At 48.1% G+C, this 71,881-nt stretch overlaps 1 long non-coding RNA gene across 1 annotated transcript; it reads right to left on the bottom strand.

The window, feature by feature from the left end:
• Positions 1 to 39,204: 39,204 nt before the first annotated feature.
• On the bottom strand, positions 39,205 to 65,654 carry LOC129528104 (uncharacterized). Its single transcript, XR_008673316.2, has 4 exons — positions 62,614 to 65,654; positions 61,079 to 61,230; positions 60,319 to 60,483; positions 39,205 to 42,906 (listed from the first exon to the last, which is right to left on the bottom strand). It is a non-coding gene; the product is annotated as an uncharacterized lncRNA (long non-coding RNA).
• Positions 65,655 to 71,881: the final 6,227 nt, after the last annotated feature.

Here is a 71,881-nt window from a genome sequence, read left to right as displayed (position 1 = left end):
ACAAAAGTTGAAACAACATGGCAAATAACAGATTCAAATGGTAGACAGGTTTTGTTTATTCGTGCTGGGGTTATTACATTTAATTTTTAAGCTGTGAGGCACACAAACAAGAGGAAGAAGGATGCGCTGGCCAGAAGCGCAGGTGGCTCCAAACGAGAGAATCCCTGTCCCCTAGCACCAGCCTTCTGTCATTACCAAAATACTCCTGGCCACCCCATCCTTTTGCCACGAGCCATGCAGAGTCCTTACACACCTGTTTTGCCCCTGAAAGTGAGATAGAGACCAAAATGATTAGATTCTAAAATGACCAAGACCCACATAGCCTAGAGGACACTAGGCTGCTGGACTGAAACACGATTCTTCAGGGGTGCCGAGGTGGAGCAGGCTGTCCCCACCCACTCAGCACAGCGACAGCCGTGACCTTGAGAGGGGCTCTGGGCCCTCCATTTGGCTGCTGTGCCGCTGGGGAGGGACCCCAGGGATGCTGGCCTTGAGAGGGGCTCCGGGCCCTCCGTTTGGCTGCTGTGCTGCTGGGGAGGGACCACAGGGATGCTGGCCTTGTGGAGCGGCAGGTGTGGGCCTTGGCACCAAGGTCCCCTGGGAGCTCAGCTGCTCCTGGCAGCCCCGAGCTCAGGCCTCCACGGGGCTTTGCGTTTCTCAGCATCCACACAAGGGCCTTCTCCACGGCAAACCTGCTTTGTTTGTGGCACTTTGTTTTCGGGGGTCGGGGGTCGGGGGGTGGCTATCAGGAGCCCTCAGCAGTGCGACTTTCCTTTTCTGAAACACGTGGAACCAGAGGACTCTGTCCTCGCGGACACGCTGGCCCTCAGAGCCCCTGTTTCTCCCACCTACGTCATTTTACTTCTGGCCTCCGCTCTTGGGGTCCATTGCAGGCTGAGCAGTTTGGTTTGAGAAGGCCCCGAGGTCCTAACTTGTGGTGTCTGAGCCAGCGGGGATTGAGGAGCCTGTTTAGCCCCTGCTGGGGGATTTCTCCCACAGCAGGCCCGAGAGTGGGTGCCAGGCACTCCAGGGGTAGGGGATGCCTTGGACCAGCCTGCTCCTGCACACCTTCCCGCGGTCCCCGGGGTCTGGGTCCATGAGCTACGGCCACAGCCTCCTGTGGCCCCTGCTGTGATCCGGGCCACCCCAGCTCCCGGTAGAATAAAGGGCAGTGGCAATGCATGTCCAGTAAGGCTTGTCACAAGCTGACCTCCCTATAAACTCAGGTGACCTTCTCATGCCCACAGAGACCTCCCGGCCCTGGAAATGTCAAACTTTCACCCCATAGTCCCTGCCCCTGAGACAGCCTGCCACCACCCGCTGCTGACCCTTCCAAAGGCGTCCCTCCTCGGCAGGGTTAGGACGTGCTCCTGGGTCGTGTCAATGAAGTTCATGTCGGCCTAAAACGTGTGGCCTTCCCGTGGTGCTGCCAGCCCTGCTGGCTGGACCGGACATCTTTGAGGAGGGAGAATCAGAAACTGACCTCTGCCTGCCCAGCCGCCCCTCTGCGCCGGGCACCACTCAGCACGTGGGTGGGAGTGGATGCCGCTCCATCTTTAGGACACTTTTACTTTCTGTATATAGTCCTGCCCGTTGGGATGCAAAACAGCAGATCCAGTCCTTTTCCACAAGACAGCATTCCAGATACCAGGAAGCAGACACTCCGTCCCAGTGCTAGTCGGCTGCGTGACAGAGTGCACAGCTGGGGCCGAGAACACAGCAACGTGTCCCACACTCCCGCAGGCTGGGGACACGCAGACAAAGTGTGTCCCTGTGTCTGTGTGTATCTGTGTGTCTGTGTGTGTCCGTGTGCATGTGTCCCTGTGTCTGTATGTGTCCCTGTGTCTGTGTGCTTGTGTGTGTCCCTGTGCCTCTGTGTCCGCATGTCTGTGTGTGTCTGCATGCGTGTGTCCCTGTGTCTGTGTGTGTCCGCGTGTGTGTCCCCATGTCTGTGTGTCCCTGTGTCTGTGTGTTTCCCCGTGTCTGTGTGTCCGTGTATCTGTGTGCCCTGTGTATATGTGCATGTCCATGTTTCTATGTGTGTCTGCATGTCTGTGTGTGTCCGCGTGTGTGTGTGTCCCTGTGTCTGTGTGTGTTCTTGTGTCTGCATGTCTGAGTGTCTGGTCCCTTCCTGCACCAGAGCCCGGGTGTGTCAGGTCAACCCCAGCCCGATTCTGAGCTGTTCTGACAAACGGTCATTGTGAGTGTGGTCCTGACCTTCCCTGAGGGCCATGTGCTGTGATGTGGCCCAGTTGACCTGGGCGGGGCTGAGACCTGGAGGGGCCGCACTGAGCCAGAGCCCCCTCCGGTCTGCTGCCCCCACAGTGTGTGAGGGTGGCACGTGTCCTGCCCTCCTCACAGGCCGTGTACCCCCACGGTGAGTGTCTCCTTGCAGTTGAGGGCTGGCGCTGAGATTGAGCTTTCAGGGTTGGTGAGGACGAACCTGTGTCCCCAGGTGTGAGAGGCAGGAGCTGGGAGGTCAGGGGGTGGCTGCCTCCACCTCCAAAGTCCCTCCCAGATGGTGAGTGGATGGAGGGGTCCTCCTGGCAAGGGGCGGCGGTGAGTGGACGGAGGGGTCCTCCTGGCGAGGGGCGGTGGTGCGTGGATGGAGGGGTCCTCCTGGTGAGCAGCAGACAGCCCCCGCGGGGCTTTGGCAAAGCGGCCTGTCTTCTCTTCATGCTATTACAATGGGCTCCACTGGCTGCATCTTGTTACATTGTGTCACATCATGAGACACTAAGATCCCTTCAAATTAAGATTCTAAGATTTGATGAATTTCCTGCTGAGTTTCTTGAAACAACATTTTGTTCAGAACCACAGGACCTGTGTTTTATTTCTTCAAGGAAGGTAGACACAAAAGTAACAGCAGGAGGGAATACTTGTCTATGCAGGTTATGTCAAGTCTAGAGTTAGCTCTCTGTCACTCCGCAGACTGGACATGACAGCCACAAAGGTGTCAATATGCCCCCTGCACTATTGTTTTGATCCAAGAGCACATGGCTATTGAAAGGTTCTGTCTGTCTGAGAGAATGATTCTCATCTGCTCTTATAGTAGCCATTTCCTAAAATATTGTCATGTTATATTATGGTGTTATTTTTAATAATTTCTCAGTCCTCAATACAAATAGATATTTACTAAGCCCTTCCTGTATCAGCTCATGTAATCCCCAGTCTCAGGGAGTAAACACTGTGATTATCCCCAACTGAGGCAGGGAGACCTGAGAAACATGCCTAAGTTTGCCATGGGTGGTGGCAGAGAGGGGCTGCTGAACCTGGCAATCTGACTGCACAGGGTGCCCTAAAACTGCTCCTCCATGCTGCCTTGTCATGGCAACAGTTACCCCAAATGTCCCCTTTGGGAGTGCAAGGTCCTCAAAGCCAGGGACTTCTTTTTCTAGTTTTATGCATGCCGTACCTCCCACAGAGCTTTGCCTGGTTTCTACTGTATAGTGAGGGCTGCCAAAACATTTGGTAGTGAATGAATGAATGAAGGTGAGTTGGTTCATGGGCCCCACTGCAGGTGAGTTGCAAAAGGTGGCCTCTTGCATTCCATCTAGTCCAGCTGTGCTCCTGCTGAACTGAGTCTGTAGAGGAAGAGGCAGCTTCCAGTGAAGGGAGCTGGTTTTCTCAGTGGGTGGTGGCCCCAGTGACGCAAACGTGAGCTGCTTTGCCTTGAGACATCCTCTGGCCTTGTTGCCTGAAGATGCTCTATTCTTCTGCTGTCAGCAGAAGGAAGCATGCTGAGGCTGGTGTTTGGGAGCCCCCGGGGATGGAGGAATGCCACAGGCTCCTCTGTACACCCGCCATACCCTGTCCCGTCTGGCACTGCAGCTGTAGGGAGTGCTCACCATCATCACGGCAGCCCTCCAGGAACAGGGTGTCTGGCCTCTGTGCTGAGGGCTGGAGAGCCAAGGGAAGGGCCAGGTGAGAGTGTGGAGGTCCTGGTGAGTACGTGGAGTTCCAAGTGAGAAAGTGGAGGTCCAGGTAGAACATGCGGAGGTCCAGGTGAGGATGCAGAGGTCCAGGTGAGAACATGTGGAAGTCCGAGTGAGGATGTGGGGAGGTCCAGGCAGGATGCAGAGGTCCAGGTGAGGATGCGGAGGTCCAGGCAGGATGCAGAGGTCCAGGTGAGGATGCGGAGGTCCAGGTGAGGATGCAGAGGTCCAGGTGAGGATGCGGAGGTCCAGGTGAGGATGCAGAGGTCCAGGTGAGGATGCGGAGGTCCAGGTGAGGATGCGGAGGTCCAGGCAGGATGCAGAGGTCCAGGTGAGGATGCGGAGGTCCAGGTGAGGATGCGGAGGTCCAGGTGAGGATGCGGAGGACCAGGTGAGGATGCGGAGGACCAGGTGAGGATGCGGAGGTCCAGGTGAGGATGCAGAGGTCCAGGTGAGGATGCGGAGGTCCAGGTGAGGATGCAGAGGTCCAGGTGAGGATGCGGAGGTCCAGGTGAGGATGCGGAGGTCCAGGTGAGGATGCGGAGGTCCAGGTGAGGATGCGGAGGACCAGGTGAGGATGCGGAGGTCCAGGTGAGAACGTGGGAATCCTGTGTCAGGTGTCTCCCACAAAGCGGCTGGCCCTGGGCTGCCCCTGGAGGGTCCCTGGTCTCCTTGTGAGATGGGGGTGTCCAATCTTTTGCCTTCCCTGGGCCACACTGGAAGGAGAATTGTCTTGGGCCATCCACTCCAACATCTATTATTTTTTGATTTTTTGGATTATGGCAATTTTAGCAGGAGTGAGGAGGTATCACATTGTGGTTTTGATTTGCATTTCCCTGATCATTAGTGACGTTGAGCATTTTTCCATATGCTTGTTGGCCATGTGTATATCTTCTTTTGAAAATTGTCCATTCATGTCCTTACCCCACTTGTTGATGGAATTGTTTGTGTTTTTCTTGCTGAAAAAATCTCATAATGTTTTAAGAAAGTTTGCGAATTTGTGTTGGGCCGCATTCAGAGCCATCCTGGGCCGCATGCTGCCCCAGCGGTGGGTTGGACAATCTTGTTCTTAGGGGAACTCTTTATGGAGCAGGGGTAGGCAGGGTGGGGCAGGGGCAGAGGGTGTCCCCGTCCAGCCAGGACTGGTTGAGATAGGGGGATCCCGTGTCTCCTGCCTGCCTGTGGCACCTCCTAGAAGGCAGCACCTTCCAGCTCAACTCCAGCGGCTGCAGGGAAGGGGAGGGCGGCGGGAACTAAATGGTCCCTGGGCTCCCGGGCCTCTAAAGGGCGCTCCGCAGGCGGCAGGCGGTGGCCCCGGGGCTGCTCCGAAGGCTGCGTCTCCCGCCCTCCTCCTGCGCCCCAACCCAGGCCTGAGACAGACACTTTTCTGTCTTGCGCTCTTCCCCGACTAAGATGCCGACTCGCGGCCTCCCCGCGGCGCCGCCCTCCCCTCCCCTCCTCCCCTCCCCTCCCCGCGGCGCCGCCCTCCCCTCCTCCCCTCCTCCCCTCCCCTCCTCCCCTCCCCCCCTCCCCGCGGCACCGCCCTCCCCTCCTCCCCTCCTCCCCTCCCCTCCCCCCTCCCCTCCTCCCCTCCCCTCCCCGCGGCGCCGCCCTCCCCTCCCCTCCTCCCCTCCCCTCCCCGCGGCGCCGCCCTCCCCTCCTCCCCTCCCCTCCTCCCCTCCCCTCCTCCCCTCCTCCCCTCCCCGCGGCGCCGCCCTCCCCTCCTCCCCTCCTCCCCTCCCCAGCGGGTCTCGCCCCAGCGGTGCAGTCTCCGCGCCCGCCGAGCGGTGGCGCCGTTGCCCTGGGAACCGGGGACTGCAGCCGCGGACTTCGGGGTCTCGGCTCCGGCCCCTGCAGGACCGCGGGCGCCGCCGGGGAAGCGAGGCCTTTGGGTCTGAGGGTCCGAGCGGCTCCCGGAGGTGCGGGCGGAGATAGGAGACCACCCCCAGCCTGGGGGGCGCGCGGGACGGGGGCGCGCGGGGCGGGGGCGCGCGTTCTCCCTCCGGGCAGCCTCGTGGGCGGTAGACGCAGCCAACGCGTCCGTCAAAGCGGTTCAGGGGAGCTGGGAAAAGGCGGCGGTGACCCCGGGACGGCAGTGGGCCCGACCGAGCCTCAGTGGGGGTCCCGCGTAAACGCTGGCCTCGCCCTCCCGCCTCGCTTCTGGGCTTTTGCTCCAACTCTCAGCCGCCGTGGGGATCGCAGGGGGCGAGGGCCAAGCCAGGGATTCCGCTGTACCCCGGCCTCGGGAGAGGTGTCCCGGGAGTCTATGCCAGAATTTTCCCCTCATCCTGCGCTGGGAGAGGGGTCTCGCCCCGGATGGAACTCCGCGTTCCCACCTCCAGGTTCTCCCCTGACCTCCACTTCTGTACCCTGGACAGGCGGGTATTCTCCCCGGCCCTGGAGGCTTCTGTCCCCCAGCATTTGCGCGGCCAGGCCTGGCGCTGGGCTTCCCACCCCCAGCCCTCAAGGGCATGAGCTTGCAGAGAAATCTCTGGGTTTAGAGGCCTGAAGTCCCCCTTGGGGCCTGGGTTCCCTTTTGCCCTGTCTGCAGGGCGCTCTGCAGGTTTCTCGCGGCCGTGGGTGATCCGGGGGGCGTGGCCCAGCCTGGGGTTGTGGTGAAAATGGGCTTTTCAGTAGGGGTTGGGGCAGTGCCTGGAATAACCAGCAGTGCTCACATCTGCCTGCGGGGACCTTCTGCAGTCTTTCTGGACACCCTGGGGGCGAGAGCAGGACAGGGTTAGGTGGTCCTGGGTTTTGTGTCCTCCCCAGCTGGCCTCTGCCTACCTTGAAGGTGCAGTGAGCTCTCCTGCCTGAGAGAGAGCAGGTGTGCAGGGAGGCGTGGGGGCTGGCAGGTGTGGGGGCTGCGTGCTGCGGCTGTGTTGGGGGAGGGGGTGAGAGTGTGACTCACGGAGCCCCGCCCGCAGGAGAGGGTGGCCTTGACAGGGAAGAGAGTGTGGGGGTGTCTAGCCAGTGAAGACAGCAGAGCGGCAACAAGCTCCGAAAGCTGGAAGGTCGCTGTTGGCCTCGGGAGAGGAGGGCCAGCGCTGGGGACCGTGGGACACAGGAATCCCGCAGCGTGTTCTGCGGGTTAGAGCTGTGTGCAGAGACCCAAGCTCCCCGAGGGCAGTGAGCAGCTGTGGAGGAAATGTCGAGGCCCCCACGTCCCCACCAGTGTCCCCAGCTCCACGTTGAACCCCGCTCTGTGATGAGGTGTCTTCCTGGATGGGTGCTGTGGGCATTGTGAAAGGAAAATAAATCTGGGGTCCCCACACCACTAAGCTAAAGGTAAGAGTCAAGTTGGGAACTGCTTAGAGCAAACCTGCTTCCCTTTGTATTCAAAGTCTCCCCCTGCTCACTGAGATGAATGCAGATCTGATTGCCTCCTTTGGAGAGGCTCATCACAAGCTCAAAAGAACGCAGCCATCTGTCTCTTACCTACCTTTGACCTGGAAGCCCTTCCTCGAGTTGTCCTGCCTTTGCTTTGAATTGTCCCACCTTTCCAGACCAAACCAATGTTCATCTTACACATGCTGATTGATGTCTCATATCTCCCTAAAATATATATATAAAACCAAGCTGTGCTCTGACCACTTTGGGTACATGTCGGCAGGACCTCCTGAGGCTGTGTCACAGCTGCACACCCTCAACCTTGGCAAAATAAACTTTCTAAACTGAGACCTGTCTCAGAATTTTGGGGTTCACAGCATGCAGCCAGCAGACCTGGTGATGAAGGAGGCTAAGATCTGGCCACATGAATCTGAGGCTCATATGTATCTGAGGCATGTTGAGCCAGCGGGGTGGGGACAGGGTTTGTGCAAGAGAGCTGGGACCCTGAACTTGTGGGCTTGTGTGAGTGCCAGAGCTGGGGGCATGGTGAACCATGCATCCTGGGTATGTGGCAGTAGGGCAGTGACTTCCCTGGCCCTCTATGCCTCTGTAGCGCCTCAGCTATCTGGTAAGGGCTGTGTCTAAGACAGACCCCTGACCATGGCCCTGCCCAGCCTGTTCCGGTGGACCCTGCCAGCACCAGGATTTCTTGGCTGCCTAGTCAAGTGCCATACCTCTCGGAGGAGAGGACAAGGAGGGGCCTGGGGTCTACAGAAGGAGGCTTCAGCTAAAAAGAAGACTTGTGCCACAGAGAACGGCATGGCAAAGAGAGCCGGGGGCACCAAGCTCTGAGGACGCACATCTGCAGAAGCCTAGCAGCTGCACACCAGCTCCCTCCAGCCCTTTCCACGGCACACAGAGAGCCAGGGGGTTCCCAGGCCTGGAAACAGGACAGAGTGTGGACCCCCTTTCCTCAGGCCGGGGTTTGCCTTGTCACGTCCATTGTGTAAAGCTGAGGATAAGGGTGAAGGGTAAGGGCTGAGTCCTATGGAGGCGCTGTCCATCAGCACTCTCAGCTTTAGGAAGGTGATGAGCAGGGCCCACCCCCCATTCACCCCTAAACCCCACTTGTCTACCTTGGACCTGGACGAGCAAAGCTGGCTCAGGCACAGGACTCCCTGGGTGTTTGAAGCTTTCCACCCTCAAGCAGGGGCTGTGAGCATTGCAGGCTTGCCAAGCACAAATGTGCACTGCATGGAGTGGGAAGGAGACAGTGTATAGAAATCTTCAGCCAGATTCTGTTCATCGCAATATAAAGATGGCCTTGTGCTCAGGACACATAAGTCACAGGGAAAGTTCAAAAGCTGAGAATGTAGGTGTCTACTTTGGAATTCTATTATCTTAAGTAATATCTAAAAGCAAGACAAATGCTTACAGCAGGCTAGCAGCATGAAAGAAAAGTGAAGCTTCTTAAGGAGAGTTGGGATGATGACATACTGTGGTCAATTTTTAATGCTCTTACAAAGGAAAGGAAGCACAGACAATAAATATTGCCAAATGCAGTTAGTCACACATATGTGTGGCTCCCACATGCACATGCACTCACCCCATCAGCTGACCTGCCCACCATCCTGGGAGTCTAGTCTACAGCTGAAGGCTCATTTGCAAGAGGAAGAGGTTCTGGTGATGGTGACTCAGCTACTTACAGAAGATAAAGTCTTGATCACACATTGAGACATTCATGACACGTTTCCATATTTCCAAATCCATTGTCATCAGGTACATAATTAATTGTAACATTGCTAACTCTGGAAGAAGAAGGAGTTTCCATAATTTATTCATAAGACAAAGAAGTCACCTGTTTGAAGAGCCTTGAGATACTCCATTGAGGGGCTCTCTTTTAAACATCACTTCTCCTTCCCAGATGTTGGAGGACAAAAGAAGTTTCCTTTCCAAATCTGGAAACAGTAGAACTTAATCCTACCTGAATGTGTTCTCCCTTCCTGGGACCAGTGAAAGTACCCAGGTAGAAGCAATAAAGGTTTTCTGGGAAAAGTAGACCCCTTCTGATTCCTGATTCCTGAGAGATGGAAGGCAGGTGGGAATGTGGGTATCATGGGGTGGATAATGGGCTCTTCTGCAACCCTTTGGGACTCCTCCTTGGGCCAGGTTTGGCTCATACATCAGCCTTGTAAGGGGGCCAAGAGAGAATTGTGTTTGGTGTGCAGAGATAGAGATGAGAGTGTTTCGTCGCCACTGTTCAGTGAATTGCCCAAGCGTGGACTGCATGGTTAGGAAAGATAGAGAAGCTTTGTATTCCTCTGTGACATTGACCAGTAATGTCATAAACCTGAGCTGGAAGAGTTTTCTTGATTTCATGCTTGAGGTACCAGGCACAGCATCTGGCCGCAGCACCAGAAGCACCAGCTCCTGCCCAAACAGGCTCAAGGCCTCATAGGTTGAAGTTGGAGGGCATTTCTGTTTTCATGAGCCAGCCATATGCTGGAGAAACTTAGGGTGGCTGATGGATTTCATTCATGGCGCTTCTCTTAAAGTGATCGCTTGAAAACGGATGGTGCTGTGTCCATGGGAGGCACCCCAGGCCTCCCAAGTGCTGTTGCAGAGCAACTCCCAGAGTCTCGGGTGAGGGGCGTGGCTGCCCTGTGACCGTGGCATCAATCCCCATGTAAAAGCATTGAAAAGGACTCAGTACGTATTATCACCACTAAAAAAACTTGTCACTAAAATTTACTTTATAGTAGTTTTATTCTTACGCTTTCATTTGTGAACCGTTGTCAAATGTTGACCCTCTAGTTTTTAAATTTAATTTAATTTTATATTTCCAATGCATGAGGAAGATCACCCGGGCTCTCAACATATTTTTCCTAGTGTACTCCCGTGGCGTGATTGTAAATATTGGGAAGCTCTATGTCTGGGGAAGACAGCCCTGATCTGCAGTGTGGGCTGACTTCCGTGGTGTTAATACCCCCACCCTGGCTCATTTCAAGCTGCTGACATGACGTGTGTGAGCGAGGAGTGGAGATGAGGGGTGTGCATGGGGTCGCTCAGGAGCAGAGGGGCTGTGCCACCCCCAGCTTCGCGGGGAGAGAGCTGCTTAGACTCAGGTGACGTTCAAGCCCCGCCCATAACTGCAGGCCCCGGGGACATGTCAACTTTTCTTTTGGTTACAGGGGAGCCTTGTTTTTCCAAAAAACGACTGACCATAGGAAATCTGGCTGCATCAGCACAAGCCAACATTATCCAGGGGTTGAGGGAACAAAGTAGTCGGCCCCATGGGGGTGAGTAACAAACCATCACTGCCCTTTGCCACGCAGTGTAATTTTTATTAGCTCATTCACCATCACTGAAAAGTATTTTATTTTTTTTAAACAACATAGTAGATTGCAAAGAGTCTGGTGTTTTGGGGGTGGTCAGACGCACCAGGATTAAAATTCGGGTTCTGCCATCTAATAGCTGCTTGACCTTGAGAATATGACATGAAATGCCCAGCCCGGAATGCCTGCCTTTCCTGGTGCTGCGAAGGTCATTAATGCGAGCGCCTAGCCCGGGCCTGATGTGCATCCACACTCAGGGAGCCAGCTTGCATCTGCATCTGCCTTCTTCCCCAGGGCCTTGGACAGCTTGCAGAACTCACTCAGAGCACCTAAGAAGGATGTAAATCCCTCCCTTGCTGCCAGGTGCCTGGTGGAGGGGAGTGATAGGTATAGAGGTGGCGGGGAGAGCGCAGGGTGTGGTGCTGAGTGGTCTCTCAGTGGGCTAAGAGCTCAGGGCTGCCCGAGGTGCAGGGACCCCCAGGGCAGGAGGAGTCATAGCCGCTGTGTGTGTGATGTATGCAGTGGGTCTCGAGGCAGGGGTGGCATCCGCCAAACGGGGAGGGAGGGCTACGCTATGATGAAGAGTTCAAGGTTTATTTTTCAGATAAATGTTTGGGATTTGGGGCATATCTTATAAATGTTCACACAGAAACCAACGTGGTTCTCTTTTTTTAAACATTCAAGTATGCGAGAACAAGAAGTTTAGGTGTGAATTCCTCAAATTCTGAGCAAAACATGCTGAGATGAGGAAATGGTATTTCACTTTTCTGAGAGGTGTTTTTCATCACTCAGTCACTGTGACTTACCGTGGCTTGAGGCGAGCAGCAGGCGGCAGCCCCTGCAAACTTTAAAGGCCGGGGAGGGACACACAAGGCTGGTGAGGGACATGGAAGGCGGTGAGGAGCACGGAAGGCGGTAAGGAGCACGAAGGGCCGGGGAGGAGCACGCAGGCTGATTTGTCCTGTCTTCTGCCACTCCTCGGCCTCCCCTCCTAATCCATCTCCCCACCTGTCCTGACACTTCCGTGCCACCCTCTGGTGACATGCAGGGAATCCTGTGTGAGTTTCTTGGTCTCAAGCTCGGGTATTCCCAGCAGCTCTTCCTTTTCGCACTCTTGTTTGGCGCTCTCTCACCTTCGGGCGGCCCTCTCATGTCTCTTAGCCTGTGTCCTAAACATCGTCCAATTGTAATCAGAGCAGCTGGAGTGAGTCCAGGCCTTGCCACTGGGAGAACCGAGCAAGACGTTATCTCACCCAGACCTCAGCTTCCTCATCCGCAAAAGACAAAGTAAAGTTTCTAACATACAAGGAGTTTTGTGGACATTAAAGTTAAAAAATGAATTATGAATTTAACAGAAATATCCCCTCTTTTATGAAATACTTTTGAACTATCTAGAGAAATAAAGTCCTTTTTCAATCCCACTCTCACTATATATATATATGTTTGTTTTTGAGACAGGGACTTGTTCTGTGGCCTGGGCTGGAGTGCAGTGGTGCAGTCACAGCTCACTGCAGCCTCCGTCTCCCGGGCTCAAGCAATTCTCCTGCCTCAGCCTCCCAAGTAACTGGTACTACAGGCACATGCCACCATGCCTGACTGGTTTTTTTTTTTAATTTTTTTGTAGAGACAGGGTCTCACTAAGGCTCGTCTCGCCCAGGCTGGTCTCGAACTCCTGGGCTCAAGTGACCCTCCCATTTCAGCCTCCCAAATTCTAGGATTACAGATGTGAGCCCCTGTGCCCCTCCCTGTCTCCACTCTCTCTCTCTCTCTCTCTCTCTCTCTCTTTTTTTTTTTTTTTGAGGTGGAGTCTCCCTCTGTTGCCCAGGCTGGAGTGCAGTGGCACGATCTCAGCTCACTGCAACCTCTGCCTCCCAGGTTCAAGCGATCCTCCTGCCTCAGCACCCCCTAGTAGCTGGGATTACAGGTGTGCGCCAGCATGCTTGGCTAATTTTTGTATTTTTAGTAGAGATGGGGTTTCACCATGTTGGCCAGGCTGGTCTCGAGCTCCTGACCTCAGGTGATCCACCTGCCTTGACCTCCCAAAAGGCTGGGATTACAGGCATGAGCCACTGTGCCCAGCCACCTCCACTCTCTTTGTATTCTGAGTAACCTAGAAACACACAGCTTTGTACAACTAAGACTTCCTAAATACAGGCCCTTAAGGAATCCAGAAATTGCAAGTATTAAACATGGATTATAAAATAAAAAATTAAGAATAGTCTTAAAAATATCTGCAGGAATCAGGAAAATTTTTAAAAAATAGATAATTTGCGAAATAATTAAGTAGAATTTCCAGAAATAAAATGTTAAAAAATAGCAAAAAACCTCAATAGATGGGTTTAACAGAAAATTAACACAACAGAGAAGAGAATTGGCAAATTGTAAAATCAGCTAAAAATATTCCCCAAACAGAAATATTTTAAAAGGACACTATAGAAGAAGAGGTAACTTTCCCAGGAGGATTTAGGAAATAACAGATTTGTCTAATGAAAGAAGGGCTAAGAGAAAATGAGGCAGATAAAACATGTGAAGAAATGATGTGCGGAAATTTTTAGAGACACCAATACAGACATTTAAGAATCCCAATTATCGCAAGAAACATTTAGACAAGAGGAAATCCATCCTTAGACACATCAAAATGAAGCTTTAAAACAACAAAGTCTGAGAAAATCCTAAATAGGAATCAGCAAAAATAAAGATTAATTGTGTTCAGTTTGCTTTGAATCCTTGAACATATTCATAAGAGCTTTTTAAAAGTGCTTCCCTGCTAATTCCACCACCTTTGCTATTTCTGTTGACAAAGAAATGTTGCTAAGGTGGGACAAGGAACAACTATCAGAGGTGGCACAGGGCTGGGACAAATTCAAGTTCTGACCAGGCAGGGTAGAAATACTTTGTTGAATGCCTAGGACTTTTAGTAAAGATCCCAGAAAAGGCATACCTTAGTATCAGGTCCAAACCAGATCTAGGGTGAAGGCTAATCTATCTCCAACTCTATAAAGCCTAAATCAACCTTCAAAGAAAGCACCTGGACCACGAGGAAATTCACTTCCTTCTGGGGGAAATGTCCTCAACGTGTACTAAAGGAAGGCAGTGAGATGCAGCCACTCAGCAGCGTAATAGTCACAATGCACACCACCCAATAAAAATTATTAGGCATGCAAAAGATCAAGGAAACTTGACCCAGTCCATGGAGAAAAAGATCCAGAAATGACAAAGATGATTAAAATAGCAGATAAGCAATTGAAAATAGCAGTTAGAAATAGGTCCAAGAGGCTGGGCGCAGTGGCTCATGCCTGTAATCCCAGCACTTTGGGAGGCCGAGGTGGGCAATCACCTGAGGTTGGGAGTTCGAGACCAGCCTGACCAACATGGAGAAACCCTGTCTCTACTAAAAATACAAAATTACCCAGGCATGGTGGTGCATGCCTATAATCCCAGCTATTCAGGAGGCTGAGGCAGGAGAATCGCTTAAACCTGGGAGGCAGAGGTTGTGGTGAGCCGAGATTGTGCCATTGCACTTCAGCCTGGACAACAAGAGCGAAACTCTGTCTCAAAAATAAAATAGAAGTAGATCCAAGAACTTAAGGAAAATTGCACATAATGAACAGGAGAAAAACTATATGAAGAAATAGTATTACAGAGATGAAAAACAAAATACTATTTCTTTACAATAATATAAGTATAAATAATAATAATAATATAAATATAAAGAATATTACAGAGGTGAAAAACAAATACAGATGCCACTTCATTGTAAGTTGAAAATATTGTAAATAAAAAATGCAGTAAATACACCTAACCACCAAATATAATAGCTTAGCCTAGCCTACCTTAAATATGTTCAGAGCACTTACATTAGCCTAAAATCATCTAGCACAAAGCCTAGTTTATAATAAAGTCTTGAATATCTCATGTAATTTATTGAATACTGTACTAAAAGCCAAAAAAGAGAAGGGTTGCTTAAGCCCTCAAAGTCTGGTTTCTACTGATTATATACCATTTTTACACCATCGTAATGTTCAAAAATCAAGTTAAACCACCATGAGTTAGAGACTTTCTATATGAAATAAAAAGTTACCTAATGGGCTTAAGAGCAGACTAGAAACTGCAGAAGAAACATGAACTTGAAGTCTGATCAATAGAAATTATCCAAACAGAAGGAACAAAATTTTTTAAAAGGCTGAAAAAAGATCAGATTTTCTTTGGCTTGTGGGCTAATATCAAGAGGCCTAACGTGTGTAGTGAGAATACAAGAAAAAGGGAGAGAGCAGAAAATATTTGAAGAAATAATGCCTGAAATTTCTCTGGATTTGGAGAAGATATATACCCATGGATAAAGAAACTCAAAGAACAAAGAAAATCACACCAAGGCCCATTTTAATCAAATTACTGACAATGAATTATAAAAATAATAATCTTAGAGGTAGTCCAGGGTAGGCAAACATATTACATACAGAATAACAAAGACAGAAATAATGACTCACTTCCCATCAAAAACATGTAAGATAGAAGACAATGGAATTCCAACCTGAAGTGCTGATTTAAAAAAATGTTTTTAATTGATGCATCATATTAATACCTGTTTATGGGGCACAAGTGCTATTTTGATGCATGCGTAGAATATGTAATGATCAAGTCAGGGTTCAGAATATCCATCACGTCAAACATTTATCATTTCTTTGAATTGGGAACATTTTAAATCTTCTCTTCTAGCTATTTTGAAAAATGCAACATATTGTGTAACTATAGTCACCCCACTGTGCTATCAGACACTAGAACTTATTTCTCCTGACTGTGTGTTTTTGTGCTCATTAACCTCCCACTCTTTATTCACCCTGCCAACCTTTCCCAGCCTTGGTGACTATCATTCTGCTCTCAATCTCCATGAGAGCCACTGTTTCAGCTCCCACATATGGGTGAGAACATGTAATATGCCTTTCTGTCTGGCTTATTTCACTAAACATAGTGACCTCCAGTTCTATCCATGTTGCCATGAATGGCAGGATTTCATTTTTTATGGTGGAATAGTATTCCATTGCGTGTATATACCACCTTTTCTTTATCCATTCATCTGCTAATAGATAGTTGGTGTAATTCCATATCTTTGCTATTGTGAATAGTGTTGCTGCTGCAGTAAACAGAGGGGCACAGATATCCCTTTCATATACTGATTTTCTTTCCTTTGGATAAATACCCAGTAGTAGGGTGGCTGCACTAATTTACATTCTTATCAACAGTGTGTGAGTTCCCTTTTCTCAACATCCTCACCAGCGTTTGCTATCTTTTGTCTTTTTTTTTTTTTTTCTTTTTTGAGACAGGATCTCACTCTGTTGCCCAGGCTGAAATGCAGTGGCATGATCTTGGCTCACTGCAACCTCCACCTCCCGGGTTCAAGCGATTCTCTTGCTTCAGCCTCCTGAGTAGCTGGGATTACAGGAGTGTGTCACCAAGCCCAGCTAATTCTTGTATTTTTAGTAAAGACAGTGTTTCACCATGTTGGTCAGGCTGGTCTCAAACTCCTGACCTCATGTGATCTGCTCGCCTCAGCCTCCCAAAGTGCTGGGATTACAGGCATGAGCCACCATGCCCAGTCATCTTTTGTCTTTTTGATAATAGCCATTCTAACGGGGATACAATGATATCTCATGGTGGTTTTGGTGTGCATTTCCCTGATGATTAGTGATGTTGAGAATTTTTTCACATACCCATTGGCCATTTGTGTGTTTTCCTTTGAGAAATGTCTATTCAGATACTTTGTCCACTTTTAAACAAAATTATTATTTTTGCTGTTGAGTTGTTTGAGCTCCTTGTATATTCTGGATATTAATCCGTTGTTGCGTGAATAGTTGGCAAATATTTTCTTCCATTCAGCAGGTTGTCTCTTCACTTTGTTGATAGTTTCCTTCGCTGGGAGCAAGCTTTTTTAGTTGAAAATAGTCCTATTTGTCTGTTTTGGCTTTGTTGCCTGTGCTTTCGAGGTTTTAGCCACACAATCTTTGCCTAGACCAATGTTCCAGAGCATTTCCTCTATGTTTTTCTTCTAGTAGTTTTATAGTTTCAGGTCCAACACTTAAGTCTGTAATCCATTTTGAGTTGAATTTTGTATATGGTGAGATGTATGGTTCTAATTTCATTCTTTTGCTTACGTATATCCAGTTTTCCCAGCACCATTTATTGAAGAGAGTGTTCTTTCCCCAATGTATGTTCTTGGCACCTTTGTCAAAAATCACTGGGTGAAAATATGTGGTTTTATTTCTGGGGTCTCTGTTCCATTCCATTATGAAGTATTCTTGACTAGTATTCTATAGTATTCTTGACTAGTAGTTTTTTTTTCTTTTAACACTTCTGTATTATGTTTCATTTAGCTATTTGTCTGTTTTTATACCAATACCATACTGTTTTGGTTACTTTAGCTTTATAGTATATTTTGAAGTCAGATTGTGTGATACCTCCAGCTTCCTTCTTTTTGCTCAGGATTGCTTTAGCTATTTGGGATCTTTTTGGTTCCACATGAATTTTATAATTGTTTCTTCTATTTCTATAAGAATGTCATTGGTATTTTGATAAGGATTGCATTGAATCTGTAGATTGCTTTGGGTATTCTGGTTGTTTTAACAATATTATTTTTCTGATCCATAAGCATGAGATGTCTTTCCATTTGTTTGTATCCTCTTTAATTTCTTTCATCAGTGTTTTGCAGTTTTCCTTAGAGTTGTCTTTCAACTTCTTCATTAAATTTGTTCCTAGGTATTTTTTTGTAGCTTCTAAATGGGATTACTTTATTGGTTTCTCTTTTGGCTGGCTTGTTATTGTTTATAGAAATGATATTGATTTTTTTCTGTGGATTTTGTATTCTGAAATTTTCATTCATTTATCAATTTTGAGAGTTTTTTTGCTGGAGTCTTTAGGTTTTTCTAAATATAAGATAATATCTTGTGCAAAAAGAGATAATTTGACTTCCTCTTTTCCAGTTTAGATGCCTTTTATTTCTTTCCCTTGCCTGATTGCTGTAGCTAGGAATTCCAGTAGTATGTTGAATAGGAGTGGTGACAAGTGGGCATCCTTGTTTTAGTTCTTGGAGGAAAGGCTTTCAGCTTTTCCCCATTCAGCATGATGTTAGCTCTTGGCTTGTCATTTATGGCCTTTATTATGTTGATGTCTTCTATGCCTAATTTGTTGAGAGTTGTTATCACGAAAGGATGTTAAAGTTTGTCAAATACTTTTTCTGCATCTATTGATCGTGTGATTTTTGTCCTTTATTCTGTGGATGTGATATTCATCATGTTTATTGATTTGTATGTGTTGAGCCATCCTTGCATTTCTGGGACAAAACCCAATTGATTACAGTGTATTATCTTTTGATGCATTTTTGGATTCAGTTTGCCTGAGTTTTGTTGAAAATTTTTGCACCTATGTTTATCAGGGAAATTGGCCTGTATCTTTGTTTTCTGTTGTGTCTTTTTCTGGTTTGGTATGGGGCTAATGCTGGCCGCATAGAATAAGTTAGAAAGAATTTCTTCCTCTGCAATTTTTTGGAATAGTTTGAGAAGATTTGTGTTTGTTTTTTAAATTTAAGTTTGGTAAAGTTCGGCAGTAAAGCCATCCTGTCCCAGGCTTTTCTTTGTTGGGAGACTTTTTAGTACTAATTCAATCTTGTTACTCATTATTGGTCTGTTCAGGTATTCTGTTTCTTATTGATTCAATCTTTGTATGTTGTATGTCATCGATTTCTTCTAGGTTTCCCATTGATTAAAATATAATCGTTCCTAGTAGCCTCTGATGGTCTTTTTTATTTCTGTGGTATTAATTTTAATGTCTCCTTTTTGTTTCAGATTTTGTTTATTTGGGTCTTCTTTCTTTTTTCTTGGTTAATCTGGCTAGCAGTTTATTAATTTTGTTTATCTTCTTTAAAAAACTCTTTTCATTGATTTTTGTTTTTTTTAGTCTGTATTTTGTTTAGGTCTGCGCTGATCTTTGTTATTCTTTTTTATCTATGATTAAGTAATTTTGGATTTGGCTTGTGACTGCTTTTTTAGTTCTTTGAGGTTTATCATTGGGTTGTCTATTTGAAATCTTTCTGCTTTTGTGATGTAAGTGTTTATTGTTGTAAACTTACCTTTAGCACTGATTTTGCTGTGTCACATAGGTTTTGGTGTGCTGTGTTTCCATTTACATTTGTTTTAAGAAATTATTTGATTTCTTTCTTAATTTCTTCATTGACCCAATAGGCATTCAGAAACATATTGTTTAATATCCACATATTTGTACTGTTTCCAAAGTCCTTCTTGTTATTGATTTCTAGTTTTATTATGTTGCAGTCTAAGAAGATACTTGATATAATTTTGATTTTTAAAAATTTGTTGAGACTTGTTTTGTGGCCTAACTTATGGTCTATACTGGAGAATGGCCCATGTGCCGATAAGAAGAATGTGTATTCTCTAGCCATTGAATGAAACATTCTGTAAATGTTGCTTAGGTCCATTTCATCTAATATGCAGTTTTAATCCAACATTTCTTGGTTGATTTTCTGTCTCAATGATCTGATCTGTCTAATGCCAGGAGTGGAGTGCCAAAGTCCTCAAATATTATTGTATTATAGTCTATCTCTCCCTCTAAATACAACGTTTGCTTTATGTATCTGGGTGTTCCCGTGTTGGGTGCATATATATTTAGAATTGTTATATCCTCTGGCTGAATTGAACCCTTTTAAATTATGTAATGACCTTCTTTGTCTTCTTTGACTGTTTTTGACTTAAAGTCTTTTATTAGGTTATTGTTGCATTACTATAAAGAAAGAAATACCTGAGACAGGGTAATTCATAAAGAAAAGAGGTTTAATTGGTTCATGATTCTGCAGACTATACAGGAAGCCTGGTGCTGGCATCTGCTTGGCTTCTAGGGGAGACCTCAGGATGCTTACAATCATGGTGGGAAATGACAGGGAGAAGGCACATCACATGGCTAGACCAGGAGCAAGAGAGAGACAGCCGGGGGTCAGGGAGGTGCCACACACTTCTAAATGATTGTATCTCATGTGAACTCAGAGCAAGAACTCACTTATCACCAAGGAGATGGCCCAAGCCATTTATGAGGAATCTGCCTTTGTGATCCAGACATCTCTCACTAGGCCTTAACTCCAACATTGGGGATTACATTTCAACATAAGATTTGGGTGGGGAAAAAATCCAAAGTATATCAAGTCTGTTTTATCCGATAAGTATAGCCTGGTGGCAGCAGGCCAGTCATGTCTGCCTTTCAGCCCCTGGATGATACAGGTGAACACTAGTGTTAGTGGGTCCAGGTGGGCTGATTCTTGGACCTCCAGGCAGTTTGCTTGGGTGCCAGTGGCTAGTGTCCTGGGACTTTTTTCAGGCCTCTTGATGGTCTGGACACATGTACATGGTGATAGACAGGGTGAGTGGACCCAGGGTGTCACTGGGGATCTGGAGACGTGAAGAGGCAGGGGCTGCTGCGCCCCAGGTCAAAATGCAGCCTGGTGGCAGCTGGGCTCTCAAAACAGTGCTGTGCTGCAGCTGCTTGGGTCCCTGGGAGTATGTGGGACCCTGCATGAATTTCCTCTCGGGAACAGTGGTGTCACATGGACTCCAGGCAGCTCTCTGTACTAGACTCAGCGCCCATGAGGCTGAGGGGCTCTCCTGTGACTTGGATTGCAGGGTCTGTGGTCGGGAGGTGGAGCGTGGGAAATCTCACACGGACACTTTCCAGGCTCCTTGCCAGTCCCAGCCAGGGAAGTGACTTGCTACCCTCTCCTTCTGTGCCTCAGATTTCCCCTGCCGTGTCCCTGCTGGTCTCTAGTGTCCCTCCTAGATGCTCCACTTGACACGTGGCTATCTGCTCTCTGCTTTGGTCCTTCTTTGTGGATGGGGTGAGTGTCAGCGGCCTCTAGTGTTCCTTTGGAGCCATCTTGAAGACCCCTCCCAAAGTAATGATTTTTTTTTTCACAAAGTCAATTCAGAATTCTATATCTGGTTAAAATTTCCTTATAGAAATAAGGCAAAATAAAGTGAATTCCAGCTGATACCAGCTTTTACTACCAACAGAATTGGTAATTCAAAAATCATTAAAGGCATTTCTTCAAGGTAGAAAAAGAAAAAGATAGATCAAAACCCCATCTACTTGAAGGAATTAAGACCATTAGGAATAATAAATATGTGCGTAAATTTAAAATATTCTAAGCATTCTTTCAATGTATTAAAATAATGATTGACAATTTAAAGCAAAAATGATGACAATGTATTGGATAACATATAGCATATGTAGATGTACAACGTATGTCAAAATTAGTATAAAGGGCAGGAAGGAGGAAATTGAAGTACATGGTTATATTTTTATACATGCAGTGGTGTAATGCTTTACAAAGGTAAACTGGATAAAAGATATATTGAACCATCAAAACTACACAAATAAAATGAAGAGTAATCACTAATATGTCAACAGAAAGCAAAATGAAATGCTGAAAAATACCCAATCCATATGATTGCAGAAAAAGCAACAAGAAAGAACAAATGGCCCCAAGAAAACGCACGACAAGATGATGGACTTAAATTCAGCCTATTAATGATTAATTAAATAAACACACACATTTAAATGCAGATCTAATTCAAGTAGGAAATAGTGCTGTCTATCAGCAACAGTTTTTAAACATAAGGGTGAAAGGATGGAAGATGTTATTCAAACACTAAATATAAACAAGCTGGGGTAATATTAATATCAGGACAATGAGAGACCTTTCAATAAAAAGACGTGATAATCATAAATATGTAGGTACCTAACAATGGAGTCACAGCATACATGACAAACTGGCAGAAGCAAAAACAGAAATAGACAATGCACAATTGCAGTTGGAGATTCAACGTTGTTCTCTTGGAAATTGATAGATCAAGTAGACTGAAAATCAGTAAAGATATAGAAGTGCTAGATATAGAGTGCTAGACCAGCACTCTCAACCAACCTGACATTTATAGGACATTACACCTAGCAAAAGCAAAACTCATTCTTTTCAAGTCCATGTGGAGCATTCACCAGAGTAGACCACATGCTGGGCTATGAAACAGGGGTGCTGTATGTTGTCTGACAACAAAAGAATTAAACTAGAAATCAACAACAAGTAGCTGCTGGGAAATCCTCAAATATTTGAAAATTAAGTAGCACAGTTCTAGGTGGTTACTGTGGTATTGAAGACACTCTAAGTGAGATTAGAAAATATTTTGAACTGAGTGATAATTGAGAACAAAACATATAAAAATGTAAGGATTGCCACAAAGCAGTGCTCAGAGAAAAATTGATAATGTTAACTACTTACGTAAAAAAGAAAGTTTGGCTGTCACGGTGGCTCACACCTGTAATCTCAACATTTTGGGAGGCTGAGGTGGGTGGATCACCTGAGGTCAGGAGTTCGAGACCAGCCTGGCCAACATGGCGAAACCCCGTCTCTACGAAAAATACAAAAATTAGCTGGGCGTGGTGGCGCATGCCTGTAATCCCAGCTACTAGGGAGGCTGAGACAGGAGAACTGCTTGAACCCGGGAGGCAGAGGTTGCAGTGAGCCAAGGTCACGCCACTGCACTCCAGTCTGGGTGACAGAGAGAGACCCTGTCAAAAAAGAAGAAAGAAAGAGAGAGAGAGGAAAGACAGAAAGAAAGAGAGAGAGAGAAAGGAAGGAAGGAAGGAAGGAAAGAGAAACAAAGGAATGTTTGAAATCAATGACATAAGCTTGCACCTAAAGACTCAAGTAAAGGAAATGTAGCTTGAACTGAAAGTGAGTAGAAGAGAGGAAGTAACAAGGATAAAATAAAATATCAATGACAGAAAGTAGAAAAAAAATCACTGGAAAGAAAAGAAGGTTCTTTGAAAAGGTCAATTAAATGATAAACTAGCTAAAGTGATTGAGGAGAAAAGAGAAAACATGAATTACCAATCTCAGGGCTGAAAGCAGGGAACTCACTAGAGATCTTAAATTGATAATAAGGAAACATTATGAAAAAATTATGACAATAAATTAAACAACTTAGATGAAATGGACAAATTCACTGCAAGGCACAAGTGACCAGAACTGACACTTCCGGGAAAAAGAGAAGTTCTAAATACCCTTGTTGGTGTTTAAAAGAAAAGAAACGCCTGTTTGTGTGCATTTTCTAGGGTGTTTTGCTGCTATCTATAATTTTGAGTTCTCTCCTATTTCTCACCATGGGAATAATCACCTTCACCATGATTCTTTGTGTGTGTGCTTAGAATCAAGCTCAAAGCGTCCTGTTTCAGGGGTCCCCATTTGTCTGAACACCGACTTATATTTACGTCCAAGTTTATTCGATGTATAGTGGTGGCCCAGTAAAAACGTACTCAAACAGTGTCAGACTGAGACTTGCCCATTATGACTAAATAAAAATATCATTCTCTCTTCCCAGTATCAGATGTCAGAAATCTTACAATTAACCTTCAACGATGTTCAGGAAAATGAAACAAAATCAGCGTGTGTTCCCCAAAGTCTGACTTTTGCCCTGAAAGCAGCTTGGCCTATATGAACAGCCAGGAAAATTGCAGCAGAGCCCAACTCTCCCTGTGATCCATTTATCACAGTCTCTCTCAGCCTGACAGAGACAGAGGCGCAAAGCAAGATGCATCAGGGTGAGCATCCTGTGTGGACAATGAGCACGTGGTCTGGTAATATCCACCCACTCGGGCGTGAGCCCCGTCTGTTGAAACACAGATGCAAATACGGTAAGAAGTTTCCCGACACCACTGCCCCGCAGCACCTGCTTCACCGTGAGCTCCACAAAATGTGTACTTCAGTGCCGTGAACGACCCGTTTTGTGCTAATATTTTGCTGTAGTGTTTTGGGTTGGTTTCTTTCTTGGCTGGGCACAAAGGTGTATCAGTTGATCTTACGAATCTCTGAAGTGCAGAAGGAAACCTTATGCAGGAGATGAGCCGAGGATGGTGATTTTGTCCAAGGCTTTTCTTAGGGGACACCCTGGGCATTCCACAGGAAGGCCGAACTGTCAGACACGATTCGCTCTGTCTCTTTTAACTCTAAATGCTTCCAGGCCTCTTGCGATAAGCTTTGTTGAAGCAGGCTCTGCGGAGGCACTTCACATCCTAAACATTCTATTTCCTTAAGCACTGCATACCAGTGAGTAAGATTGAGATGACAAATGGGAAGAAAGATGGCTGCAATAAATAGAAAATTGTAGAAAAGACACAGACTTTCCGGCCTCTGAGTGCACATGTGAGTGGTTGTGTATGCATGTGTGTGAGCACATGTGCGTGTGTGGTGAGGGTATACGTATAAGCATCAGTGTGTAACCAGATGCGTGTGTGTGAGCCCACGTGCGTGTGTGGTGAGGGTATACGTATAAGCATCAGTGTGTAACCAGATGCGTGTGTGTGAGCCCATGTGCGTGTGTGGTGAGGGTATATGTATAAGCCTCAGTGCGTAACCAGATGCGTGTGTGTGAGCCCATGTGCGTGTGTGGTAAGGGTATATGTATAAGCCTCAGTGCGTAACCAGATGCGTGTGTGTGAGCCCATGTGCGTGTGTGGTAAGGGTATATGTATAAGCCTCGGTGCATAACCAGATGCATGTGTGTGAGCCCATGTGCATGTGTAGTGAGGGTATATGTATAAGCATCAGTGTGTAACCAGATGCGTGTGTGTGAGCCCACGTGTGTGTGTGGTGAGGGTATATGTATAAGCCTCAGTGCGTAACCAGATGCGTGTGTGTGAGCCCACGTGCGTGTGTGGTGAGGGTATATGTATAAGCCTCAGTGCATAACCGGAAATAAATAATTTAAGTAAATTATTTTCTCCATCAGAAAAAGTTGTAGCTGTTGAGATACATACCAGATGACCTTTATGCAAGAATATCGCAGTGGAGTCATCCCTGTGTCCACACAGCCCGGGTTTCTGACTCTGACGGTGACATAAGGCGTGTTCTGTGAGAAGGCATACTTGTCACCATGGTGTCACTCTTAGCGACGTCCCAGAGTACACCCAACTCCTGGAGCTGCCCTGTGACTGGCCTGCACAGCTGTCTGGGACCCTTCCGCTGTCTCCTGTGTTGAGGTAGGAGCAAGGAATGCATGGACCTGGAGGAGCTGGAGACAGCGCGCTGCTGATCTGGGAAGCTCACCTGGCCAGCAGGTGCCTCTGACCCCTCCCACTGGGGATGTCTGGAGGCTTAACAGCAGTGTGGGCTGAGAGCAACCAGGCCGTAGGGCAGCCCCCGAGGCTGTGGAATGCCCCTGGGCTGCTGGCTCCCTACTCTCCGGGAACCAGCAAGTGACAGCAGGCTCGGCCTCCTGGAGGAAGAGAGAATCACATGGTATCCCCAAGCCACAGGGGGGCCTTGGAGCATGGCCACAGGGCACATGACCTCAAAGAGCGTGAGAGGCCGGGCGAGGCTGTCCTGCCAGGTGAGCTGCCTGGTGACAGGGAGTGTGAGCCCCACGCATGGCTGATTGAAAGATGCTCTGCTGGAAAAGGGGCCCCCAGAGCTGCTCTCCCTGGGTAGGGTTGGGGGTGCCCCAGTGCTGTGGATCTTGAGGGGCAGGAAGAGTGGGGGCACCTGTGAGGTTCAGTTCAGCCAGTTGTGCCCCAGCCAAGGTGGGGCGAGCCCACACCCTCCCTGATGCTCAGGTCTCACCTTGGCCCTTGCACACCACTCTTGAGGGGGACCCACGTTCTGCCCGCTTTCTCTCTTCCTGGGATCCAAGTACTCTCCCTGGTCAACCCTGGAGGAGGGAAGCCCACCTGAGAGCTGCACCTGCTGCAGCTGGACGCACGTGTCATTTCCAGGCTGTGCTCCTCTGCAGGGACCCCATGCCGTGTGGTGCAGGCTCCTGCACAGCCTTGGTGTGAAGTAGCATCTTATAAATAATCCACTGTCTGCCTCTCCTGCCCCATCACTCCAGCCGCATGGGACAGGTGATGTTTCTAACATAAGAGGAGCATGACCACACACAGCAAGCCAACAGGCATGGCGCAGGAAGCTTCCAGTGGCTCTGGTTCCTGGGCCATTCTGGGAGTGGGCCTGGGAACTTGCGTCTCTTCAGGGTCTCCAGACAGTGCTGTTTTGGGGCCACGTTTCTCAGCCCCTACATCACAACATTGTATTGAAGCATGAGGAGCTCTCCTCTGCACCCTCCAGCATGGTTTATTCCACCCTCATGCCTAAGCGTGTGTCTTTGCATGTGGGGCAGCCTGAACAATGCACACCCCTCTGGGGCTCAGGGAAGACGTCTTGGGCTGCGTTTTCTGCAACGCGGTCTCCCTTCTGGCCTTGATGCCCGGGAAGCTTCTCTTGGAAAAATGCTGAGCGGCAACCTTGGCTCTGCAGGGCAAGCCTGCACCCGGGCTGGGGATCCAGTGTGAGGCTGGGGCTCTGCCCCATGGGCAGCGCGCAGCCGGTGGCCACTGCAGAGCCAAAGGCAGTGGCCATGCGGGGTTAAAAAGGCCGTAGCTTCTGGAGCTCACCCACTCCAGTGGTTTTTCTGAGGCCTAAAGCAAGGGCAGCCTTGAGGGTCGCAGTCCTCCATGCCCACCACGCCTCCCTCATGCCCCATGCAGGCCCTCACACCACACTCTGTGGAGCCATTGCCCACGGGCGCCTTCTTCCACAGCGAAGCCTTGTGAGACCTCAGTGGAGATGAGCCAGCCCTTCCCCGGGTGTTTCTCTTTTATTTCCTTTTCTATTTCCCTCTTCCTGTGGAACTTTTATCAAAAGATATATATAGAGAGAGGGGCAGTTTTCCAACTTGCATAGGACTCCAATATGAGAACAAAGTGGGGTAGTGGGAAAGTTGGTCTCAGGGGCCGGATGTCCCTGAAGATGTCAAAGTCCTGCACACCCACGTCCTCAGGGTTTACAGAGGGTTACAGGCTGCAGAACTCTGGAGGGTGGGAATGCATCCTTAGCCTCCTTGCTTAGATCTGGACACTGGCTTTGCTCCCCTCACTCTGACCCTGATGCAGGACTGGGTGCAACTCTTCATGCCTGAGTGTGTGTGTGAATGTGTAAGTGTGTGTGTGGATGTGTGTGTGAGTGTGCGGATGTGTGTGCATGTGTGCATCTGTGAATGAGTGTGTGTGCATGTGTGCATGTGTGAACAATGTGTGTGTGTGTGTGTGTACCATGGCAAGGGAGGGTGAAGGAAACCTATCGCTCCAGCTACAGATGGATTTATCATGAAAGCCATCAAGTTCAAGCTGCATGGCCTTTCTCAAGGCCCATGTTCTACTCATAATTTTGTTTTATCTTTTTTTTTGAGATAGAGTCTCACTCTGTCACCAGGCTAGGATGCAGTGGTGCAATCTCGGCTCACTGCAACCTCTGCCTCCCAGGTTCAAGCAATTCTCCTGTCTCAGCCTCCTGAGTAGCTGGGACTACAGGCACCCACCACCACGCCCAGATAATTTTTGTATTTTTAGTAGAGATGGGGTTTTACCATGTTGACCAGGATGGTCTCAATCTCTTGACCTCATGATCTGCCTGCCTCGGCCTCCCAAAGTGCTGGGATTACAGGCATGAGCCGCCATGCCTGATCTCACAATTTTCAGTGCCTTCTCCTAAAGAGGACCCCATAGTGTATCAGCGTCAGGCCCCGAAAAACTTAGATCCATCTCTGGGTCCAAGTCAAGAGACCCTGAAGGCAAAGAGGTTGGGGTCATGGTGTCGTACCTTGAGAGGTTGAGCAGCCATGCCCTGCTCACAGATCTTAAACCTGAATGTTACGAATGAGACATTGGGTCTGGAGAGTGGTCGGGCATGCTCCACTCTCATCAATGCAGGCTGCATGCCTTGGTCCTGAACCTTCTCATCTCCCACTCCATGATCTGCCCCTAGCCTCACAGATGACTCACTCAAGCATGAATCTCCAGCCACATCTTTATAACAAACCCTTGGCAAATGTCTCCAACTACCTCATTAGCATCACAGAGATTCCTGAAAATTAGCACACCCTAAACCCACTAACAAGAGCATTCCCTAGTCAAGATGGAACCCTCAGTTGCTCCCTTAAAATCTTCAGGTACCCAGAAAAGACTTCACTAACTTTTATCAGTCCACTCAGTATTCAAACCATAGGCCATAGAGAGAATGTGTTGAAAACAGCAAGGGCCGAGACTGATGGGGAAAGAAAAAGGGAGAAGACAAATTATCAATATCAGGAGTGGGGCAGGGAACACTACTACAGATTCTACAGATACTCACAAGATAATAAGGGAGTACTATGAGCAATTCTATTTCTACCAGTATCAGGGTGGGGCAGGGGACATCACTGCAGACTCTACAGATATTAACCAGCTAATAAGGGAGTGCTATGAATCACTCTATTTCTACCAACATCAGGAGTGGGGCAGGGGGTACCACTACAGATTCTACAGATATTCACAAGTTAATAAGGGAGTACTATGAGCAACTCTATTTCTATCAATATCAAGAGAGGGGAGGGGACACCACTACAGATTCTACAGATATTCACAAGTTAATAAGGGAGTACTATGAGCAACTCTATTTCTACCAATATCAGGAGTGGAGAGGGGACATCACTACAGATTCTACAGATATTCACAAGTTAATAAGGGAGTACTATGAGCAACTCTATTTCTACCAATATCAGGGGTGGAGAGGGGACATCACTACAGACTCTACAGATATTAGCCAGATAATAAGGTAATGCTATGAATGACTCTATTTCTACCAATATCAGGAGTGGGGAGGGGACATCATTACAGATTCTATAGATATTAACAAGATAATAACGGAATACTATGACCAACTCTATTTCTAAACAGTCTATCATATTCCATTGGACTATTTATCTGTCTTCATGCCAATAACCCCTTAATTAATTAGTACAACTTTAGAGTAAGTCTCCAAATCAAGTAGTTTATGACCTCCAACTTTGTTCTTTTTCTTTAAGATCATCCTGGCTGAGCATGATGGTTCATGCCAGTAGTCCCAGCACTTTGGGAGGTCAAGGCAGGCAGATCACCTGAGGTTGGGAGTTCAAGACCAGCCTGACCAAAATGGAGAAACCCTGTCTCTACTAAAAATATGAAATTAGCCAGGCGTGGTGGCACATGTCGGAGTGCGCCTAGATTGTGCCATTGCACTCCAGCCTGGGCAATGAGAGCGAAACTTGGTCTCAAAACAAAAAAAAAATCCTGGTTTTCTAGGGGCTTTGCATTGCCAACTAAATTATAGAATCAGACACAATTTCTACAAAAGACCTTGCTGAAATTTCGATTGAAATGTCATTAAACTTATAGAGAAATTTTGGGAAAATTAACCTCTTAACTTTTTTTAGTTTTCCAATCCATAAATATGTTATATTGTTCCATTCATTAGGTCTGCTGAGATATCTGTCAGCAATGTTTGTTGTTTCATTTATTTTATTTTTATTTTTATTTTTGAGACAGGGTCTGGCTCTGTCACCAGGCTAACATGCAGGGGCACAATCTTGGCTCGCAGCAAACTCAGCCTCCTGGGCTTAAGCGATCCTTCCACTTCAGCCTCCCAAGTAGCTGGAACTACAAGTATGCACCACCACACCCAGCTAATTTTTCTATGTTTTGTAGAGACAGGGTTTCACCATGTTGCCCAGACTGGTCTCAAACTCCTGAGCTCAAGCAACTCACCAGCCTTGGCCTCCCAAAGTTCTGGGATTACAGGCATGAGCCACTGCACCTGGCCAATGTTTGTTATTTTAAATTTGTAGGTTTTCCACATATGCAATGTATTTTTATGCTATTGGTATTGTTTTTAATTTCATCTTCCAGTTACTTTGTTGATAGCAAATAGAAACATTAATTTAGTTTATTGGCCTTGTACATTCATTAATTCTAATATTTTATAGACTTTTAGAATGCACATAATCAAGTTACATGTGAATAATGGCAGTTTTGCTTCTTACTTTCCAACTTATATTACATATGGATTTCATGATTTAAATTTGTATTTTGTCTTATTATACTGGGCAAGATTCATAGAAGTTTTTTGTTTGTTTTTTGAGACAGAGTCATGCTCTGTCACCCAGGCTGGAGTGCAGTGGTGTGATCCTGGCTCACTGCAACCTCTGCCTCCTGGGTTCAAGTGATTCTCCTGCCTCAGCCTCCCAAGTAGCTGAGGTTACAGACACCTGGCACCGCACCCAGCTAATTTTTGTATTTTTATTATAGACAGGGTTTCACCATGTTGGCCAGGCTCGTCTCGAACTCCTGACCTCAAGTGATCAGCTTGCCTCAGCCTCCCAAAGTGCTGAGATTACAGGTGTGAGCTTCTGTGCCTGGCCAGCAGACATTCTAATTTTGTTCCTGACCTTAGGGAAAGTGTTCGTCATTTCACCCTTAAATTCTTAAAGTGGATGTTAGCTGTTGTAGTGCCTGTTCCTAGTTTGTCGGGAATTTTAAACATGAACTGGTGCAGAATTTTCTTTCTGCATCTGCTGACATAATCATGTGGCTTTCTACCTTTCTTTTTCTTTTTTTGTCTTTTTAAAAAATTATCTATTTATTTTTTCTTTTTTTTGAAGAAATCTTGCTCTATCTCCCAGGCTGGAGTGCAGTGGCACGATCTCAGCTCACTGCAATCGCTGCCTCCCAAGTTCAAGTGATACTCCTGCCTCAGCCTGTCGAGTAGCTGGGATTATAGGTGCCTGCCACCATGCCCAGCCAATTTTAGTATTTTTAATAGAGACAGGGTTTCACCACGTTGGCCAGGCTGGTCTCGAATTCCTGACCTCAGGTGATCCACCCGCCTCGGCCTCCCAAAGTGCTGGGATTACAGGCATGAGCCACCGCGCCCAGCCTTACCTTTATTTTTCTAATGTGTATAAATAATTTTGGTTTATATTCCTAAAATTTTATTGTGAACATTTTCAAACATACAAAAGATGAAAAGAATTGTAGAGTGAATGCCCACTGCAAGATTGCTTTTATATCTTTGATTGATCATGTGTATGTCCCACTATCTTTCCATCAATGTATTTTATTTATTTTTGATGTATGTCAATGTCTTTTGACATCAGTACAGCTGATCCTTAAACATTTTGAAGCAGGATATTTCCCTGAACCCTCCGCTGGCAGGAACCGGAGTGCACAGGTGCTGCTAGGGGTGAACTCCACTCACTCACTGCTCCACCCCTCGTGGGAGGGGGAGTGCAGGTGTATGGGTGCAGACACTGGAGTGAGCATTTTTTGGGGACTGGCAATAGTGAATTCTGTACCAGCCCTGCAGCAACATCTAGGGTAGGGTGCCCACAACCCCTGAAGCCCCAGAGGAAGTGTTACAGTGCCTTTTTAGCTTTGCTGCTCATGGATGGCTTAAGTGTTAACAGCTCAGTGGAGGGTCAGTGTGACAGCCTTTTGCCCCCATGCTCATGGCACCCGAGTTCTTGTCTGGTGTCCAGGAGGAATGAGGTTGCATGAAAGAATTGAAGGTGGTAAATGTAGGGGATTTTATTGCTGGTGAAAGTGACTCTCAGCAGGAAGGGGAGCTGAGAAGGGCATGGAGCAGGAAGGTAATCTTCCCCTGGAGGCTGGACTCCTCTCTGAAGCTATGACATTAAGCTGTCCCTCTGAAGTCAAGCCACTTGTCTCCAGTGTCCAATGATAGTCTCTGACATCCAGCTGCTTCTCTTCTCTGCTGGCTGAGTTCTGGCATTTTTATAAGCACAGGATGGGGGACGGGGTGGGTGGTTTTGGAAAACGCAAAATTCGAGCAGGAAAGCATGGATGGTCTCACTTTGGGCTGTGGTTCCAGGCTTTTGGGCTTGAAGGTGGGGCTCTTGCCAGGGGCTTACCCTCTTCTACCCAGAATTTCCCGGCCTGCTGCTCCTATGAATTTCAGCACGTATATCACTAGAGTTGAAAATTATATTTTTGTTTTGAGTGAAATGCTCAAATCTTAAGCTTACCACTTGAAAAGTTTTGACAAATACACATCCCTGCCTGAGGCAAACCTTTGTCAAGGTAGGACGCTACTGCCACCATGGAAGATTCTGTCACACTCTCATCCATGAATACCTTGCCAGGTAACCAGCATTCTGATTTGCATTCTTCAGAGGCTGGTGTAGCCTGTTGTAAAATGTCACTTACATGGCATCATATTATCCTATAGCATGTACTTAGAGTTTGGTTTCTCTCACTTGAGATAATGTTTTGAGGGTTATCATGTAGTTGTGTTTATTGGTAATTTATTTCATTTGCTGCTGAGTAGTATTCATTTTGCTATCATAAATGAGGCTACTGAAACTGCCTTTGCAAAATTATGACAGTGAGAGAAATCTGACATAGTTGACTCTGTCTTGCTTCTGACTGCCAAGGTGTCCTCGGTCATTCCTGGGTGTACATCAGGCTGACTTTGGGAGAAACTTAGCTTCTAGTTTAAAGCAAGGATGATAGTAGCCCTTCCCAAAACTAAACCACGTTTGTAAAACTAATGAAAGGTCACAAGATAGGTGTATCTTCTATAATCCCTTGCTGCTTAGGACTCATGTGGCCAGAGGTCACAGATCTGTGACTTCCCCAATTACTCATATAGACAACTTCACTATTGTAGAACTTAGGATTGATGTTTTGAGATATCTTCCAGACTGGCCCCACCCGGACACCTGACTCATGACTCAACCAATCCTGTGGTCCCCCCAGGAGCAGACTCAGTGCACCCCTATGATTTCATCCCTAAACAATATTCCCCATTCCCTGGTCCCCTGCCTACCAAACTAGCCTTGAAAACCCCTTATAATTTTTGGTTTAAATGATTACGTTAATTTAAAAAAATTCAAAGGAAAATAATTTTTTACATTTACCCATGTATTTATCGAAACTGGTGTTCCTCAGACCTTCTGGAGGATCTGACTTCCATCTGATGTCATTTGGCTTCAGCCTGAAGAGCTTTTAGCATTTCTGGAGTGTAGATTTGCTAGGCACATGTTTTTTTAGATTTTCCTTCTTTGAGAGCGTGTTTGCTTGTCCTTATTCTTGAAGGATATTTTGCTGGAGTATAAAATTCTCAGTGTTTTCTTTTAGCCCTTTGGAGATGTCATTTTCCTGTCTTCTGGCTTCCGTTATTTCTGCTGAGAAGTCCAGCAGTTGTTTGCATGTTATTCTCCTGTGTATGATGTGTGCTTTTTCTTCAGCTGCTTTTAATGTTTCCTCTTACCTTTGACTTTCCTCATTTAGACCCTAATGTGCTTGGGATACTTTTCTTTGTATCAATCCTGCTTTGGGTTCACTTGGGTTTCTTGATTCTTTTTTATTTATTTGTTTATTTATTTATTTTTTGAGATAGAGTCTCACTCTGTCGTCCAGGCTGGAGTGCAGTGGCGCAATCTCAGCTCACTGCAAGCTCCGCCTCCTGGGTTCATGCCATTCTTGGGCCTCAGTCTCCTGAGTAGCTGGGATTACGGGGGCCCGCCACCACGCCCAGCTAATTTTTTGTATTTTAAATAGACATGGGGTTTCACCGTGTTAGCCAGGACGGTCTCGATCTCCTGACCTTGTGATCCGCCCGCCGTGGCCTCCCAGAGTGCTGGGATCACAGGCGTGAGCCACCACGCCTGGCCTCTTGATTCTTTAATCTCATGTCTTCTACTAAAGTGAGAAAATGTGTCCTCTACTTTTCAAAAATGTTTTTCTCCCCCATTTGTTCCTGTACACCTGTGACTCACATTTCACTATTAGACCCTTTGATGGTATCTCTCAGGTCTCTGAGACTGCATTGATGTCTTTCAGTTTTTTCTTCTTCTCCCTAAGATTAGATGATTTCTGTTAATGTATCTTCAAGTTTACTGACTCCTGTATCATCCCCATTCTGCTGCTAAGTGTACATGTTGCATTTTCCATTTCAGATATTATATTTTTCAGTTATAGAATTTCATATAGTTCTTTTATATTTTATACATTTTAAGTAATTTATATTTGGTTCTCTTTATTTTTCTGATGACATTTCCTATTTGTTCATTCATTTCAAATATTCATTCATTCTTTATGCCCTTGAGTGTTATTGTTATCATTTCTGCCTTAACATTCTTGTGTAGTAACTCCAACACCTGAGTTATCTTGGAGTTGGCCTCTGTCATTTGCCTTTACTCTTTTTTTTTTTTTTGAGATGGAGTCTCGCTCTGTCTCCCAGGCTGGAGTGCAGTGGCGCAATCTCGGCTCACTGGAAGCTCCGCCTCCTGGGTTCACACCATTCTCCTGCCTCAGCCTCCTGAGTAGCTGGGACTACAGGCGCCCGCCACCACGTCCAGCTAATTTTTTGTATTTTTAGTAGAGACAGGGTTTCACTGTGTTAGCCAGGATGGTCTCGATCTCCTGACCTTGTGATCCGCCTGCCTTGGCCTCCCAAAGTGCTGGGATTACAGGCGTGAGCCACCGTGCCTGGCCCTGCTTTTACTCTTTATTGTGGGTCACATTTTTCTGGTTTTCCTTTTTTAGAAAAATATAATATCTACAAATTTTAGGGATTATAGCAGGATATTATTGTTAAACATTGTAAAAGCTTGATTCTTTTTGTTCTTTGGAATATTATTGCTATTTTATCTGTTTTTAGAGGCAGTTAATTTGCCTGAATGTAAACTCCAAACACTTTCCATATAATAATGGCAAACAGCTGAAATCTCTGCTTATTTCTTTCATTTTCAGTTTCTTTGCATTTACTGTAATCACAGTTTCAGAGCTCAGCTGGAGATTTGGAAAGGTCTAACACACAGAACTCAGGTATCAATCTCTGTAGTTCTCTGCTTTTCAGAATTCATCCTGCCAAATTCCATCTGCTGAGGTCTCCACAATCTCTGTCCCTGATTCTTTATGCCAGTAACACTATTTTCTATGAAAGTTTTATCTGTCTGGCATAGTGATGACTTTGACCTGCCCCCAGTAAAGACTGAAAATTGGAAACTCACTCAGAACATCATCTTCCAAATGTGGTGGGATTTTTTTTTCTTTACTTTTTTAAAACCAATATGGCAAGCTTGGTCATAATGAAGTTAGTCCTTTAAATTTACTTATATTCATAGTTGAATGGTCATTCTAAAATCTTATAATTTATTTTCTGTTTATTCCATGTGTCTTCTTTACTTTATTTATCCCCACTTTATTGGCATTGTAGTTATATATTTTTTATTTCCCTATAGTTTATTATTTGCATAGTTGAAGTATAAAAACCTACCTTAGGCCAGGCACAGTGGCTGACGCCTGTAATTCCAGCACTTTGGGAGGCAAAGGCAGGAGGATCGCCTGAGCCCAGGAATTTTAGAGCAGCCTGGGCAACAAAGTAAGACCCTGTTCTCTACAAAAAATGTTAAGAAAATAAGCCAAGCATAGTGGTGGGCACCTGTAGTCCCAGCTACTCAGGAGGCTGAGAAGGAGAATCACCTGAGCCTGGGAGGTTTCGGCTGCAGTGAGCCACGATTGTGCCACTGCACTCCAGCCTGGGTGACAGAGCAAGACCCTGTGGGGGGGAAAAAAAAACAAAAAACAAAAGAAAACAAAACACCTACATGAAACGAATACTTTTATCACTTCCCAAGCAGCTGAAGGATCTTATGAGTGGTGTGTCGTGCCCCCGCTCGCATTTCCTGTAATGCCATTGTAGTCATATATTTTACTTCTGTGTTCGTTGCAAACACCAGAAGATCACTTTAAACAATCCATACGCTCACACTGACCCTAACAGTTATCCTTTATGGTGCTCTTCATTCCTTTCATCCTTTCCTCCATGAACAGTTTCCTTGAGCTGAAAACTGTGCTTTAGTATGCCTTGTAAGGCAAGTATGTTGCAGATAAATTTTCTCAACTTTTTAAATAACCACATCTTTATTCCACCTGCATGATTTAAAGCAGCAGTCCCCAACATTTTTTGGCACCAGAGATTACTTTTAATGGCAAAAACCGCAATTACTTTTGAACCAACCTAGTAATTATTACATTGTATTATATACTGAAATAATTATACAGCTCACTATCATGTAGAATCAGTGGGAGCCCTGAGCTTGTTTTCCTGCAACTCGATGGTCCCATCTGGGAGTGATGGAGACAGTCACCCCCAAAGTGTGTTGCTTATGTCCGGTGTACTCTGTAATCTCGTTTTTGTTGCTGTCACTGCAGAAAACTGTGCTTCACAAAGACAGGATGTTGGGCATGGAAGCAGGTTTTTCAGTGCGTTTGTGGCAATCTCAGGATATTCCACCTTGACTTTAGTCCAGAACATATGGAGATTTGAAGTTGTCTCAAACACACTTGTAAGGCCACCATTATTTGCGATCTCAAGCAGCCGACCCTCTTCTAGCAAGGACAAAGTCGATTCACCTGGCTTATTCACAAATGGGTCACGGATCCATTCCTTCCCAGTTCGGGGTTCTTTTGTGGTTGGGAAGTAATGCTCAAGCTCTTTTGGAAGCTGAGACAGGTGATCATGCACCAGCTGGGGGAAAGAAGGCCCTGGCTCAGTCTCTTTCCAAACAAAACCTCCACTAATGTTTGAAACATGTCAGAAGTCCCAGTGTTCACTCATTGACCCATAATTCCAGTTTGACTTTTAATGCAGCCACTTTATCTCCTGACTTGAACACAGTTGTCCCTCTCCCTGAAGTGACAGTTTGTGGAGCTGGTTGAATATGTCACACAAGTAAGCAACATTTGTAGCCCATTCTGTGTCACTGAAATGTGTTGCCAGTGGTGACTGTTTTTCTAAGAGAAATCTCTGGAGTGGCTCTCATAACCCAAAATCTCTGGCCAGTGATCTACCTTTAGAAAGCCACCTCATTTCTGCATATCAGAGAAGCCATCTCACTCCTATCACACGTGTCACTGTAAGCACATGTATTTCAGAGAAGACGTGTGTGCTCTGCATCCGTCTCCTCACAGAGCTGCGTGAACAGACGTGAGTTAAGGGCATGTACTTTAATGAGGTCGATAAATTTAATCACATACTGCAAAACTTTATTAAGTTCAGGCAACATTTTCCAGCTACCCAGCATTTCTCTGTGGATGACACAGTGCATAGACTTACATCCAGAAGCGACCTCTTTGACACAAGCAGTGAAACCAGAAAGCCATCCAGTCATGGCAGCCGCTCCCTCTCTGTGTACTCTGACACAAAATGGCCAGTTCAGTTTTCCTGATACATAATCATTGAAAGACTTGAATAGTTCTGCAGCTGTGGTGTTGGTTGGCAACAAAAGTGCACCCAACATAACCTCGTGCACATCCTCCTGAAAATGGATCTCACAACAACAAGCATTGTTGCCTTGCTGTCAACATCAGTAGACTCATCAGCCTGGCTTGTGTACCACGGTGACTCATTAATCCTCTCTGACAACTGTGCCTCAATATCCTCTGGAATTTCCTCAATTCCTCTAGGTACGGTGCTAGCCAAAAGAGGAACACATGCCACCTTTTGAGCTGCAGCCTCTCCTAAAAGTTCACGACAAATGTCCTTAGCAGCAGGCAAGATCAGCTGTTCACCAACAGTAAAGGGCTTCTTAGCTTTAGCAATGCATTTAGCCAGTAAGAATGATGCTCTCAGTGCAGACACATTTGAAGTGGTGGCCTTCAATCATTGCTTCTGTTCTTCGTGGTCACACTTTTTTTTTTTCCTTTTGAAAAACTCCAAAGGCTGGTCTTTTAATGCAGGGTGCTTGGTCTTCATATGGCGAAGCAGTTTTGAAGGTTTCATGGCTTCATTGGATAGTCATCCCATATTACACCAAGTGGGCTTGGAAAATGTGAATCACCTGTTGGAATGAACCTGCAATTTAAGTGGGATTCGTGGTATTTTCTATTAAATGCAGCTTGCTTCTCATTGGCAGTCATAGAGTCTTCTGCTGCCTAACCATTGGGACTTTTCCCCCTTTTCAAAGCCCTCCTGTGATGTTTCTTTTTTACTCGTTTTGGCTAGAGTGAGCTCGTGGGCTTACCAAAACTGTGACTGAGACAAGCGTGCAGTGCGGGAAAGAGGCATGAACAGAAGTGGTAAATAAAATAATGGGTGGGCCTCACACGGACTAAAATAAGTGTAGGATTCCAACTTAAAGCCTGCCACCAGATGCAGCTTAATTGTCACTTGCCAATCACTAATAGGGTTTTGCTACCAGTCTGCAACCGATTGATTTATTAGGGTCTCTGTGCAGTCAGACCTCTCTGCTAATGTTAATCTTCATTTGCAGCAGCTCCCCAGCAGTAGCCTCAGATCATCAGGCAGCAGATTCTCACAGTGAGCGTGCCACCCAGATCCCTCACATGCACAGTTCACAATAGGGTTCGTGCTCCTATAAGAATCTAATGTTGCCGCTGATCTGACAGGAGGTGGAGCTCAGGTGGTAATGTGAGTGATGGGGAGTGGCTGTAAACACAGGTGAGGCTTTGCTCACTCGCCCCAGCTCACCTCCTGCTGTGCTGCCCAGTTCTTAACAGGTCATGCACCAGGGCTGGTCCATGGCCCAGGGGTTGAGGGCCCCTGCCCTACAGACTATCTTGCGGCCCCACTGATTTGTTTAAAATACGCTAAAAATTAGCCAGGCGTGGCGGTGTGTGCCTGTAATCCCAGCTACTCAGGAGGCTGAGGCAGGAGAACCGCTTGAACCCAAGAGGCGGAGGTTGCAGTGAGCCAAGATCGCACCACTGCACTCCAGCCTGGGCAAGAGAGTGAGACTCCATCTCAAAAAAAAAAAAAGTTATAAAAAATATTGGGGTTTCCTTCATAAATGTTACTCGGGCCAACTAGTAGACTAAGTAAAAAGTAAAAGCTTTGTGTTTGTAGAGAGACACTGAACATTTATGGGATGAAAGCTGGGACGTGGGAGAAATGGAAAATGCCCCAGGGCCGCTGGCCCTGCCCTCTCCAAGGCCGCTCATCGCCCTAAGCGTGGCTGCATCTTCTGCTCCCTCTGGCTACCATCAGCGTGGGTAGGAGGAAGCCTGGGAAGATGGGGGGAGGGGAGCAGTGCTAAAGGGGGGCAGTGGAAAAATCCACAAGGTTGAAGAGAAATAAAAACCACAGGAGGGCCTGTCTGGAGTGTTTTCCCCACCAGAGCTGATAACCAAGAACTAACGCGTCCCATGAAAACCCAGAGTGCAGTGGTGGCTGGGGTCACTCTCTTCTCCCGACGTGGCCCTGTGTGCCCCTCCTGGGCTCTGGGGACTCGCCTCCGGTTCAGGAGATGGAGAGGTGGTCTCCAACACCGCAGAGTCGGCCTGCTGTGCTGGCACGTGGCAGGAGTTCTGTGCCTGGCACTTTGGCACTTGTGAACTGACTGCACCCCGGGAAAGACAAAAGGAAGGACCAGTGCTGTGGCGTCTGTTTGCCTGTGAACTGCGACAGAGACACGAGAAGTGTCCCCTTGTTATCGTCAGCCCAGGGAGAGCTGTGTGGAGGATGGAGACACCAGCCATCAATCTCCCAGAGCACACGGCATCTCTGTTTAATAGCTGATAGAGCGTCTCCAAAGGGCTTTTTTTCTGCTCTTTGTTTAAAATGACATATAATGGGCCTGGACTTATCAGTGTCTCTAAATGCATTTTCTGTGCTCTGTCCCCACTGGGGGATTTAGTCCTTTCTAATGAATATATGCAGGATTGATTTTGAACTTGGTATAATTTAATCCATCAATTTAACATTAAATGAATATGCAAAGGGAGCCTCTTTGTGGATGAAGACCAGAAGGCGACGTTCTCATTCATCCGAAATGGACCTGAGCAATGAAAATCGTCCGCTGCTATTCGTATCTGCCATGGGGTCTGTGACCGGGCCGTCTGGGGCCGGGTGAGTCCTGACGCACCTAAACCAGCCCACAGCCCCTCAGCGACTCCCGGGCACGGCTCACACTCACTCAGAATGGAAGGATGTGGCTGCTTAGGGGCCTGACTGCCACGCTGAGAGCTTTCTGGTCAAGCCACGCTAGCATTGAGCTCTGAACTCAAGCCTGGAGCCCGATGGGGAGCTCGAACCCATTGTGCTGATGCGTCATTGAAAGTTACACGCGTGCCCAGGACTGGACAACAGGGTGAAGTGATGTCCGATTTCTTCGATCCTAATGGTCTGTCAAAGCCTTTGGAGAGCGGATCATTTATAAAGTTCAAGGCCACACGGCAGCGGAAGAGCAGTCCTCCAGGCGCGCACAGACGCCGGGAGCTCGGGAGGTCAGAAAGAGCCGAGTGGTTGAAAACACAGCCCCTGAGCTGAGAGAGCTGCCGAGTCATTGTCGATTGTGCTGAGTGCGGCCGTGATTCCCTGACTCACCTCTCTGTGTGTCGGGGTAGGAACAGGGATTCCCTTTTCGCAGCTGTTGGTTTCTCAGGGGCCGGGTCTCTCCGACGCCTCCCACTCTCTGATTGACAGTCTGTGAGCCCAGCAGCAAGGCCTTTGTTCCAGGGAAACCAGAAGTGTTTCTGGCCCAAGGGATCCCCCACCCAGGCCCTTTTCAGACCCATCGTGCGCACTGCAATGGGTCCGCTCCTGGGTTCTCCACGGGGACTTGAGGGCTTGCTCTAGAAACCAAGCCTCCTCTGGGATCTCAATTATCAATCATGTCCCCACCCTCCCCCATCCAGCGACTGGGCTGGGAACCTGCTGTGATGATCGGAAGGCAGCAGAGCCCACGATGACATGAACCACTATTGTACAGACCTCCAGGACTCTAAACTGACAGGGGCAAGCAGACATAGAGCAGATGGGCCCACAACCTGGGGCAAAAAGGAACATTTCTATTGCAAATCCACACAATTATTGTGTTTGACAACGTTTTTCTTTGCACAAACTCTTCCACTCTACTTCCAAAGAGAATATGAGAGAGACTTAGTGCACACATTCGATTTTCACAACTGGAGACTCAGCCTCAATCAAGGAAGAAGAACTCTGGTGTTCAGGGAGCTCTGCAGCAGCCAAGGCTCATACTCCAGTAACATCTGTGCACTCCCTACAAGGCTAACCATGGAAGTGCCCTAGAGTGTCCAGGTTCATAATCACCCCCTCCTCAAAATGACTTCAGGATGGCTAAATGACCTTCCTAAAGTGCTATGATTTCAACCAGAAAGTCTCATTTCCCACGGGCACTCATGGAACTGAGGCTGCCTCTGGCTTCCCTGTGAAGCCTTGTCCCTGGCCCCACTTTCTCTCCTGCTCTGTCCTGTCACCATCTGTGACTGCTGTGCTCTCTAATCCCGATGGCTGCCTCAGCCTCCAGAAGCCAGGCTGCACCGCCTCCCTTTTGTCAGGGCCCTGCCCATGTGCACAGGCCCTCAGGGTCTGCAGAGCCCAGCTCAGCCCATCCCCAGGGCTCCATGTGCTCACAAAAGTGCAGCCCTCCCAGGTCTTCCCAACGTCTTCCACAACCCTCCTGGCGGTGACTTGGGTTCCTCACAACTCGAAGGACACCAGTTCTGCCTGTGTGTGGCAGGACTCAGCCCAGCACCATGATCTTCCTGGACACCCAGCCAAGAAGCACAGGGTGCAGGTGGCCCAAGCTCTCCCCATCGGGCCGTTGCTTCAAGCCAGGCAGCTGGCTACACTGCCTAGGGAGCCTTCCTGACAGTGTGTTCAGAAACAGCAATGCCAGCCAGCAAGGACTTGGTGTGCGGCCATGAGCACTGGCCTTGTGAGTGCGGGGGCTTGGCACGCTGGCACTGTGCGCATCTGCAAGGTCTGGGTCTGGACAGGCGGGGACGGCGCGGTCTAGGCCTCCTTAGAGCAGCCCCGAAGCCCCAATGCTGTGGCCGAATGAGCTCCCCATGGTCAGGGCACTGCGTCTTTGCCTCCTTAGTGGGGACTGCAGATCTACATGGGGGCCCATGGCATTGCCTGATGCGGTGGCTGCAAAAGCCATATGGACTTGAATGATGAGCACCTGAGCTTCCCCCTCAGCTGAGCTGAGCTGAGTCTTTAGAAAATGAATCCGTGTTGCTTCCCATACAAAATAAGTGAGCCTGAGCTGTGGCCAATGGACACCAATGTGGACACGAAGAAGAAACAATCATATTTATTGTTATAAAGTAGACTTGCCCAGTTTGTGTGGGGTGTGCCTGGGATGTGAAGGGAGCAGAGTGTTCGCATGTCTGGGGTCCCCCGTTCACTCAGCTGTCATGGGAAGAAGCCCCTTCTAACCTCGCTTACTCTGAGGTGAACGCAGGTGGCCTCTACCCATGCCCTGGCTGGAAAAGAGCCATTCCTTGGCCCTGAATGCTGCGGGAGGCCGGGGGAGCCCCATTGCCTTCTCCATTCTCTTCCCAGCAGGTGCCCACCCTCCATCTAGATCCTGGGATTGTGGGCCAATCCAGCCCCAGCCCCGTGAAGGTGCAATGCTTGAAGGTGCAATGCTTGCTGCCAATCCCCACTGCGCAGAGCTGACCAGGTGCAGGGGACGAGGCCTTGCTGGCACAGGTGCCTTCTCCAGGCTGATTTGCACCTCGCTGAGGGCTTCATGAAGAAGTGGGGCCAGGGAAGGAGGGCCCTTTTTCACGGTTCTTCGTGTGTCACTGCCATGTTTCTCTGGCCAGCATGGTGTCCCAGAAGCTCTTCCCCAGGCCCAGCAAGGCCGCCCTCCTTCCTTTGTCTCCAAGCTGCCGGTGATGAGTTAAATGAATGCCCAGCGAGTGTCCAGAATCCCCCCGCCCGTCCCCCGTGTACTCACCGCTCCCTGGGTGGTGACTCTTTTTGGACCCCGTAAGTTCCAGACCCCAGCTGGGGTCACATTGGGCACCTTTCCAGAACATGCCCTGTGTCCCCTCTGTTGCAGATCTGAGTCAGTTCCTTTGTGTGGGGCAGGATAGATGGCCCTGCCCAGGAGAGGTGGCTTCTGCCTGGTGTGTTGGGGCCCACAGAACCCACTGGGATGCCTCTCAAGGCCCCACACTGGGAAGGCAGGGACGGTCCAGCTGTGCACTGCGGCATCTGAAGATGGTGCTTCTGTGTTCGAATGGTCCCAATGTGGACATAAAGAAAGAGTTCCTTTCCTGCCTAAACTTACAAGAGTGACTTTAGTTACAAATCAGCTGTTGGATCAACGTGTACATTTCATATTTCTCCTGTGGGTTTAGTTGCTCAAAGACTTGAAATTTTAATATTGCAGCAATGACTGTGTTGATGCTATAGAAGTCACTGGAATTGTTTTGCACTTTTCACAAACACTTTGCATGGCCTCAGAATTCTTCAGAGTAAACCGGCTTCCTGGTTTCTCAGCTCCAGCTTTGATGAATCCTGAAGCTGTCACCTTGGGAAGTTACGCTGGGCTTCAGGTGTCAGGTGCAGATTGCACAGGTGGGTCCCATCTCATTCCCCCCGAAACACCAAACTGCAGGAAAGAGAGTTTTTATGAAAAGGCAGACCTGCTGTAACGGAGAGGACAAGAGAGTCAATAACAACAGAACAGGACCTTAGAAGCTGGGAAGCAGGAGAAGTGGAGACTTACTTAGCAGAACCAAGAAAGTGAAATTCTAGGTCTGGGTGAGAGAAGCTGAGACAACCCAGTTATGCTGCAGAACCTCTGGGAGGCTCAGAGTCATTAGCTCCAGTGGAAGAAAGTGGCGTGCGGGAACGCCTAAGTACCTGGCGATTTTCTATTTTTTAGGGTAGGTGGTGGGTAGTGAGTGTTTCTTTAACACATAAGTTCCACCATCCTGGCTAACATGGTGAAACCCCGTCTCTACTGAAAAATACAAAAAATCAGTTGGGCGTGGTGGCAGGCGCCTGTAGTCCCAGCTACTCGGGAGGCTGAGGCAGGAGAATGGTGTGAACCCGGGAGGTGGAGCTTGCAGTGAGCCAAGATTGCACCACTGCACTCCAGCCTGGGTGACAGAGTGAGACTCCATCTCAAAAAAAAAAAAAAAAAAAAAAAAAAAACCACATTAAGTTCCACACAAGGAGTTGTGTTGAAGACACTTGCACAGCAAGAAATCCCAACCACCACCCCCCAACATCTGCAAATGTGAAGTGAGCCTCAGTAAGAGCCCCTCATCCGCTGGCCGGGGCAAAGGCCGGTCACTAAACAGGTAAGCTCTCCAGAGAACCAGATCAGCCACGGGTCGGGGGCTTCCTCCGCGGGCGCCTTCCCTGGACACGTATTTACTGAGTGGTGAATGGCATCGTGCAGCCTCACTTGCTTTGTGTTGATTCGGTGGCCAATAAGAAAGATTTTTCTCTAGATCTTTCTAGTGTCTCCCAGGAAGTGACATTTATCAATGGTCAGTACGTTTAATTGATGATTTGGGTTACATATTCAATTTATTTATACCTGCCTTGTCCCATGAACAGTTTCAGTAGGTGTTTTACATATTCCCGATTGATTTAAACGACGCACAGTCATTCCCCTTTGCAGTCTTGCAGTGTGTAACACAGGCTAACCCTGCTCATAATCTTAGCCTGTAATGCTGACTACAGATTGCCATTGCTTAGTCATTGTTAGCAGAACTCATGATGTGGAGAAGGAGCGGGAATCCCTTTCGATGGTGACAGACTGTTTCTCTGATGCTGACGATCTCTCCCCTGATACTGCCAAGAAATTGTCTACAGAGATCACTCAATCTCTCCTCGAAACTGTGGGTTTGCAAAATCACACATTGCTTCACTTTAATAATTTCATAAGTGCAGAGTTGAGCACTAGGCCGTGGAAGACCCTCTGGGGAGTTATGGAATGCAGGTCTTGGACACTGGTTTCTGCCACCGTGCCTTGTGGAACAAGGGACCCCAGAGAGAGCCACAGGGCACTGGCCCTCAATGGGCCCACGTGTGCAAGAGGGAGACAGCCCCAACTGGGGTTAGCCACGTGCTCTGAGAGGCCTGGGGCACAGCCCTCTGTACTTCAGCATCAGTGAGAGATGAAGCCACAGGAGACCTTTTCTGCAGAGGGAGGGGCTGTGTGAGCTCAGAGGTCCAGGCAGCGCCTCCCTCCCACCCTGACTGCCTGTGCCAGCTCCCACCTGGACTGAAGGTGCTGCTTTTCTGCAGGTTCGCTGGCTAAGGACTGACAAGGCAGCTGCACATCCTCTCCTCTGTCCGCGGTGTCGTAGCAAATGGCTCTTCCTTTTTCTCACCGTGCAGTTGGTCTTGAGGTGAAGCTCAGAGCACAGGACACATTGTTTGAAACTGGTGAAGCCGTGTGTTGTACCAGGCAGCGAGAGAAGACATGTGGCCTTATTTCCCATGCGATGAGTTTTCAGAGTGATGTGAAGACGTGCCCTCTTACTGAGCACCACCTCTCAAATGGCCGAGGGCTCCCACATGGTCCACTTGCAATGTGGGAGGTCACCCTAGCAGACGGCAAGGGAGGGGAGCTGGCTGCAAAGGTGGACAGTCAGGCTGGAAGGCCTGAGACCCGCAAGAGACCGCTCTGCTACAGGACAGGGGGCTGGTGTTTCTGGAGACAGTGTGCTAACTCCGAGGGCCCAGGGAGGGCCATGCTCCTGGGAGCCAGCCTCTGCAACCTGGCTTTCTGGGTGCCGTGGGGCGGCGGGGCTGAGCCTGGCCTCTCCACACATGTGGCCAGCTGCCACTCCCCAGGGGTATAGGTGACGTGCAGTCTGCACACAGGGGCCCAGGGGCCTGTTGCCTTCCTGGACACCCCTGCTCCCATCTTGGGGCGGGTCAGCTCAGCCCAGAGCGCCTAGTACCTTCTGAAGTTATTTTCTCCTCTTTACCAGGAAGAAATGTTTGTAGTAAAAGAAACGGTGGCATATAATTTTGGAAAACAAAGGTATTTTGAGGGCTAATGCTTGTAGCTGGGTTTCCCAGATGCGAAGTTTGCACATTTTATTGTCATCCTTCCATGTTTTGTGCATACATGATCGAGAAGTGTGTGTGTGTGTGAGTGTGCATGTGTGGGATGCCAATGTGTACATGGTACAACTGTGTGTGCACAGGTGTGTGTTTTTGCTCTGAGTGTGTGCGGTGTGTGTGTTATGTGTATGTTGTGTGTTGTGTTGTGGAATGCCCATGTGTGTTATGTGGTGTGTGTGCCTTGTGTGCAGGTGGCACGTCTGTGTGTGTTACATGCCTGTGTTGTGTGCCCATATCTATGTGATTGGTCACTGTTGTGTGTGTCGTGTGTGTCTGTGCACTGGGTACTCGCTATGTGTGTCGTGTTTATGTGCATGGCGCGTCTCTCTGTGGAGCTTCGTGGGAATGAAGAATCAGGTTAATCTCCCAGCTCTCAATCAGAAAAGGACAACCAAAATTTGCAGTCGCACAGAGAAGATGAATTTGTTAATGCCTGGCTGGACTTTCCACTCAGGTCTTAACCACCTGGAATGCTGAGGTGCAGCATATGTGATTGATGAAACAGGGACAAGGGTGGTTTCTGCTGAGCACTTCAGGCATGAAATTCAAACTCAGCAAAAGAGCCCCCTTTGCCAGCCCCCTGCTGCTGTTCCAACCCAATTGCTTGTCCCGTTCTCCTTGGAAGATGGCAGCCGCACTTAAGTGGGATATCAGAGTGGCTGCTTTTCATCAGGAAGAGGCAGAGACAGGCTGAGTCAAGTGGAACCACTGCTGTCCCCCACTGTCAGGCGGCCCCTGCCCCCACTTGGAGCCCACCCAGGGGCAGCTTTGTCTAGACAGGGGGGGGCACAAGGACTTGAGCTGAGCAGGGCACTGGGCAGTGGGAGCAGCCCAGTGCACTGTGCTCAGGACTGCCTCGACCCAAAGCTAGGCAAGTAACCGGGCAATCACAGCCCCATCTCCTCCCTGCTAAGCACTGGCAGGACCCACAGGGGAGGAGGAGGGAAGGCACTTCCTGCTGCCTGGACATTCTCCACTCTCAGGAGCAGCACACACCTGGCCACTCCCATGAACAGAAAGTACCCCTGCAATGTTGCCCTCCCACACCATAGGCCACACACCTGGACATTCCACAACATATAACATACACATAACACACACACACACTACACACACTCAGAGCAAAAACACACACATATGCACCCCCAGTGGTACCACATACACATTGGCATCCCACGGTGTCCCATCTGGCCACAATTGTCTCTCCCCTGTTAATGGCTCTCAGGACACTGGACATAGGGTAGCAAAGGGCAGTGACCCATGACAGATGACATGCAAGTGAGCTGAGCCCTGACGCTCTCCAGCTTCCTGCCTGAAGAGAGTCTCTGAGCCATGACACAGGCAGAGGAGCCCAGGCATGGCCCACAGCCTGGCTGAACGCAGGAGACAGAGCCGAGAGTCTGTGGAGGTGAGAGAAAGTGACGTTTGCCCTACAGAGTCCTGCAGAAAAGAGACAGACGTGGGGCGCGAGCTCCTGGAATCCACAGCAGGTCTGGGTGGAGCAGGCCACAGAGTGCTGCTCGGTGCACGAGAGAAAGACTCACAAAATGGGAAGGAGGTTCCAGGAAGGAGTAGAGGTCAATGCCCAGCACTCACACCGGGCCGGCCGCCTCTCCTGCCAGGCAAAGTTGAATACGCATTGGGTAGAGCACACAGGAGAGTGTTGTCTCGGTACTGGAGAATAACTCATCCTTAATTGCTCACCTCTCAGATTCTGCCTAACAAATCTTAAAAGCAAGATCCAAAAGGATCAATCTTGTTTCAAAGAAACTCAACGTTGTCCTTGGACAACCCTCAAGAATATGTATAGAATCGGAGGAGCCAAGATGGCCCAATAGGAACAGCTCCGGTCTACAGCTCCCAGCGTGAGCGACGCAGAAGACGGATGATTTCTGCATTTCCAACTGAGGTACCGGGTTCATCTCACTAGGGAGTGCCAGACAGTGGGCGCAGGTCAGTGGGTGCGTGCACCATGTGTGAGCCAAAGCAGGGCGAGGCATTGCCTCACTTGGGAAGCGCAAGGGGTCAGGGAGTTCCCTTTCCGAGTCAAAGAAAGGGGTGACGGATGGCACCTGGAAAATCGGGTCACTCCCACCTGAATACTGCGCTTTTCCGACGGGCTTAAAAAACGGCGCACCACGAGATTATATCCCGCACCTGGCTCGGAGGGTCCTACGCCCACGGAGTCTCGCTGATTGCTAGCACAGCAGTCTGAGATCAAACTGCAAGGCGGCAGCGAGGCTGGGGGAGGGGCGCCCGCCATTGCCCAGGCTTGATTAGGTAAACAAAGCAGCCTGGAACTGGGTTCCAGCCGGGAAGCTGGAACTGGGTGGAGCCCACCACAGCTCAAGGAGGCCTGCCTGCCTCTGTAGGCTCCACCTCTGGGGGCAGGGCACAGACAAACAAAAAGACAGCAGTAACGTCTGCAGACTTAAATGTCCCTGTCTGACAGCTTTGAAGAGAGCAGTGGTTCTCCCAGCACGCAGCTGGAGATCTGAGAACGGGCAGGCTGCCTCCTCAAGTGGGTCCCTGACCCCTGACCCCTGAGCAGCCTAACTGGGAGGCACCCCCCAGCAGGAGCACACTGACACCTCACACGGCAGGGTATTCCAACAGACCTGCAGCTGAGGGTCCTGTCTGTTAGAAGGAAAACTAACAAACAGAAAGGACATCCACACCAAAAACCCATCTGTACATCACCATCATCAAAGACCAAAAGTAGATAAAACAACAAAGATGGGGAAAAAACAGAACAGAAAAACTGGAAACTCTAAAAAGCAGAGCGCCTCTCCTCCTCCAAAGGAACGCAGCTCCTCACCAGCAACGGAACAAACCTGGATGGAGAATGACTTTGACGAGCTGAGAGAAGAAAGCTTCAGACGATCAAATTACTCTGAGCTATGGGAGGACATTCAAACCAAAGGCAAAGAAGTTGAAAACTTTGAAAAAAATTTAGAAGAATGTATAACTAGAATAACCAATACAGAGAAGTGCTTAAAGGAGCTGATGGAGCTGAAAACCAAGGCTCGAGAACTACGTGAAGAATGCAGAAGCCTCAGGAGCTGATGCGATCAACTGGAAGAAAGGGTATCAGCAATGGAAGATGAAATGAATGAAATGAAGCGAGAAGGGAAGTTTAGAGAAAAAAGAATAAAAAGAAATGAGCAAAGCCTCCAAGAAATATGGGACTATGTGAAAAGACCAAATCTACGTCTGATTGGGGTACCTGAAAGTGATGGGGAGAATGGAACCAAGCTGGAAAACACTCTGCAGGATATTATCCAGGAGAACTTCCCCAATCTAGCAAGGCAGGCCAACGTTCAGATTCAGGAAATACAGAGAACGCCACAAAGATACTCCTCGAGAAGAGCAACTCCGAGACACGTAATTGTCAGATTCACCAAAGCTGAAATGAAGGAAAAAATGTGAAGGGCAGCCAGAGAGAAAGGTCGGGTTACCCTCAAAGGGAAGCCCATCAGACTAACAGTGGATCTCTCGGCAGAAACCCTACAAGCCAGAAGAGAGTGGGGGCCAATATTCAACATTCTTAAAGAAAAGAATTTTCAACCCAGAATTTCACATCCAGCCAAACTAAGCTTCATAAGTGAAGGAGAAATAAAATACTTTACAGACAAGCAAATGCTGAGAGATTTTGTCACCACCAGGCCTGCCCTAAAAGAGCTCCTGAAGGAAGCGCTAAACATGGAAAGGAACAACCGGTACCAGCCACTGCAAAATCATGCCAAAATGTAAAGACCATCGAGACTAGGAAGAAACTGCATCAACTAACGAGCAAAATAACCAGCTAACATCATAATGACAGGATCAAATTCACACATAACAATATTAACTTTAAATGTAAATGGACTAAATGCTCCAATTAAAAGACACAGACTGGCAAATTGGATAAAGAGTCAAGACCCATCAGTGTGCTGTATTCAGGAAACCCATCTCACATGCAGAGACACACATAGGCTCAAAATAAAAGGATGGAGGAAGATCTACCAAGCAAATGGAAAACAAAAAAAGGCAGGGGTTGCAATCCTAGTCTCTGATAAAACAGACTTTAAACCAACAAAGATCAAAAGAGACAAAGAAGGCCATTACATAATGGTAAAGGGATCAATTCAACAAGAAGAGCTAACTATCCTAAATATATATGCACCCAATACAGGAGCACCAAGATTCATAAAGCAAGTCCTGAGCGACCTACAAAGAGACTTAGACTCCCACACATTAATAATGGGAGACTTCAGCACCCCACTGTCAACATTAGACAGATCAATGAGACAGAAAGTCAACAAGGATACCCAGGAATTGAACTCAGCTCTGCACCAAGCAGACCTAATAGACATCTACAGAACTCTCCACCCCAAATCAACAGAATATACATTTTTTTCAGCACCACACCACACCTATTCCAAAATTGACCACATAATTGGAAGTAAAGCTCTCCTCAGCAAATGTAAAAGAACGGAAATTATAACAAACTATCTCTCAGACCACAGTGCAATCAAACTAGAACTCAGGATTAAGAATCTCACTCAAAACCGCTCAACTACATGGAAACTGAACAACCTGCTCCTGAATGACTACTGGGTACATAACGAAATGAAGGCAGAAATAAAGATGTTCTCTGAAACCAACGAGAACAAAGACACAACATACCAGAATCTCTGGGACACATTCAAAGCAGTGTGTAGAGGGAAATTTATAGCACTAAATGCCCACAAGAGTAAGCAGGAAAGATTCAGAATTGACACCCTAACATCACAATTAAAAGAACTAGAAAAGCAAGAGCAAACACATTCAAAAGCTAGCAGAAGGCAAGAAATAACTAAAATCAGAGCAGAACTGAAGGAAATAGAGACACAAAAAACCCTTCAAAAAATTAATGAATCCAGGAGCTGGTTTTTTGAAAGGATCAACAAAATTGATAGACTGCTAGCAAGACTAATAAAGAAAAAAAGAGAGAAGAATCAAATAGACGCAATAAAAAATGATAAGGGGGATATCACCACTGATCCCACAGAAATACAAACTACCATCAGAGAATACTATAAACACCTCTACGCAAATAAACTAGAAAATCTAGAAGAAATGGATAAATTCCTCAACACATACACTCTCCCAAGACTAAACCAGGAAGAAATTGAATCTCTGAATAGACCAATAACAGGATCTGAAATTGTGGCAATAATCAATAGCTTACCAACCAAAAAGAGTCCAGGACCAGATGGATTCACAGCCGAATTCTACCAGAGGTACAAGGAGGAACTGGTACCATTCCTTCTGAAACTATTCCAATCAATAGAAAAAGAGGGAATCCTCCCTAACTCATTTTATGAGGCCAGCATCATTCTGATACCAAAGCCAGGCAGAGACACAACAAAAAAAGAGAATTTTAGACCAATATCCTTGATGAACATTGATGCAAAAATCCTCAATAAAATACTGGCAAAACGAATCCAGCAGCACATCAAAAAGCTTATCCACCATGATCAAGTGGGCTTCATCCCTGGGATGCAAGGCTGGTTCAATATACACAAATCAATAAATGTAATCCAGCACATAAACAGAGCCAAAGACAAAAACCACATGATTATCTCAATAGATGCAGAAAAAGCCTTTGACAAAATTCAACAACCCTTCATGCTAAAAACTCTCAATAAATTAGGTATTGATGGGACGTATTTCAAAATAATAAGAGCTATCTATGACAAACCCACAGCCAATATCATACTGAATGGGCAAAAACTGGAAGCATTCCCTTTGAAAACTGGCACAAGACAGGGATGCCCTCTCTCACCACTCCTATTCAACATAGTGTTGGAAGTTCTGGCCAGGGCAATTAGGCAGGAGACGGAAATGAAGGGTATTCAGTTAGGAAAAGAGGAAGTCAAATTGTCCCTGTTTGCAGACGACATGATTGTATATCTAGAAAACCCCATTTTCTCAGCCCAAAATCTCCTTAAGCTGATAAGCAACTTCAGCAGTCTCAGGATACAAAATCAATGTACAAAAATCACAAGCATTCTTACACACCAACAACAGACAAACAGAGAGCCAAATCATGAGTGAACTCCCATTCACAATTGCTTCAAAGAGAATAAAATACCCAGGAATCCAACTTACAAGGGATGTGAAGGACCTCTTCAAGGAGAACTACAAACCACTGCTCAAGGAAATAAAAGAGGATACAAACAAATGGAAGAACATTCCATGCTCATGGGTAGGAAGAATCAATATCATGAAAATGGCCATACTGCCCAAGGTAATTTACAGATTCAATGCCATCCCCATCAAGCTACCAATGCCTTTCTTCACAGAATTGGAAAAAACTACTTTAAAGTTCATATGGAACCAAAAAAGAGCCCGCATCACCAAGTCAATCCTAAGCCAAAAGAACAAAGCTGGAGGCATCATGCTACCTGACTTCAAACTATACTACAAGGCTACAGTAACCAAAACAGCATGGTACTGGTACCAAAACAGAGATATAGATCAATGGAACAGAACAGAGCCCTCAGAAATAACACCGCATATCTACAACTATCTGATCTTTGACAAACCTGAGAAAAACAAGCAATGGGGAAAGGATTCCCTATTTAATAAATAGTGCTGGGAAAACTGGCTAGCCATATGTAGAAAGCTGAAACTGGATCCCTTCCTTACACCTTATACAAAAATCAATTCAAGATGGATTAAAGACTTAAATGTTAGACCTAAAACCATAAAAACCCTAGAAGAAAACCTAGGCAATACCATTCAGGACATAGGCATGGGCAAGGACTTCATGTCTAAAACACCAAAAGCAATGGCAACAAAAGCCAAAATTGACAAATGGGATCTAATTAAACTCAAGAGCTTCTGCACAGCAAAAGAAACTACCATCAGAGTGAACAGGCAACCTACAAAATGGGAGAAAATTTTCGCAACCTACTCATCTGACAAAGGGCTAATATCCAGAATCTACAATGAACTCAAACAAATTTACAAGAAAAAAACAAACAACCCCATCCAAAAGTGGGCAAAGGACATGAACAGACACTTCTCAAAGGAAGACATTTATGCAGCCAAAAAACACATGAAAAAATGCTCATCATCACTGGCCATCAGAGAAATGCAAATCAAAACCACAATGAGATACCATCTCACACCAGTTAGAATGGCAATCATTAAAAAGTCAGGAAACAACAGGTGCTGGAGAGGATGTGGAGAAATAGGAACACTTTTACACTGTTGGTGGGACTGTAAACTAGTTCAACCATTGTGGAAGTCAGTGTGGCGACTCCTCAGGGATCTAGAACTAGAAATACCATTTGACCCAGCCATCCCATTACTGGGTATATACCCAAAGGACTATAAATCATGCTGCTATAAAGACACATGCACACGTATGTTTATTGCGGCATTATTCACAATAGCAAAGACTTGGAACCAACTGAAATGTCCAACAATGATAGACTGGATTAAGAAAATGTGGCACATATACACCCTGGAATGCTATGCAGCCATAAAAAATGATGAGTTCATGTCCTTTGTAGGGACATGGATGAAATTGGAAATCATCATTCTCAGTAAACTATCACAAAAACAAAAAACCAAACACCACATATTCTCACTCATAGGTGGGAATTGAACAATGAGAACACATGGACACAGGAAGGGGAACATCACACTCTGGGGACTGTTGTGGGGTGGGGGGAGGCGGGAGGGATAGCATTAGGAGATATACCTAATGCTAGATGACGAGTTAGTGGGTGCAGCGCACCAGCATGGCACATGTATACATATGTAACTAACCTGCACAATGTGCACATGTACCCTAAAACTTAAAGTATAATTTTAAAAAAATAAGAATATGTATAGAAGTACAAAAATATCCATCACCCAGCAAAGTATGATTCTCAATATTTGGCATCCTGTTATAGACTGAATTGAATCATTCCGCAAAATTCACTTGTTGAAGTTGTTTTATTAATATGGTTAATTACATTGCTGTTTTTTTTTTTTGACAGGGTCTCACTCTGTTGCCCAGGCTGGAGTGCAGTGGTGTGATCTCGGCTCACTACAGCCTCTGGGTTCAAGCGATTCTCCTGCCTCAGCCTCCTGAGTAGCTGGGATTACAGGTGCCTGCCACCATGCCTGGCTAATTTTTTTTTTTGAGACAATATTTTACTGTTGTCACCCAGGCTGGAGTGCAATGGCATAGTCTTGGCTCACTGCAACCTCCGCCTCCCGGGTTCAAGTGATTCTCCTGTCTCAGCCTCCCTAGTAGCTGGGATTACAGGTGCCCACCATCACGCCCCACTAATTTTTGTAATTTTAGTAGAGACAGGGTTTCACCATGTTGGACAGACTGGTCTCGAACTCGTGACCTCAGGTGATCCACCTGCCTCGGTTTCCCAAAGTGAGCCACCGTGCCTGGCCCCTTGCTGGGGTTTTAATGTTAAGTCAGTGTTGTAATATGGGCATGAACCTAGTCATGATGTATTATCCTTGTTGTACACAACTGGATAGAATTTGCTAGAATTTTGTTCAGAAGTTGTACATCCATATTAATGAGAGTTTTTTATTTTTATTTTTTTTCTGTACTTTTAAGACTGTGTGGTTTTGGTATTGGGGTAATACTTTAAAAATGAATTGGGAAAAAAATTCTGTCTTCAATTTTATGAAAGAGTTTGTGTAGAAATTGTAGAAAGTAAACACTTTCCCCCTCAAAATTTAAGAATAAATCATAAGTGTTAGAAATAATAGTTTCTTTTTAAAACTAACTTCTTTCAAGCCTCCTTGCTTTGTGCTAATAACTCTTTGTTAAGCCCTATCCTATGTAGCTGTTAGACATGCACATAGGCACATAGTACATTCTATGTCCTTGTACCTTAACCAAGATATTTGTGTTGGACGTGCTCATAGGCATGTCCCAACTCACAGCCTATGCCCCTTCCTTATTTAGAAATGTTATAACATTTATACCTATTTTTAAAAAGTATTTAATTATTAGCCAATCGAGTTTTAGTTTAAATTATGAGGTCTAGCTCCAGTCAACAGAGACAGGACACAGCAATAAAGACCTCAATTAGGAATAAATATTCTAATGTCTCCTTATTCTATATGTACCCTTGCCATTATTCCATCTGCAAAGGGCACTCTTACTGCAAAAAATAAAAGTTACCTCACTAAAAAAACTTTTTGTCTAAATGCTAATTTTTCCTTGCAGCACTGAAGAACAAACATTTTGCATTTCTAACAGAAATAGTATAATTTCTTCCCTAAATGTTTGGTAGGATTCACCAGTGAAGCCACTATAGAAAACAGTGTGGCAGTTTATTTAAAAGTTGATGGCCAGGCACGGTGGCTCATGCCTGTAATCCCAGCACTTTGGGAGGCTGAAGAAGGTGGATCACCTGAGGTCAGGAGTTCGAGACCGGCCTGGCCAATATAGTAAAACCTCATCTCTACTAAAAATACAAAAATTAGCCAGGTGTGGTGGCAGGTGTCTGTAGTCCCAGCTACATGGGAGGCTGAGGCAGGAGAATTGCTTGAGCCCAGGAGGCGGAGGTTGCAGTAAGCTGAGATAGCACCATTGTATTCCAGCCTGGGCAACAGAGGAAGACTCTGTCTCAAAAAAAAAGAAAAAAGAAAAAAAAGAAAGAAAAAAAAAGTTGACCACACTCCTAACATGTATTCCAGCCTTCCCCTCCTAGGTATTTACTCAAGAGAAATGAAAGCTTATGTTTTCTCACTAAGACTTTTCCACTTAAATGTTTATAGGAACTTTATTTGTAGTATCCCCAAATGGTAAACCAACCAAATGTTCATCATTAAGTGAATGCATAAACAAACAGAGGATATGTTCATTATCCTGATTGTAATAATGGTTTCATGGTCGTATATATATGCCAAAATGTGTCAAATAATACACTTAAATATTTGCAATTTATCATGTGTCAATTATACCTTAGGAAAGGTGCTACAATATGAAACACTATAATAAAAAAATTATTTTAATAGGCAAAAATCTGAAAATGACCATGTATGTTGCAAACAGAATAATTACAAATGCTTCTGTAAATGTAAAAATATAACAGTAGAAAGAAAACTTTGATAGGCTGGGCATGGTGGCTCATGTCTGTAATCTCAGCACTTTAGAAGGCCAAGGTTGGCTGATCATTTGAGGTCAGGAGTTTGAGACCAGCCTGAGAAACATGGTGAAGCCCCATCTCTACTAAAAATACAAAAGTTAGCTGGGCATGGTGGCAGGTGCCTATAATCTCAGCTACTCAGGAGGCCAAGGCAGGAGAATTACATGAACCTAGGATGCAGAGGTTGCAGTGAGCCAAGATTGTGCCACTGCACTGCAGCCTGGGTGACAGAGCAAGACTCCATCTAAAAAAAAAACAAAAAACAAAACACAACTTGATAAATGAGTTAAATAGAAGAGATGACACAGAAAAAGAGAGAATAAGTGGACTAGAAGATAATGCTGAAAAATTACTCAGAACACAACATAAAGTCAGACATTTCAAAAATGTCATATAGAGTTGGAAAGATATTACAGATGGGGTTAGAAGTTCTAATATGTTATTGGAGTTCACAAAGGAACTAGTTCAGAGAACGAAGAAAAGTAACTATGTAGAGAGTTAATAGCTGAGAATTATCTAAAATTTATAAAAAACATGGATGCTTAGATTCAGAAACACAAATTCAAACAAGATACATAAAAAGGAATCTGCACCTAAATGCAATATAGTGAAATTTAAGGATAAATAGAAGATCTGAAAAGTATCTGGAGAAAAGATAAAGAACTCATTAAAGATTGATAATGGATTAACAGAATAAAGTCATTTGATTAAAGAAATTAAAGAACTACTGCAATTAGACTGACAGCTGACTTCTCCATCCTCAATATGGAAACAAGGAGTCAACGGAATTACATCTTTGCAGTGCCGACACTAAGTAATGTAAACCTTTATTCATATACCCAGAAAAACTATCTTTCAAGAAGTTTTCAGTTTCATATTAAAGAAGAAAACAATTCAGACAAATGTAAACAATGAGACAAAGGCCAAAATTATCTTCTTTGAAGTGGTTTTCTCACCCTCTAAAAATATCACCATTGCTATACTCTTCAACTTACCAGTGCTATTAGAAATATGTTTTTTCTTCCTAGCACAATCTATCCCAGAGTCTTTATCATGTTAAACTCAACAATGCGTCTCACTTGCATCACATGTGAATAAAAAATAATGAGAGACAGTTATTTCATCCTGTGTTCTTCCTGAATTCTCTACTTTACTACTTCTATTCCTTAGGGTAAAAAAAAATTCAGAGAACATTTAGGGTAAAAATGGGAACTCCCTTAATCCCCCCAAATGTGCTAGACAGACCAACATTGTTTTTCATTTCTGCATCCACTCTCCTTTCTTTCAAGTTCAGAGCAAGAATTGCCACCATGTATTTAAGAGTGGTTCCTCCTTTCTTCTGGGCACTTTACTGCTTATGTCCCGCATGTCTAGTCTCTAAGTTCAGAAGCTCAGCCTCCCTTGCTGGAAAGACTTTGATGTCCTTGTCTTCTGGGTCAAGCCTATGCATTGTTCACGACTACATGGAAGGGTCCTTTCGCTATTAGGCTGTGGGAACAATACCTCTCACCCTGGACAGGTCTTTCAACTGCAGACCCAGCACCCCTGTACAGACTTGGACCATGACTGATATGGTCTTTTTCCCATGGATGTTTTCACTTGTCCAACTCCCTCCATTCAGCTGAGACTTCTTTTGAGCAAGAACTGCTTGTTTTCCTCAGCACCTTTGGTGCCTCATGTAACACCTGACACTGATGAGCTGCCATATAGATGTCAGAGAAATGTGGAATTAATGAAATTTTTTTCTATGATTACATCTAAACTTCTGGACCGATGTGTGATGAAGCAGCAGGAGCAGGATGTGGCAGGATACGGAAGGACCAGGAGATGCTGTCAAAGGAGGACAAGACGCTGGGGTGTTTGGGCTGGAGAATGCCTAGGTGGCCAGCAAGTGATGCTCAGATCAGGGGAGGCCACTGCAGCTGGAGCATCTGTGCAGGCTCTTGGTAGGAATCTTGTGTGGAGCCCTTTGCTTATCCAATGGTGGAATAGATTGCCTCCAGGTCTCTATTGAACATGAGAGTCAGGATCCGCGGGAGTGCCTGGGAGGCCACTGTCTCTCTCTCTCCAGTTCATCCTCCTTTTGATAAATCAATCTTCATAAATACTTCCAGCATTAGTTTACTCCATTGCTCACAACCCTCCAAACATGCTGCATTGCCTTTTAAATCAAACCCCCATTTTATAAAAGCCCTCCATGAGAGTCAAACTTGTTCCTGTGATTCCCCTGGTCCCCATGTGCCAAGGCCATTCTGAGCATGGCCAGCAGCTTCCGTCAGCCCCTGCCTCCTCCACTTGCTGTGAGCCTTCTCTTGGGAGTCATCAGGGATTTCCAAGTTAACATATCCAAATCGAATACATGACCTTCGGGTTGTTGGGTTGGGAGAAGGCTTGAATTTGCCCCCACAGACAGTGGATGTGTCACAAAGTGGCAAATTTTCCACCTCTGGAAGCGTCCAAGTAGAGAACAGACTACCATCTCCCGCGAATGCTTGAGAAAGCTGGTGGGGGCATTTCACCTCCCAGAGGCTCCTCCCAACGCCAAGCTTCTAAATTCCTGTGAGTTTCAACAATCTGCTGGCATAGATCAATCAGTCAAGTTAAATCAACCAATCATCTCTTTCGTGTGTACTGGCATATTATCGCTTCCACCTCGGCTGCCCAAATAAGACCCCGAGGCATCTTCACCACGGCCCCTTCCTCCTGCCTGTCTGCACGGTGCCTGGCTCCCCATGAGCCCCATGCTGTCTGAGGGAGGGCAGTGCTCACTCATCTTTATGCACCTGCTAGCCACCTTGGAGCAAGCACAGTGCAGACCCTCAATACAGGCTCAGGACCTGTGGGAGGTGGGGAGGTCTTCGGGGAGATACAAGGAAAGAAGCATGTCGCGGGGGCCAGCAGACTTTAACTTTGCCAGGCGGGGGTAGCTGCTTCTGGCACTTCCTTTGCCATCACTTCTGTCAGGGACAGGCTTTTGGAGACAATTATATGAAACCGTATTTCCTTCTGTATTACTTTCCTGCCATTCCTCATAAGCTATATTTTAATTTTAAACAGCAATTTACAGGGTAATTCATTTACAACAACACAATCCATTGTGATCACAATGCCATACATTTATGTTTTAAGTAATTTTTAATGCTTGTAGCAGCTGGGTCTCTGAAAATAACTAACATTTTTCACCTTGTGCAGTGAGGGGAAGAAAAATTCTCTGCTCTTTAATTATAGAACCACCAAAGACAACATGCAGTGAGTAGGGCAGTTATAATTGCAAAATAAGAAACGGTTTGCTTGAGAACATAGCAGATCCTTCCGTGTCAACATGTAACTGCCAGGGAGAGCAGGTAAAGCCTGGAGCAGAACTGTGCCCACTCCAGGCTCACAAGCCACTGTAATTTTAAGTCAAATTGATTAACATAAGAAGCATTATTAGGAAGATGGAATTATAGAAAGAGTGGAAATAGTTCCCTCTAACCAAAAAGAGCTGTATTCAAAGGGCAAGAGATTGGGGTTTATTTCTGTTTGTCGTTATTAGAAATGCACACACAGCCCATGCCACAGCCTTGCATGGGTGTGCAGCTGCGGCTGCCACTATATTCCAAAGGGCAGTACCCTCAGAGGATCACCTGTGCCCTTGCCTACCTGTGCGGCTGCCACTATGTCTCAAAGGGCAGTACTCTCCGAGGATCACCTGTGCCCTTGCCTACCTGTGCGGCTGCCACTATGTCTCAAAGGGCAGTACCCTCCGAGGATCACCTGTGCCCTTGCCTACCTGTGCACAACATTAACCATTTTTTCTCTCTTTTTTGAGACAGGGTCTTGCTATGTTGCTCAGGCTGCAGTGCATTGGTGCAATCGTGGCTCACTGCAGCCTCAATACCCTGAGCTCAAGACAGCCTCCTGCCTCAGCCTCCCAAGTAGCTGAGACTACAGGTGTGTACCACCACATCCAGCAGACTTTTTTATCTTTATATTTTTAATTTTAAAGGAATCTATTTGCAGAATACTTACTGGCTAATTTGCAATTTTTTTGTAGAGATGAGGTCTCACTATGTTTCCCAGTCTAGCAGGGAACTCCTAGGCTCAAGTAATCCTCCCACCTTGGCCTCCTGAAGTGCTGGGATTATAGGTGTGAGTCCTATACTTAGCTGCCATTTTCTTTTTCTTTTTTTTTTGAGAGTAAAAACTGATTTTTAGTTGTGCTTGATTCAGTTCTCGATAACATGAAAGATCATATCATAATAGAAAATTTCAGATTTCTAATATCCATTTTTATGGTTCCATTTAAATTGAATATTGGTAGTTTTATTATTGAAACTTTATATCATGCTTAATCAACTTTTATTCTAACTCTTTTGACACTAATTTTTATCAACTTTTATGTCCTGGTTTTGTAATTCTTTACTTATTTGCTGTTTTTAAATGACTTATATTGGATGAGCCTTTCTAACTTTAACCTTTTAGAACCTTTATAACTTTAACCTAATTGGCATCTCTTGTATTAAGTTTGTTTATTGGTTTAGGCAGAAACTGCCTTTTATTTTATTTTTATTTTATTTATTATTATTATACTTTAAGTTTTAGGGTACATGTGCACAATGTGCAGGTTAGTTACCTATGTATACATGTGCCATGTTGGTGTGCTGCACCCACTAACTCGTCATCTAGCATTAGGTATATCTCCCAATGCTCTCCCTCCCCCCACCATTTCTTTTTGAATTAAGATGTTCTGGGAGTGATTAAGCCACCTGTGCTCATATGTAAATAAATCCCTCATCACTCACCTAGCATCAGAAGTGCGAGGCAGGACCACACGTGCCACGCAGGCACTGGCCTTCAACAGTCACGCCAACGTCCTCCGCCACAGACACCTCAAATCCATATCTTCATTTCTTCATGTTGTGCTGACATGCCACATGGAGGGAAGTCCATGTTGGTCTCGTTACCACCTAATGGGATGAGTGTGTCATCTCAAAAGAGCAGGCCCTTCCCGGGTCCCGTGGGGCTCAGCCCTGGACAGACGTGCAGCTCAGATCCCCCAGACAGGGTGCCATGGCTCCCCTCATCTCTGCCTTTTCCCCTCCCATTTTAATTTACCCCCTAGAGAATTATGTTAAGATAAAGTGACATACGCCTGTGTTCCTTGCCCCCTCCCAATGGCACACTGCGCTAGGCCCATCAGAACTAGAGGAAGGAAACAGAATGTTTGGGAAACTCGTGCTGGTGACCGGAGGAGTTCTGTCCAGCCTCGCCTTCCCTCTCCTTCCCTCCCTCCCTTCCTCCCGCTCTCCCTCCCTGCCTCTGTCTCTTCCTCTGTCTCTCTCTCCCTCCTCCTTTCTCTATTCCTCACTCCCTCTCTCTCCTCTCTCTTCTCCTCCCTTCCTCTCTCCCTTTCCCCTCCTCTCCCTCTCCCTCTTTCTCCTTCCCTCCTTCTCTCTCCCTGTCTCCCCCTCTCCTTCCCTCCCTCCTTCGTTCCACCCCTCTTCCCGTCTCTCCCTCCCACACCCCCTCTGGGTGGCGTCAGGTTGGAATCACACAGCTCACCTGGTTTGCCTGCTGGGCACCAGGCTGGCAGGCATAGTGTGGTTCTCCCATGGTGACCAGGCCCAGCGCGTCTCTTTACTGCGTGAAAGGGCTTCCTCTATCCAGAGATTTATAGACCCCGCCTGACACTGCAGAAATGTAATACGAGCCACCTGTGCATGGTTTGTGAGAAGAAACAGGTGAAATTAATTTTAATGATGTATCCTTTTTAACTCATAATCTCCAAAATATGATCACTCAACATGTACTAATATGCAGTTGTTACTGAGCTATTTCACATTCTTCTTCTTATTTTATTGATTTATTTTTTGTACAGTCTTTGGAACCTTAGCACCCTTAGTTCAAATGGCCACATTTGGCAGGCTCGGGAGCCATGGGGCTGGTGGGGCCGCAGTAGGCAGCTGTAGACCCTGGAGGAGAGTGAGCCTAAGCCAGGCCCAAGCCAGTTCAATGCCTGCTTGATTAAGTAACTCACCCATAGCTAATTCCAAATGTGGCAGAGAGGCCACCAGAGTGTGGCTTGGGTGTGAACCACAGTAACCCCACCAATGAGCTTGTGTGAGGAGCTTCTTTGCAGAAGTGGTGAGGACGGGGCCCGTCCAGGTCTGTCGGTGGCCCTGCTCCTCGGCCATGCCCGCCCTGCACCACTGGGTCTGTCCAGGCCCTGCTCCTCGGCCATGCCCGCCCTGCACCACTGGGTCTGCCCAGGCCCTGCTCCTCGGCCATGCCCACCCTGTACCACTGGGTCTGTCCAGGCCCTGCTCCTCAGCAATGCCCGCCCTGCACCACTGGGTCTGCCCCAGCCGCGCTCCTCGGCCATGCCAACCCTGCACCACTGGGTCTGTCTAGGCCCTGCTCCTCGGCCATGCCTGCCCTGCACCACTAGGTCTGTCCAGGCCCTGCTCCTCGGCCATGCCTGCCCTGCACCACTGGCCGTCTCGCGACTGCACCAGTGTCACTCCAACATGAAAGCCGTGGGCAGACAATTATGCACAGGCCACCTTTATCCTTAGGCCCCTCTGAGGGGTGTGGATTGAGTCAGGACTGAAAAAGGTGCATGTGATGCAGGCTCACTGTTGCCAGGCCCAGGGAGGACTCCTGCGGCATGGAGGAAGCACACAGTGTCACTGGGCCACCCGCTAGAAGCAGGAGCAGGCAGCTCTGCCCATGGCATCCCGGCAGCAGGGTGAGCAACACCTGAGCCCAGTGAGAGAATAAACTCACAACAAGCTGCGTGATGCGGGTTTACTACTCACAGACGGGCGGCAAGGATCAAAAGAAGCCTCAAACTCATCATGAGCCGGTCCCCCAAGGCCTGAGAAAGCTGTCTGGGGCGCAGAGTCCCCACTGTGTATGCCCCATTTGCACCACAGCCGAGGGACCTTGGAAGGCAGCCCACCGGGTTCTACACTTCAGGGGCGGCGCTCAGAGGGACCTCCTGCTGCCGGGGAGGGAGGAGCAAAGTCTGCGTGGTCCCCGGTCTGCGTGGTCCCCGGTCTGTATGGTTCCCGGCAGCTCCTCCCTGATCTGCTTACCTAACAGACCTCGGACGGCCTCAGGATCCCGGGACACAGGCGCAGGCTTCCGCGTGCTCGCCGGCTGTGTTGTTAAACATCTTCATGCACCAGCCCTCCCAGCAGGCCCGGGCTGGCAGAGCAGCGGAGGAGTGCTCGGGTTCAGACCGAGTCAGGGTCAGCCTGCTGGTCCTCAAAGCCGTTCCGGGTTAGTTCAGGTTGATTTTCCTCTCTGATGGCAAGGCCAACTCTAAAGTTGAGAGGGACAGGGGCGGTGACGAGGCTCGGGCTGTGCTGGGAGGTTCCTCTGTATCTTGAGACGCTGCATTTCCCCGCCTGCTGCAGCTCCTCCCAGAGCCGCCAGCAAGAAACCGAGAGCTGAGCTGGCCAAGGCCATCAGGGCCGTCCACTGTGGGTGGGAGACGCAGCCTTGCCACATGGAAGATAAAGGAGGCAGAGCAGGCTCTCTCCCCTCCCCTCCCCTCCCCTCCCCTCCTCTCCCTTCCTCTCCTCTCCTCTCCTGGTATACCCCGGCTTCCCCCTTGCCCTCAGCCCTGCGTCCCGGGCATGACTTCCATCTCCAACAGAACACAAGGTCGGAAGCCCTTCCCCCAATTTGAGGTTAATGGCACTTTGGTGTTTAGGCTCCTTCTGGCTTTGGCCCAAGCTTGGCAGGTGGCCCTCCCGCCTTGCTCTTCTTGGGGCCTGACAGGCTCACCGGCATTGCAGCTCCGTCAGGGACAGAGCCCACCATCTCCAGAAAGCCAGCCCCTACCTGAGAGCTGCAGCCCAGCAGCACGCGAGGACCCTGCATTTCTTTCCCGCGGTTGAGGGTGAGGGAGTGTTCAAGGAGGAAGGCCCACCTTGCCCCCTAGAGCCCTGCCTTCCTCTACACGCCCACGCGAATTCCTAGGTGTACGGGTTTGTTTGGATGGTGGAGAGAGACAGGGCCCGTCAGGAGGCACTCTTGGGGAATCATGCAGCCATACAACTTTAGAGCTGGCCTTGGCTGGGAGAGGAAAATCAATCTGAACTCACCCGGAGTGGTTCCGAGGACCAGCGCGCTGACCCTGACTCTGTTCGTGCCTGAGCGCTCCTCCGCTGTTCTGCCAGCCGCGGCGTGTGGGGAGGGCCGGAACCTGAGGACCTGCATGAAGACATTTAAGAACACAGCTACGGTGCATACAAAAGCCTGCGCCTGTGTCCCAGGGCTCTGGAGGCCTTACAATGCCTGTGACCTGTGTCAGACTGACGGCTTCATCCAACAGAGCAGGGGAGCACGAGAGGAGGGAACCTGTGTGCAAACACTGCATTCCTGGGGCGCACGGTCTCAGGGCCGGCTGCACACACCACGCTCAGAACTACTCATTGTCATGGGCTCACTGTGTCTCCCAAATGCATATGTTGACGTCCTAACTCCCAGCGCCCCCAAGGTGGCTGCATTTCTACATAGAAACTTTTAAAGAGATGATTAAGGTAAAATGAGGTCATTGGGGTGGCCCCGATTTGCTAGGTCTGGTGTCTTAATAAGGAGACAAGGACACAGACATGCACAGAGGGACGGCCCTGTGAGGACACAGGGAGAGGACACCATCTGCAAGCCCAGAAGAGAGGCCTCGGAAGGAACCGGCCTGGCCACCCCTTGACCTTGGACACCAGCCTCCAGCACGCTGAGGATGAGCTACTGTCATTTCAGCTGCCTTGGTTTCGGTGCTTCTCCAGGGCAGCCCTGCTGACTCATTCTCACAGCTAGTTCTGGGGTTGGCAGATCCTGCGGATACCTGTGGACACAGGCATGTGTTCAGGCTTGAGCTGGGTGGGGTGAGGGGTGAGCAGCCATAGAAGGAAAAGGCAATCCTCTGGACACACAAACTGTGTTTTCTCTCAAACCCAAACACTCCTACAAGAAGTACAGTCGGTATTAGGATAAAGGCCTCACCACATCCCCCCCGGTTTTCCTCACAGCAAGCTCGAGATGTGGGAACCGCTGCACCCTCCACATCAGGGAACAGACTGAGGGAGGAGGTGACTGTCATCCTGGGGCCTCACGTGACGCAGGGCTGGGGCTGAGCCTCCCGTTCTGGGGACCTGGACCCAGGGCCTCTCTTGGGGTCTAAAACTTTTGAGGCAAAGGAGATGCAGAGATGCCCATGCCCAGACCCAACAGGCCACAGAGGACTGACTGGCGCTCAGAATTTGATCTCAGAGATCCCGGTGACTTTGGACCTGAGGTTGCGTGAGATCCCCTCCCCTGTGCCAGGTCTCACTGGTGCAGTCATCGTTTAACTTCTGGGATCTTTACAGTATCAGGAAATAACTACGGAAGATAGTCTGAATTGTTGGGCAGCAGAAAACCACCAAAGTTAAGTTAAAAACAAAGAAGAAAATCACTCTCAGAAATGCATTGTGAACTCTCCACCATACCCAGTACCGTCTAACATTTTGGCCTGGATGGTTGATGTTGGTGATTTACAGTCCAAGCACCCATCAGCTGCCAAGGGAGCCCTACAGGGGACTGCAGTCCCCACGGCCTGATTAGAAAGCAGGGAAACCGCGGGCCCCACGCGGGGGCTTGGGAACAACCCATGACGGAGCCCCTCCTCCGCGGTCGTCTCTCAGGCCTAGGCCTGCTGGGCCTGGACTGTTCCCTCTGCTCTGCTTCTCCAAGTCTCCCGCCTCACACCTGCCTCGGCGGGTGCACAGGTGGTCTCAGAGCTGACGTCTGACCACACCTCTCCCGGGGGCGTTTCTGTCCCTGCTCACAGGTGCATGAGGATTGGACTCCACCTCCCATCTTGATTTCGAGTGAAGTGAAGGCTGAGCCAAGAGCTTGCTTTCAGCTTTAGTATTTCCGCAATGAAAAGACAAGAGAAAGCTCTGTGCTCTCCCAGGGCGTCCGCTGGGTGGGAGCCTGTGGCTCCAGCTGCTCAAAGACGAGCCTTCAACTTGAAAGTTCTGCAGCCTGGAAATTCGGAGTATGTTCCCTCTGGAAAATTTCCACTCACCACATTTTCCTTCCATTTCTTTTGTCTCCATATAGCAGTCCAGGAAACTGGAGAAAATGGGGCAAAGAAAAATAAAATAAAATGAACCCAACATGCAGGTTCCCAACATTGTTCCTTTAAGCACTATTAATGAGAATGAAATGTGATTTTCTCACAATTTGATTCATTCAATGTATGTTTCTTGGGCAGTGCTCTGCACTAGCCAAGGTGCTGGGGTCGGAGAAACACTGCAGTTACAGCGGAAGTCGGGGTGCCTCCCACGGGCTCTTGGTAGCACCTGGCTGTACACACGAGGGAATGATGTTAACGCAGTGACAGGTGACGGCACGTGCCCTTGGTGTGATTCTCCCGTTTCTTCCCTTGCCTCCTCTGGTGAAGATAAATCCTATCTAGAACACTAAATATCCAGAAACAGACCCTACCACACTGTAATCTATTACTCGTGTAGAACTATGCACAGTAGGCCTGTCCTGAAATTCTCTCCAGAATAACCATTACTTGATTAGACATGGAGTCATAAATGGTATTTTAGCATTCTTTGTTTTATTTATTTTTTATTTATTTTTTGAGATGGAGTCTCACTCTCTTGCCCAGGCTGGAGTGCAGTGGCATGATCTTGGCTCACTGCAACCTCTGCCTCCCCGGTTCAAGCGATTCGCCTGCCTCGGCCTCCTGAGTAGCTGGGATTACAGGAATGCGCCACCACACCCAGCTAATTTTTGTATTTTTAGTAGAGACGGGGTTTTGCCATATTGGCCAGGCTAGGCTTTCTTTGTTTTAATGAAAGAGTTCTGACTCTGGGACCTTGGAGAGGCAAGCCCAGGCCCACTCTGTGTCACCACTGGCTGCTCCATTCTCCTGCTTGTCATTGATATATGCGGCATGGAAATAAAGGGAGCGCTGGTAACACAGAGGCGGAGTAAACGCACATTAAAGAGCGCCGGCCCGCGTGCCCTTATCTGCATGTGCAGGTCAGCTAGATCCATCACTGCAGGGGCGGCCGGCTCCGGATCTCAGACCCGCCGGAGGCCGGGAGGGAGGAGCAGAGCGAGGAGGACGCCGCGGACCGCGCGGTGAAATGCAGCCGGTTCCATTTAGAAATTTCTACTGGGGGCAGGGGCAAAGTATCTATAATAATTTTAAGGACATTTCCCAAATGTTTATTTAGATAAAAGATAGATAACGGTCAAGCTCCCGAACCTGCGGCCCGATAACGAGGCTTTATTAATGACCTGCCATATGCGAGGGCTGGGTAATTAAAGTTTTTCCCCCAAAGGAAGAGAGTGGACAAATTTATTTGATGGTTTGATAACCAGGGACACTGGTTGAAAACTATTGATATAATCGGAGCTCATTCGATTTCCTCGCGACAGCCACTCCTATCAGCTAATTTCACCTGTGAATAGTTAATTACCCCGGATGCATATGGGCCGGCCATTAATAACCTGGACTGTCACCGCTCCTTTGTCACCCACATGTGCCTTTTATCTCCTGAATCTCCTTCTTCTTTTTTTTATTCCTTCCCATTCTCCCTCTTAAAAAAAAATGCTTGGGAAGACAGATGTGAGCTGTGAGATTCCGCGGCTGTGTTAGAGGAGGCGCCGGGCCTGGGTGCAGAACGAGTCTCCAAGTGCCGCGTGAACGAGGGTGGGTGGCTGGAGCTCCCAGGCCAGCCCAGGCGGAGGCGCTGCCTCCAGACCCAGCCTGTGTGCAGAGGGGCTGGCGGAGCTCGGACGCCGGGCTCGCTGGCCTTTGCCGATGGACCTCGGGTGTGTCCAGGCCGGGCGAGGGCTGGCAGCTCCAGTGAGGCGGGACCTCACTCTATCTGTGTTGTGCATCCTGTTTGAGTTTCTGGGTCCCGACCTTGAGCAAGCCAACTGACTTCTCTGATGTTGGTTTGCTCAGATGTAACGTGCGGTTGACAGCATCTATGCTGGAGCACGTGGCGGCTTAAGAGCAATAGGTGAAAAGGGCATCTCAGAAGATGCCCTCAGGACGTGGGGATGCCATAGGCCTCGGGTGGTGGAGGGTGCCCCGGCTCCGAAGGGCTCCTGAGCCTGGCAGGCTGGCATCCGCGCGTGGGCTGGGGCTCACTCTAGCTATTCCCTCGGTGCTTTTATGGATGTTCACAGAGTGGGGTGAACTTCTGCTTCCCCCACATTTTGCTTTTCAGGGCTATGTGTCCTCTGTGACCGTGGCTGTCCTGGGATCCAGTGGGATATCCCTGCTGGCCCAGCAAGGACGGTGGGCTCAGAGCAGGCTAAGGTCAGGGGGAAGGGAAGCCTCATTGTGCAGACAGATGCTCTCTGCAGAGGACGCTGCTCACTGGAGTGTAGAAGATGGCCAGAGATGGGGAGATAGGGTGGGGACAGGAGGTTCCTGAGAGCTGCCCCTCCCAGGGGAGGTGACCACAGAGGGGCCTTTGTCTTCAAGGGAGCCCATCCGTGTCCACAGCAGACAGGGCTGGTGCTCCCCAGCAGGCGGGGGTCAGAGGCAGGTAGAATCAGGTAGGAGGCAGACAGCCTTTCCTCCAGGACCTGTGCGATCCGCTGGGTCCTGCACTTCCTTCCTCTTTCTCCCTGTTTTCTGCCTGTCTCCCCCAGGGTTGAATTCCCTGAAGCTGAGCAGAGCTTCCCCTGCCTCGATGTCCGCCCACAGCAGGACCACAGGGGTGCAGCAGGTGCGCAAGGAAGGCTGGAAGAATCAATGACCTGCGGAGGAAGTGTTTGCTCAGTGACTGGCAGGATGCAGCCGCTGACTTTAGGGAGGATGCGGACCATCCAGCCTCGTGGTCGTCCCTTCAGAGACCTCCAAGGCCATTTCTGTGTCACCAAGCGGGGGAGTGCTTCATGAGTTTGGGTGTTCAATCAAGGACACTCTGGGGCCCCTGGAGGAAGAACAAGGTGGGTAGCGGGCAGCCCAGGGCATCACTCTAGTTTTGAAAAGTTCTCTGATGGATTCTAACCCGCAGTCAGAGCCATCGACCTTCTCTAGAGGACAGCACTAATTTTCAAACTCGGTGGCACTTTGGAATCCCCCCACCCCACCCCACCCCCGCCCCGAGAAGCTTTAGAAATACTGACACCGCTGTCTCACCAGAGGGATTCATGATCAACTGGTCTGGAGTATAAACTGGGCATGGGGATTGTTAAAAGCTACCCAGGGGATTTGAACTTTGCAGCCCCGGTTGAGACCACTGAGTATGAGATTCCTATGCAAACTAAGCCTGGACTCCATCAAGGCTCCAGGGATGCTGGGCGTGGGGCCATGGGCTGGCCTGGCCCAGATCCAGTTCTATAAGGCCACCTGTGTTACTCTAGCCTCGGTCCTTTGAAAGATGCTTCAGTACCCCCCAAAACCATCCCCTAAGGGCTTTGAGGGGCCAAGGTGGTCCTCAAGGAAGATGAGTGACCCTCAGTTCCTTGCTGGACACCGCCTCCCTCCCCAGACACACAGATTCCCTGCAGGTAGAAGGAAAGAGGGAAACAAGGGGCTCCACCAAACACCCCTCATCCCGTCCTGTCAGCCCTAACCCAGACACATCTCCTCCCATGGCACAGCTGCCAGTGAAATCACTTTTGCAAAATTATGACTGAGACAGTGAAAGAGAGCTAACTTAACCAACTCCACCTTGCTTCTAACCTCCAAGCTCTCCTTGTTCATTCCTGGGCGTAGGCTGAATTAACTTGGGGAGAAACTTAGTTTATAGTTTAAACAAAAACAAAAGCAGCCCTTTCCCAAGGTAACCTCCTTCTGGCCTGGGGACTAGATGGCCTTTGTAGGACTAACAGCCACAAGATTAGAAATGATGGTTTAGGAGTCATGCGGCTGGAGGCTGCTAGATTCGGACCCTCCCTACACTGCTCCTAGGATCAGTGCTTGAGACATTTTGCAGACCTTGCACTTGATGGATCAGCTGGCATCACCCAGATCGATAAACTGGCTCAGCTGATCTTGTGGCCCCCACCCAGGAACTGACTGAGCGCAAGAAGACAGCTCCAGGTCCCTGTGATTTCATCCCTGACCATTCAGCACTCCCAGCTCACTGGCTTCCCCTCATCCACTAAGTTGTCCTTAAAAACTCTGCTCCCCAAATGCTCAAGGAGACTGACTTGAGTAGTAATAAAACTCCGTTCTCCCGCACAGCCGGCTCTGTGTGAATTACTTTCTCTATTGCAGTTCCCCGTCTTGATGAATCAGCTCTGTCTAGGCAGGGGGCAAGGAGAACCACCAGCACCCTTCGCCAGCTCCCACCAGGCCCAGGCACCCCCCAGGCTGACCTGGGCCCATCATCCTCTGGCCTTTGGGTGGGCCTGGCCCAAGAGAGGCTCTGCAGGGGTGGGGGCAGGAGGAGCTGCGTCGGGTCCTGGTGCCCCCGTGCTACTGCCAGGCCCTGGGTGGCTGCTTGCCTCCCTGGCCCAGTGGACACCACTGTCCCCTGGTTCCTGCTCTCTCAGAGCCTGCAGGGCTGTCTTCTCCCTGGCCTGCCGCCTGGGTGAGGCGCCACTGCCCATGACAGCTCATTCTTGCTGCCCAGGAAGACCAGCGCCAGACAAGTGGAGAAGACAGATTTTACCCAGGGCAGTTGCATGAGGGGCGGGGCCCACTGTGGAGCTGGGCTCTGTGGCAAACATGGCAGGACAGTAAGAGACTTGTGGCCAGGGAGCGGGAGTTGGTGGGTGGGGAGGGACCACCAGGAGACATGGAGCCTCCCTTTTTCTGGCAGAACCAACCTCACAGAATTCCTGCTGACTGGAGGCTGGGGGTCAGGTACTGAGGGTCAGAGAGAGGAATTTTCCAGACACTGACGGCGGCCAGGTAGCAAGGGTGGGGGGTTCTTGCTACACTGACCTAGTGCAGTTCTCTGCTAAAACTGGATTGTACAGGGAAGGAGGCAGATGAGGTTCAGGAGAGCCGCTGCAGTCTGGACCACAAATAATCTATCACAGCCCCCCACCCCCAGCCATCTGCCATGGGACCCTGTCCCTTTACCAGCTGAGCACCCCTCCCATCCTTCATTCCCAGAGAGTCCACTGCCCCTCACCTCCTGCCGCTACCTGCCCATCTCATCCTGCAGCAGCCGGAGGGATGGTGGGAAACCCAGGCAGGACTCACCACTCCCTCGCTGGGCTCTGCAGGGGCACACATGGCTCTCAGGACAAATCCAGGTTCCTTGCCTCGGGCACTGGTCCCATGGCCCTGACCCCTGCCCTTGCCACCCTCTCCTCCCTGCCCCCCACGGCCCTGACCCCTGGCCTCACCACCCTCCCCTCCCCACCCCCAATGGCCTTGACTCCCACTCCGCCCTCCCTTCCCCAACCTCACGGCCTTGACCCATGGTGGGGCCACCCTCTCCTTCCCACCTCCTAGGGCCCTGACTCCCACCCGCTTGCCCTCTCCTTCCTGACCCCCAGGGCCCTGGATCCCACCCTCTCGCCCTCTCCTCCCTTACCCTCACAGCTGTCCTCTTAGCCATCTCCTCCCTGCCCTCAGGGGCCCCTCAGCAGCCCGCCCGGTCCGCCCAGCATAGCCACCATCCCTTCTGCTCAGGAAGTCTCGCCCAAGGCACTCCCTGCAGAGGGCCCCTGCGCCCCTGGAGTGACCCCTCCCCACTCTCCACCACTTCCAAGCCTCAGGCATCACTGCTGGGGGAGCCTCAGGCTCTCCTGGGACTGAGCTCCCTCATCTTCCTCCTCCCACTAGGACCTGGTTGGGGAATTCCACAGACGTGCCCTCCACGAATGGGGCTTCCTGAGGACCAGGGTGTTACTGCAGAGGGTGTGGCATGTGAGGTGGATTAGCAGGATTTGACCCTGTGTTGGGGGCATGGCTGAGACATGGAGCTCTCATCAAGCCATGCGTTCCTGAGAGATGATTTTTTTTTTTTTTTTGAGATGGAGTCTTGCTCTGTTGCCAGGCTGGAGTGCAGTGGCGCGATCTCAGCTCACTGCAACCTCTGCCTCCCGGGTTCAAGCGATTCTCCTGCCTCAGCCTCCTGAGTAGCTGGGACTACAGGCACACACTGCCACACCTGGTTAATTTTTTGTATTTTAGTAGAGACAGGATTTCACCGTGTTGCTGAGGCTAGTCATGAACTCCTGAGCTCAGGCAATCTGCCCACTTTGGCCTCCCAAAGTGCTGGAATTACAGGTGTGAGCCACCATGCCTGGCCGAGATGACACTCTTGACCGTGGCTGGGAGGCCCTGCCGCCATCTGCTGTCCTGGCTGCGGGGCAGGCAGGGATCCCAGGAGTGTGGGCAAGAGAAGGGTGTGGGCTGGGGCT

Source organism: Gorilla gorilla, chromosome 19, assembly GCF_029281585.2.
Source record: "Gorilla gorilla gorilla isolate KB3781 chromosome 19, NHGRI_mGorGor1-v2.1_pri, whole genome shotgun sequence".
In the NCBI taxonomy this organism is placed as follows: Eukaryota; Metazoa; Chordata; class Mammalia; order Primates; family Hominidae; genus Gorilla; species Gorilla gorilla.
The sequence above is the reverse complement of the archived record's forward strand: the minus strand, read 5'-3'. Positions and strand labels throughout refer to the sequence as shown.